Source organism: Panicum virgatum, chromosome 1N, assembly GCF_016808335.1.
Source record: "Panicum virgatum strain AP13 chromosome 1N, P.virgatum_v5, whole genome shotgun sequence".
Taxonomy (NCBI): Eukaryota; Viridiplantae; Streptophyta; class Magnoliopsida; order Poales; family Poaceae; genus Panicum; species Panicum virgatum.
In genome coordinates, this window is record NC_053145.1 from 581,148 (window position 1) to 650,287 (window position 69,140).

At 45.7% G+C, this 69,140-nt stretch overlaps 7 protein-coding genes across 8 annotated transcripts; all 7 read left to right on the plus strand.

Moving 5' to 3' along the window:
• Positions 1-8,065: 8,065 nt before the first annotated feature.
• On the plus strand, positions 8,066-12,293 carry LOC120654364 (putative nitric oxide synthase). The gene is made up of 13 exons (XM_039931882.1): positions 8,066-8,475; positions 8,783-8,968; positions 9,041-9,127; positions 9,223-9,302; positions 9,407-9,488; positions 9,638-9,658; positions 9,882-9,927; positions 10,290-10,408; positions 10,650-10,763; positions 10,852-10,926; positions 11,040-11,129; positions 11,483-11,592; positions 11,832-12,293. Exons 1-13 carry the CDS (start codon positions 8,086-8,088, stop codon positions 12,088-12,090), a joined length of 1,659 nt encoding a protein of 552 aa, XP_039787816.1. The 5' UTR covers positions 8,066-8,085; the 3' UTR covers positions 12,091-12,293.
• A 299-nt stretch (positions 12,294-12,592) lies between these two features.
• Positions 12,593-16,289, plus strand: LOC120654365. Its single transcript, XM_039931883.1, has 9 exons — positions 12,593-12,963; positions 13,051-13,117; positions 13,265-13,342; positions 14,101-14,153; positions 14,467-14,550; positions 14,656-14,708; positions 14,793-14,857; positions 14,934-14,992; positions 15,812-16,289. The coding sequence occupies exons 1-9, from the start codon at positions 12,661-12,663 to the stop codon at positions 15,899-15,901; spliced, it is 852 nt and encodes a 283-aa protein (XP_039787817.1). The 5' UTR covers positions 12,593-12,660; the 3' UTR covers positions 15,902-16,289.
• Positions 16,290-17,221: 932 nt separating this feature from the next.
• Positions 17,222-19,835, plus strand: LOC120654367 (RNA-binding protein 48-like). The gene is made up of 8 exons (XM_039931884.1): positions 17,222-17,517; positions 17,588-17,671; positions 17,754-17,834; positions 18,420-18,559; positions 18,644-18,734; positions 18,891-18,960; positions 19,284-19,346; positions 19,428-19,835. The coding sequence occupies exons 1-8, from the start codon at positions 17,456-17,458 to the stop codon at positions 19,503-19,505; spliced, it is 669 nt and encodes a 222-aa protein (XP_039787818.1). The 5' UTR covers positions 17,222-17,455; the 3' UTR covers positions 19,506-19,835.
• Positions 19,836-22,901: 3,066 nt separating this feature from the next.
• On the plus strand, positions 22,902-29,954 carry LOC120654368 (protein transport protein SEC16A homolog). The gene is made up of 13 exons (XM_039931885.1): positions 22,902-25,186; positions 25,294-25,614; positions 26,061-26,189; positions 26,263-26,385; positions 26,505-26,663; positions 26,888-27,013; positions 27,103-27,237; positions 27,329-27,456; positions 27,553-27,664; positions 27,769-28,095; positions 28,193-28,309; positions 28,410-28,705; positions 28,813-29,954. Exons 1-13 carry the CDS (start codon positions 23,207-23,209, stop codon positions 29,357-29,359), a joined length of 4,500 nt encoding a protein of 1,499 aa, XP_039787819.1. The 5' UTR covers positions 22,902-23,206; the 3' UTR covers positions 29,360-29,954.
• Positions 29,955-30,845: 891 nt separating this feature from the next.
• Positions 30,846-34,340, plus strand: LOC120654369. 2 transcript variants are annotated; one of them, XR_005667050.1, is made up of 3 exons: positions 30,846-31,032; positions 31,600-33,126; positions 33,918-34,340. XR_005667050.1 is itself a non-coding variant. In XM_039931886.1 (2 exons), the coding sequence occupies exon 2, from the start codon at positions 32,002-32,004 to the stop codon at positions 32,680-32,682; it is 681 nt and encodes a 226-aa protein (XP_039787820.1). In that variant the 5' UTR covers positions 30,847-31,032; positions 31,600-32,001; the 3' UTR covers positions 32,683-32,888. The 2 variants fall into 2 exon arrangements, 1 of the variants encoding a protein (XP_039787820.1); XM_039931886.1 differs by lacking the exon at positions 33,918-34,340 and having other exon boundaries at positions 30,847-31,032; positions 31,600-32,888.
• Positions 34,341-36,911: 2,571 nt separating this feature from the next.
• On the plus strand, positions 36,912-43,320 carry LOC120654370 (dihydrolipoyllysine-residue acetyltransferase component 3 of pyruvate dehydrogenase complex, mitochondrial-like). Its single transcript, XM_039931887.1, has 18 exons — positions 36,912-37,117; positions 37,844-37,937; positions 38,335-38,497; positions 38,929-38,969; positions 39,461-39,516; positions 39,612-39,686; positions 39,796-39,888; positions 40,021-40,269; positions 40,353-40,425; positions 41,176-41,252; positions 41,342-41,427; positions 41,514-41,589; positions 41,735-41,802; positions 41,898-41,964; positions 42,069-42,164; positions 42,247-42,349; positions 42,660-42,755; positions 42,843-43,320. Exons 1-18 carry the CDS (start codon positions 37,082-37,084, stop codon positions 42,911-42,913), a joined length of 1,620 nt encoding a protein of 539 aa, XP_039787821.1. The 5' UTR covers positions 36,912-37,081; the 3' UTR covers positions 42,914-43,320.
• A 1,486-nt stretch (positions 43,321-44,806) lies between these two features.
• LOC120654371 (L-lactate dehydrogenase-like) lies at positions 44,807-47,470 on the plus strand. The gene is made up of 2 exons (XM_039931888.1): positions 44,807-45,523; positions 46,822-47,470. Exons 1-2 carry the CDS (start codon positions 44,900-44,902, stop codon positions 47,266-47,268), a joined length of 1,071 nt encoding a protein of 356 aa, XP_039787822.1. The 5' UTR covers positions 44,807-44,899; the 3' UTR covers positions 47,269-47,470.
• The last annotated feature ends 21,670 nt before the right edge of the window (positions 47,471-69,140 follow it).

A 69,140-nucleotide genomic window follows, 5' to 3' on the forward strand; every position in this document is an offset into this window, starting at 1 on the left:
CCGGTAGCTCGGACTCCTGTACAAGATCCGAACTCGTCAGACCGCACCTCCATGCGGTCGTCGACAGCACCGGAGTGATGCGCCGCCGAGATGGGGACAACCACGGGAGGACCTTATTCCATACTGACGAAGCCGCCGCCGCCACCTCGGCGATCTCGTCCGAAACCTAACCCTAAACCTAAGGGATCTAGGCCCTACCCCCTCCGCCGGCGAAGGAAACTTGGTCCTGCAGATCCCCCAACAGCTCGGAGGCCATCGGAGACCGGGAGGACCAAGATCCCCGCCGGCGAAGGGCACTCCTCTCGACATCGCCTCTCTGGACTGTAGCAGATCACGAGAGGGAGAGACGGTTCGAGTGACTTTCCGCGTTCCCCGCCTGAGTGCCTGGCTCTGTGCTCTCTCTGTTGCATTCTTCTTCTTCGTTGGTGTAAACGTAAACAAAGTGTGGGGTGGTGGATTGCAGGGGAAAAGGACCTGTCTAGAAAAGGCAAAGAGCAAAAGAAAATTGAAAAGAAAAGGGGACGGTGACGTCAGCTCCCTTGTGGTACCGGCCGGCAGGGCACCGCCACACACGTGCAGAAGCAAGATTTTCTTGCTCGTGCATCGGGAATTGCAGCTAATCACTATTACTACGAGCTACTCTAATTGAGTTGCTGAGGGCACCTTCTAAGGGCGTCCGCAGTGGTCGAAGATTTGCCCGGCGATTTAGTTGTTTTAATTGATGAACAGTGGCATACAGTGTCGAGCTAGCGACTCTTTCGGTGCTAGCGCGCACACTTGCCGATGCCTTCTCCTCTCTCAGCACGCTCGCCCACGCCCCCGCCGGCACTGTGCCGACGTCGCTAGCAACCACTGCGGACGCCCTAAAACAGCCCCGGCCGATTTCTTAAAAATAAAAAACGGCCCCTGCCGTGATTCCTCTGGTGCACCCGCAGCGTACCTATAAATCCGGCTTTGATAACGGAGCATATTAGGATTTTCACCCATGGATGAATTCGCACCATACCTATAAACTCAGCCTAGATCGGATCGGCACAATTCATTTATCAATGTCCAACATATAAATACGTGGATTTAAACCCGAAATCATTTCTATCCCCACCTCACGCCTCACTACCTTAGCCGACAGGCAGCCCGCAGGCTGTAGCAGCTCGCCCCCTCCCGTCCTCCGTCTAGGCCTCCACTGTCCCGGCGGTCGGAGCCCACGCCCCACCTCAGCCACTCCTCCCTCGTCAATCGCCGCTCCCTCAGGCAGAGCCCGCACAGGCACAACAAAAGGCAGGTTGCAACATCCCTACACGTTGATAGTTCTTCCTTTGTGGCCATTTTGATTGTTCAGTGCATTGCAACACTTCACTGTGGATTGTGGATTTGTGGTGGTACTGCTATACTGAATTGTTTTTTGTTACTTTGAACTTATATTGTTAGGTTGCTCTTATTATTTTTGGAAATATGCTGCTTGACTATTTAAATTGATGAATATGTGAATTTTTATTATATCTGTCGCCACACTTCCGGGTATCCAAAATCCGCCCGAAATCTGATAGGTGCAGGCGCATAAATCCACCCACGTGTCTGTCGCTGATGGGTTCTCTCCAACCCCATGGATCTATCAGCAGGCAGATTTCCGCCGCACCCACACCTGCATCCGCGGTGGCATCCCTAGTTGGTTGAACCATGCGAGATTATTTGGTGGATGTGCTGACACTAGCAGGCGCGGCTTCAGGTGACCGTGTATTTCCTATAAAGTTTTAGAATTTGAGTCTCAATGCGTAAATCTTTTAGAATTTAACATTCTAATTTTGAAATATCTATACGAAGCCACGGATAACTTGCAAGGGACCAAGGAAAAGAAAGGAAACTCAGCACGGATCGAGCAAGGTGGTGGTCTGAGGCCTCCCGATTTTGGGGTCAAAATTTTCTGTAGCATGTTTCATTGTTACTTAATAAATAATATCTAATTATGAATTAATTAATATCATTAGATTCATTTTGTGCTAATCAGTTAGACTATATAATTAGTTATTTTTTTCAACTACATTTAATGCTCATACATGTGTCCAAAAATTCGATATGACAGTTGTTGTAGCAAACTTTTTAAGAAGTGCACGTGGATATGTTTTTGGGTCATTCCAGCCGGGGTCCAAAGTGTAAAAAGGCAGACCTATCCTAACCTATCATCTGCCTACTAAAGCTAGAGTATTAGGGCCGTGTTCAGTTCCAAGGTTCCAAATTCCAAACTTTTTTCCGGCACTTGCATGGAGACTTAAATCTAGACGAAATAAAAAATGCATTGCGACAGCTGTCTGTAAATGGCGAGACGAATCTAATGAATCTAATTAGATGCTAAATTGCTACAGTAATGCTATAGTAAATAACCTCTAATGACAGATTAATTAGACTCATTAGATTCGTCTCGCGATTTACGGACGAGTACTGTAATTATTTTTTTAATTAATTTATATTTAATACTTCAAATATAAAAAGATGTCTTTTTAAAAATTTTACAGGCTGCAACCAAATAAGGCCTAGCTATAGCCCTGTCCATCCATCCATTTGCATGGACAGCAGGGAGAGCAGGGTCGTCGTAGGCCATAGCCCACAGCTTCAGCACTGTGCTGCACGGAAACATACAGGCTACAGCGGGGGAAACGGAGGAACGGGCCGGGTCCTGTGGTCCGTACCTGTGCGCTGTGGCTGAGCCGCTGATCGCTGCCGTGTGCCATATCCTCTGCCCGACTCCGGACAAGGGTTAACCATTTCGTTTTCCGGTCAAATCCCGGTGTTTAGCGGAAATGGAATTCCGTTCCGAAATTTCGATAAATTTCGGCGAATTTCGTTGAATTTCGGTCGAAATTTGTTGAATTTTGAATTTGAAAACGAAATATACCAAAAAATACCGAAATTTCGGATCCCAGTAACTAGCGGAAACGAAAAATTTTCTGAAATTTCAACGAAATTTCGCCGAAATTGTTAACCCTGCTCCAGAGAGCGTGTGGAAAAATAAAATAAAAAGAAGAAGAATGCCGGGAGGATGATGGCTACTACGTGGGTCACCTCACCTCATCGACAAGACCGGCGCAGCATGTCCATGTCCATGCACAAACCACCGGACCGGACCGCCGGGCTGATGGACGCCGTGCAGTGCAGTGCTTTGTTTGTTCCACATCGACAAGACCGGCGTGTGCGTGTGTATGGCAGGACGAGGACGGTGCTCTACTGCTCTGCATCATCATTCATCACCAAAATGGAGCAAAAGAAAACGAAGATGCTTAAGGGCTTGTTTAGATCTCAAAACGCAAATATATTATAGTAATATTACAGTAAATATGCTCTAATGATGGATTAATTAGCCTCATTAGATTCGTCTCGTAATTTACATATAAGATCTGTAATTAGTTTTGTGATTAATCTATATTTAATATTTTAAATGTTGAAAAATTTCTTTCAAAAACGCAAAAATACAAAATGCAAAGCGATCTAAATCTGCTGCTTGTGATCTATCATCAATGTGTGTGCAGTGCAGCGCAGTTTGGGTCGATGACCAGGGTTCACCTAACCGGTGGGAACCGGTCCGGTTTGACCGGTTACCGGTCAAACCGGTCCAGCCCGGTTCCGGTTTGGGCCGGTACCAAACCGGCCCAAATTCAAATTTTAAATTTAAATTAAAAAATGAAAAATTTCCTAAAAATACTTCAAGGTGCGACGAATCTAATGGTGTCAAATTTTCTCAAAAATTCGTTCATTTAGTATAGTTTGCGGGGATTTGAAGTTAAACAAAAAAAACGTGCATACAAAAGTATACAAGTACAATGTAAAAGTAGTACAAAAGAGAGTTGGAGGGTTCATTTAGACTAAAATATGTTATACAAACATTTATTTAGTATACTTTGCGGGCATTTGAATTTAAACCAAAAAAAGAAAAAAATTGAATTTGACCGGTTACCTGTCAAACCGGCCGGTAAACCGGTCAAACCGGCCGTTATACCGGTACGAACTAGTTGAACTGCGCCATTTGAATTCAAATTTGAATTCCACCGGTTCCGACAGGTAACCGGCCAAACCGGACCGGTATACCGGTACCGGAGCCCGGCGGTTATCGGAGACCGGTCGGAAATTAAAACCCTGTCGATGACTTCAAAAGCTTAAAAGCCCATTTTGTCGACCTTTTGATGATGATGATGAGCCTGATTGACCCAACCAACTTATACATACAGCACGGTTGGCCCATTGCATTGGTCAGTCCTCCGTCGTATGGGCCGCACCGGGCGCGCGACTTGGCCCAGCCCAAATCTACCTGCCGCCTTGTCGTACGTACAGAACACTTGGGTCCCAGTCCTAGCAGTCAGTAGTACGACCTGGCTGTGGCCGGGCACTACAACAGTTGACCGTGTTATTGCCTTTGGCCTTTGCCTTGTCCATGCATGATTGATCGGCCGCCCATCTGTCCCAGCCCAGCAAGGGAGTCTTCTCTAACGTCCTCCCTCTCCCTAGCTAGGACTAGGAGACTAGGAGTAGGAGTAGTACATGGAGCGGGTACACGTACGGTAGTAGCCGCCGCCGGTGGCCTTGGATGCTCGATCGATCGCAACAACCTCATTCCTCATCTACTGCATGATCCCTAGGCTCTCGCTGTCTCGCATGCACTACTACATAGTACTCCATCCGTTCTAAATTATAAGTCGTTCTAAAAATTTTAGAAAGTCAAATCATCTCAAAGTTTGACTAAAATTATAGAGAGAAACACAAAGATTTATGATATCACTATGAAAATATAGCTAACAAAGAATCTAATGAACTTAATTGGTATCATAAATATTATTATATTTTTATATAAATTTAGTCAAACTTAAAAAACTTGAACTCTCTAAGATTTTTGGAATGACATAATTTGAAACGGAGGGAGTACTACCCAGTACCTGGTTCTCGTTATTGTTATTTCCATTACTCATATATACACATGCATGATCACACCATGCAATTATTATATATGTATGCGTATCTATATACTATATATACTATAAAGATCGAAAACAATTGAAATTTTTTCTCACTCAATTTGGGCCCACCGTACCCCTCACGCTGGACCCGTCTGTCGGGGCCGAGGGAGGTGGAAAGAGGTGGAGACCCATAAAAATCGCGAGTTAGAGCATGTTTCTGTCGAGGCCGAGGGAGGGGAGAGGGGTGGAGACCCATAAAAACAACATGTTAAGGGATGTTTCTGCCCAAAACTAATTATTTTTTTCACCCATCCCGATTATACCCGCCTGCAAATCAACTCCGGCGACATGTCCTACTCCTATTAGGTGTTCTCGCACAACTTGAGCTGCTCCCTCACGCACAACTCCACCGACATCTATACCGCCGGGGAGGTCACCAATGGCTCCGTCCACAGCCGCTTCAACTTCCGCCCCATGGGGGACGGCAGCATCCAGGGGCGGAGGCAAGGGGGCGGGCAGGGGCCATGGCCTCCCCTAACATTGGTGTAACTACACAGAAAACCCTCTAATCTCATTGCTGATGTTGCTCATTAATAAGATGTGCCCCCTCTTGATTGTCAGCATTAGTAAATTAGTTCCCTCTATGTTTCAATCCTGGCTCCGCCCCTGACAGCATCGCCTTCGCCACGGTGCCGCTCAAGAAGGGCACGTCCTCCTTCTTCCCAACCAAGCTCCCCGCGAGGATGGTAGCGTCGGCAGCGGTGCTCAGCGCTGGCGGCAGCTTCGACGACAGCCGTGGCGTGATGCACTCTTCGCGGCCTGCGGGAGATCGTGATCATGTCCGATTCGGTGGCTACCATGGCGCATGTGCTGCAGGATTTCCCGAGCGAAACGCTAGAGGTGCTGCGAGAGACGGTGCGGAACATAATTGATGCTGGCCATCCAGGCTGGCATGGTCGTGTTTGCGACGGGTAAGGGACGTGTATTTAGCAACGAGCTTGTAGAGGTGTTCCTATATTGACACGAAGCCGCAACTTGAACTGCAACTGCAAGAGTGCCCTCCCTGTGGATGACTGTGGATGAGGTACATATAATTCCTCCCCAATTATCAATTATAGTCCCATCCTGTTACATTAGATTGTGTTGACCTAATCTATGAGATTGCTGTAACGTTTAATATGACAAATATTTTAGACTTTATTTTGAATAGTAATTTAATTAATATTTAATTAAATGCATGTTTAAATTAAAATCTATTTAGAATTTTTAAATCACATGCGTGTCGCACGTGCGTTTATGCTGGTATACATAAAAGTTCAGGCGGGGCGGGGCAACGATGAAGGCGGTGAAACATAAGCTTAACATTCATAAAAGTTCGTTTGGAGCGAAGTACAGTCTTCCGATCCCCGAGAAGAGGATGACTAAGAGATGCAATGCGTAGATGTCTCTCTTCTGCAGGTAAAGAAGTTTAATCAAATCGGTTGCCCAAGCTATACGAATGCATATCATGAGCGTTTTTCTGCTAAAATTCTGGTGGGGGGAGTTGGGTGGTAAAACAAAAACACATTGGATTGTATAGGACAAGTTCACGAAGCCTAAAGGTTTTGTGTGTGTGTGGGGGGGGGGGGGGGGCTAGGTTTTCGGGATTAAAGGTCCTCACTTTAGAAATAGGTAAAAGTAAAGATTTTGGACTGGAGAGAGAAAAGAGCTTCTTGCCACAATGGCGTATGCATGTGTTAGAAGGAGTTGAAGCCAGTGAAGGCACACTAAACGGGCTCTAAACATGTTGAGACAAGTGAGAAATTGATTCGATACTAGAGATTAAAGATGGGGAGGAGGAGGGAGGGAGAGTCCCTGGTGAGGCCCAGGTGGATTGGTAAAATGCATGCGAGTTAGACTGGCCCACAGGCAGGATCGGAGGGTCCAGGAGGCCGGTCGGTCGACTGAGCCCTTGTTTGGTTCCAGGGATCTGAGCCCTTGTTTAGTTCCAGGGATTTTTTTTAAGTCCCTGGAACTTTATAGTATTTAGAAGTATTAAATAAAGATTAATTATAAAACTAACTGCAGAACTCTGGGGCTAAATTGCGAGACGAATCTAATGAGATATATTAATCTATGATTAGCGGATGGTCACTGTAGCATCACTGTAGCAAATTATGAATTAATTAGGCTCATTAGATTCGTCTCGCGAATTAGCACTCAGCTGTCAAAAAACATTTATAAATAAATTTTATTTAATATTATAAAATAATAAGATTCCTTTTGATGTGATAGAGACTTATGAAAAAAGTACTGGAATCAAACAAGGCCTGACTGCTACTACGACGCTACGTTGGTGGGCCGGTGGGCCGGGCCGATCCGGTCCCGCACTACGTAGGCCGGCCAGTCCTCTTCATGAATCAACGACGCCACCTACCTAGGTGATCTCTCCTCTCTTCTTCTTCTATATGCACGGCAATGGCAATATACATGCCCAATTATTACCCGTGACGCATCAGTTGTTTAATTAATATATAAAAGGTAGATAATTAATTATAGTTATATACCTGACAGAGACAAAGACAGAGATAGACATCGTTTCCTTACTTAGCTACTTTAGCTAGCTAGCTAGCTTACCTGCAATGTACTAATGTAAGCCCTCGTTTAGTTGCATTCAAAATTCCAAAATTTCCCATCACATCGAATATTTGAACGCATGCATAAAGTATTAAATGTAGTTAAACAAAATAACTAGTTACACAGTTTGTTTGTAATTTGCGAGATGAATTTTTTGAGCCTAATTAACCTATGATCAAATAATAATTATCAAATATGAACGAAAGTGCTACAGTATCAAAATTTCAAAAGTTTTTGCAACTTGTTAAGCAAGGGCTAAGCCTTCGTGTGCATCATGCATGCACGGACGGATGGACCATCCATCCCCATCCGATCCGATATTTGGTGGTGGACCTGGAGGACCACAGGCCGCGTCGGTAGACGGACCAAGCCAAGATTGTAGCCCATAATCTCCTCCAGTTCCAGCAGCTGGGCTCTGGGCTTCTGCTGGGCTCAGGCATGTATGTTATGGGCCTTTTTGGACGGACAAAACAAAAGAAGAAGAAGAAGATGTCCATCCGGATAATAGAGAGGATTGACTGCCACCCCAATGAATCCCATGGCGTCGCCGCACCTCCCCTTCCTCTCCTTCCCCCAAACCCCGCCACCGCCACCGCCACCGCCTTCACCGCTCGCCTCTCCCAGGCCCCTCGCCCTCCACCGCGCCCCCGCGCTCCCCACCCGTCCGCCCGACGATGCGGGGGCCGGGCCCGCCGCGCCCACGCGCGGGGACCGCTTCCTCGGCCGCCAGGTCGCCGCCGAGGCCGCCGCGCGCGTCCTCGCGCCCGATGACGCCGAGAGGCGCCAGCGCCGCAAAGACAAACGCCGGGCCCTGGCGCGCAAGCCGTCCGGCCTCGCCTCCTGCTACGGCTGCGGCGCGCCGCTGCACACGGCGGAGGAGGCCGCGCCAGGATACGTCGACCCCGCCACCTACGAACTGGTACCTATCCCACCCAACTTCTTACCTTTTCCTTCGCCTCCAGCAAATGCTTCTTCATATACTTCATATTCACTATTCAGCAGTATCACGTTGATTCTTCAAGGCCTGCCCACGCCCACAATGACATAATCCGTTAATCCTAGTAGATGATTCCAGTTCATCGTCACTCGTATGTAGTAGTATATATAAACCTTCCTTCCCACAGCCGATCATCACCTTCCTTCAAAAATCCACATCTGCTCTCTCCAATAACTATTTCACACACTACAGCCGCGGCCTGAATTCATTTCTCTTCTCCTGTCACCAGAAAAAGAGGCACCATCAACTAAGAACTGTCCTCTGCGCAAGATGCAAGCTGCTGTCTCATGGCCATATGGTCACTGCAGTCGGTGGCCACGGTGGTTATCCTGGGGGCAAGCAATTTGTCTCAGCAGAAGAGCTCAGGGAGAAGCTTTCATACCTCCGCCACGAGAAAGCCTTGATAGTCAAACTGGTAAACCACTTGTTTGGTCAATTTCAATGGCTCTGCTCTTTTTTCTGGTCATTGATTATGTCTTTCATTCAGGTCGACATTGTTGACTTCAATGGGAGTTTCCTGGCACGAGTACGTGATTTTGCTGGTGCTAATCCTATTATTCTTGTCATAACAAAGGTGCTTGTTTTACCCCCCCCCCCCTCCTTTTCTTTGGTTTTTCTTTGATACCAGTTCTGTTGCCAGTCAGTCAACCAAAGCTACTTCCTTTGTAGGTTGATCTCCTCCCTAGAGACACTGATTTGAACTGCATAGGCGATTGGGTTGTAGAGTCAGTTGTCAAGAAGAAGCTTAAGTAGGAACCTTCTCCATCCTGTGCTGTTCATCCTTACACAGTACTTTCATCAGATGCTTTTGCTGATATAAATTTGCATCTGTTATGTTACTTGGTATATGCAGCGTCCTCAGTGTCCATCTGACAAGCTCAAAGTCATTGGTTGGCGTCACAGGGGTTATATCAGAGATTCAGCAAGAAAAGAAGGTCAGCATGCTTGCTTATTTTTCTGGCCATTGCAGTTAGATTACCCATTTCTAGGCCATACTCAAATTATCATGTCCAATCATGTAGATCTTACTTCCCTTGCTTGTTCTACATTTCACAATCCTGATCGATGTTTCTTTTTGTAATAGGGCCGAGATGTATATATACTGGTAAGCACTCCTCACTTCCATTTTTGTGTTGTGTTTTTAGGTCGTACAAAAAAAACGGTGTGCACGTTCTGTTGGAGATTTGTGTATTTGTGTTGTATGTGGTTTCTGCCATTTACGGAAACTTAATGTCATTAATTCAGGCAATATAACTTTGAAGATACAAGTGATATTTCTGTTGTTGGCCACCATAGTTTTATTTGACCTATATTATACTCTATTGCAGGGTTCCGCCAATGTTGGGAAATCTGCATTTATCAGTGCTTTGCTAAGTATGCCTTTCCTATCTTTGATATTTGTTTCGTATAAGTCACAAAAAAAAATATATTTGTTTTGTATCCATCTATGTACTCCCTCCGTCCCAAAATACAAGTCATTCTGGGATCCAAAATTTGCCCCAAAAAACAAGTCACTTTACCCTATTTAGAAAGTGCATGTGCATGTAAGAATCAATTACTACCAAATATGGATAACAAATAGGGGTAAACATGGTCATTTTACCTTCTTGTTAATCTGTCCTAAAATTTCTAGAATGACTTGTATTTTGGGACGGAGGGAGTAGATCTTACCATATAAATAATGCTGCTTAATATTTTCATTGACATGCTAATCGTTGGAGATTCTGCTGTTGTAGGAACAATGGCATATAAGGATCCAGTGGCAGCTGCAGCTCAAAAATACAAGCCAATACAGTCTGCTGTTCCTGGAACCACCCTTGGCCCTATTGAGATTGAAGCATTCTTGGGAGGAGGGGTATGACCCTGTTTAGTCGTTTCATTTTCTTAGAACATTTCTTAGAAGTTAGAACATATATGGATATATAGCTGTACGGACATTAAATTTAATATCTTGTGCTAACTGACCATTCCTAGATCAATATTTCTTTCGGTAACTGATATAACTGTATCTCTGATTTGCATCCTGATATTTTAATGTTCTACTTAGAGATCGAGTTAGAAGTTTACTGACAAATCCTTGAATCTTTGCACAACAGAAATTATATGATACACCTGGTGTTCATCTTCACCATAGGCAGGCAGCAGTTATACATGCGGATGATCTGCCTTCCCTCGCACCCCAGAGTCGCCTAAAGGGGCGATGTTTTCCCGTATGTATATTTCATCTCCTGGAACACCCGTTCCTTTCTCGAAACTTTCACACTAATCTTTTTCTTCAGAACATGATGTTATGTTCAGGCTAATGATACAGATGTTGAATTGAGTGGGAATTCTTTATTCTGGGCTGGACTTGTCCGCATTGATGTTGTCAAGGTACATAAACAAGCTCCACTTTGTCTTTGAGATTTTTTTTTTCTTATCATGTTCTAGTTATCCCTTGCTACTTGGAACTTGGAAGTTGTAACTGACAATTGATGACAGCATAGGCTCTTCCACGCACACGACTGACATTCTATGGACCCAAGAAGCTAAAGGTTAACGTGGTCCGAACCACAGAAGCAGATCAATTTTACAAGGTATGCATATGCTAATTGGTATGACAGTTCATTGTTTAATACCAGTTAAATTTTCTTATACTTGAAAGAGAGACTTGGTCCTCCATCTCATCCTGCTGTTCTACTTCTCCCATTCTTCTTCCCCTCTTTCTGATCGCAGTCCTGAATCCTGTCCTTGCAAAATTAAAAACTGTATTCACGTTTCTGCCATGTGGCCATGCCTATCATGCTATCACCTTCGTGTACACATGAAATTTCTATTCGTGGATCAAGTTGAGTCTCATCTACTTATCCAAAAATAAAAATAAAATTGAGGCTCATCTGAAACAACGCGTGCTTTCAATTCTGACCCTGTTGTCCTTTCCACTTTTCAGACTGAAGTTGGAGTGACACTGACTCCCCCAACTGGCACGGAGAGAGCTGAAGGATGGGCGGGGCTGCAGGGTGTCCGCGAGTTGAAAATAAAATATGAAGAACTTGATAGGTAAGGTTCGCAATTAACAGTGAAGCCATAGCTATACCCATCACTCATTTATATGGTCAAAAGTACTACATCAGTAGCATATTGGCAGCTTAGCTTTCTTCTTTCACTGCAAAGATGGGTGAATATCTTCGGATAATAAGAAAACTGGGAAAGTTTGCTTTCTTGTACAAGTACTATTTTAGAAGCTGGTTCATTGATTGCTGAGCTGAAGGACCTGATCTTAAAAACGTCTTATGCAGACCTGCTTGTGACATAGCGATCTCTGGGCTTGGGTGGATTTCTGTGGAGCCATTAGGTGTGCCATCAAACAGCGCAGATAGCAATGTTGAGGAAGAATGTGATGATGATAGTGAGCTGCACTTGATAGTTCATGTACCTAAACCAGTTGAGGTTTTCGTCCGTCCCCCATTGCCTGTCGGTAAAGCAGCATCTCAATGGTATCGGTATCAGGAGCTGACAGAGGAAGAAGAGGAATTGAGACCTAAATGGCATTACTGATACACCCCCTTCCCTCTTCTTGTAGTTTGTATCTTGAGTACGCTACTGGTACAATTTTGTGCAGTCCAAATTCAGTAAAACGTTATGTTCTCAGGTGATGTTAGGATAAGCTAGTAAAAACAACAATGGATATTTAGTATTCAGGATACATTTGACATTGGTGAAATAAAGATGTGGATCTTCATATGTGGAAGGGAAAAAAATGAGAGCAAGCATTTGGGAAGGCTAATATGTTCCAACAATTTTCCATTACCAAAAAGTTCAGAAAGTTGACAGACCAAGAGCTAAGTTTTTTATATATATAAAGCCCAAGAGCTAATATATATATATATATATATATATATATATATATATATATATATATCCCGAGAGTTAAGTTATTGTTATAGCAATATAATAGCGAGAAGAAAAAAAAGAATAAATTTTTCAACAAGAAGCCAACTAGGCTGCATTCGGCCACACAAGAAGCCAACAGGAAGCGTATTTCAAGCATTGCGCCAACCTTTCTCCTTATTCCTCGTTGGTCCATTGGATCCGTCCGGCCGACGCAGGCACAAACGCCGCACCACCATGGCCGACGCGCCCTCCAACTCCGGCGACTCGCCGACCCCGCCATCCCCGCCGCCTGCACAGCCGGAGAGCGGCTCCATAACCTCCATGGTCGCCTCCTCTGCCGCCTCCGCCGCGGCCGCGGCCGCGGACTTCACCCGCTGGGCCGAGACCTTCGGCACCGAGAAGGCCGACGCCGCCAAGGCTACCCTAGCCTCCGCCGCCACCTTAGCCACCTCATCCGCCTCCGCGGCGGCTTCCGCTTCGTCCACGGCCGCGTCCTCCGCCTACGCGGCCGCCTCCGACCTCACCCTCATCGCAAAGGTGCGCCCTCTTGATTTGGCACATTCCCCTCGCTTCGATCTAGGCACAAACTAGCAAAGCTCAAGCCTTTTACTATCCCGTTCGCAGGAGGAATTGGAATGGATAAGTAAGGAGTACTCCGTTCACGAACAGATGGTGTTTAGCAAGATCAAAGGTGCCATTTGTCGCACAAAGATCGTACATTTATGGATTTTTTATATATTGTCACTTACTCACTTTGATGGTGGTTCTTCTTTGTTGGTGAAATTATGCTATTCTTTTCATTTTTCTTCAAGCATTGAATGTGTAGTACTGGTTGCAGAAGGTGTTGTCATGGCGATAACTCATCCAGGCATTGCTGCAGGCTCCGCAACCCTTGCAGGGATTGTGCTGTTCAAAAGTAATATGTTTTCCTGCAATTTCTTTTCTTTGTGATGCTGTATTGAATGGTTTCACCTTTTTGCTTTGGATGGTTCATTTTCTATTTGCTGCGTACAAAGTAATTTGGCATTTGCATTTGAATTCTACACTCACTGGCACACATGAAGAACTTGTGATAATTTGTTATTTGCACTTGAAGAACATTGAAGTTGTTATCACCACTTGCTAAACCATTTTTTCTCTCCATGATATGAATAGACTTTCAGAACTCTAGGATAGGATTGATACCTTACTATATTCATTACAATTGATTAAAATGTTTTGAGACCTTAGTGAATCAATGTATTGCATCTTCTTAGAATTTGATGTGGATGTCTTTTTCTAATTTTTGCCTCTATAACTTGAATAGACTTCCAGAACTCTAGGATTGGTTCCTTACTATGTTCCTTTAAAGTGATTGAAATCTTTTTCGGCCTTAGTGAATCAATGTATTGTATCTTCTTAGAATATGCTGTAGATGTTGTTTTCTTCTTTTGAATTGTAGATGATTTTTTTTTCATGAAATCTAATAAGACTACTTTTTTTTTTGTTGCTGCTGCTGCTATTATGATGGTTGTGAGCTCCAGTTCAAACTATCCATCCTATACTTAGCTGGCTAGTATTTCATGGCACACAGTTCCAATGTAGTAATCTTGCTGATTCAGTGGAAATTGTTTGAAGAAAGCTGAAATTGGGTCTTTCTATACTATTTAATTAAATATGTATGAATCCTTGCAGGGCCAAGGAGCTATCTTATCCAACGAGTCCGGCGCATGTTTGTTAGCAAGGAGGTAAGACTCTGTCAGTTTGTTTTGCAACTTCTTTGATAGATTCACTTTGCAAAGATAATTCACATCTTGCATAGAAGTTGCCACCTCTTACTAGATGACTGTCTATGCTCCTATGACTGCATGCTTTATATTTACATTCTAGTGTTCAGAAGCATTTTTCCTGTTGTTTCACTGGAAATTTGAACATAATTCATGAAGTTTATGTAGGGAGTGGGAGTCCAAATAAAATCAAATATGATGCTTGCAATATTGTTTTTTTTCTTATAAACGGTAAGAATTAGATTGTTGTCTAACATAAGTTTCCATATTGTAGACCCTACTTTCTGGCATACAAGCTGAAGTGACTCACATGAGGCAAACTGTGAATCTTGTATCCAATGAAAGCCAAAAGCTGATGGTAATTTTTTAATTTGAAGATAATTGAACCAATTGTTACAATTTTTTTTTGTCTATTTTAACTTCTGATGCTATTCATGGCTGGTTTTATGCATATGGAATGCAGGATAGAGCAGCAACCGCTGAGAAAAGATTTCAGAAAGGATGGAATACACTCAGGCATCACACTCTATCAACCCTTCCATCATTTATTTTCTTTCTCATTGCTCTAATATAACATGGGAATACTTTCTGCTCTATCAGAGAAGAAGGGCGTGCCATTCAGAATGAGTTGAGCGAGATTAGTGATATTGAGAAACAAGCAGTTGGTGTGCACGAATTTCTCTAGCTATTACTGTTTTGTGCCGTGTACGAATTTGCATTTGATAAATTGTGTCTTGTTAGGTCTGAAGGGCATTCTTGATCAGCTTCCCAGAGCACATGCATCTGAATTTCGATCAGAGGTTAGTAAATCTGCCTGTACCTTTGGACAGGGTGATCTTCATAGGAATTTATGTGAGGCTTTTTGTAGCCACTTAGAGTTTTTAATGACACGTCTCCTAATTATGTATTCTGAAATATGGGGGTAATGAAGCCTTTCCTTGGCAGCCTTACTAGTTGCTACTGGCATTGATATAATGTGCATGTGCATAAGAATGAATTTTAAAAAAAGTATTCAATTTGTATGTATGAGATGTGTCTTGTTGTTGGGCCTCTCATAATCTCTTATATAGAGAATTACACCTAATTTTCTTAAGGACCTCTTTGTTATTTTCACCTACATGAGCTGCTATTTGTTGCAGCTAAAGTTGCATTTAATATGGAACAATTCCTTTGGGCTTTGAAATACGCACTTGTCAATATATACATGGGTGTGTTTAGTTAGTGAAAAAGTTTGTGTTTTGGTACTGTAGCATATTTCGTTGTTACTTGACAAATAATGTCCAATTATGGACTAATTAGGCTTAAAAGATTCAGCTCGTGCTAATCAGTTAGACTGTGTAATTAGTTATTTTTTTCAACTGCGTTTAACGCTCCATGCATGTGTCTGAAGATTCGATGTGACGGGTAGTGTGCAAATTTTTTTTTGGAACTAAACAGGGCCATAGCAATTTATATTTCACCGAATATTCCTGGCCACTTATTACATCTCATGTGCTGAGTACTTTTATATCTGTGCATTAATTTTAGTTTTATGCCTCTCCGCAACAAATTGTGCATATCCTAGAGATGGATGGCCATGACCTAAACTTATAGAGGAGATTGTTTTTCATGCTTTGCAGATATCTGGCCTGGCTTCTCAGGTTAAGAAGGAGAAGCGATTGCTTAACGCCACCCTCTCGAAGATTGTGAATTATGGTATCCCTATCTAACTGCCCCTCTAGTTTGTTCCCAGGATCCATTCTACCGGATTTCTGTTAAGGAAGAGAATTCCCATGTCAATGGCGAATGTTATACTGCCCACTTGGTTTCGGAGGAAGGGGGAAACAATAAAGTTTTGTCGCTCGCGCAGACCAGTAAATGTGCTGCCGCCTAATGTTGCGGAAGCAGCAGACCTTTGTAACATAAGACACTTTGTAATGTTTTGCCATCTACATGTTCACAGCCATCATCAGGCTTACGCATTTTTGCCCCCTGCATGATGACATTTCCCGTGGATGTGACAGAAAAAGGTGTAATACTTTGTTGCTTCGTCCGTGATATGGAATCAATTGTTTGGAATTAATATTGCCATTAGAATGAAATTTTTGGGGGTGAAATCATGCGAATTTCTGACTTGTGATTACTGTGAGTGATGAGACAAGCGATAATAACAATTCAGTTCCTCCTTTTGCCGTTTCATCACTACTGTATGTATTTAAATAAGTTTGTAGACAATGAACATATCCCGTTCAAAAGAAGAAACTAAACATATGGATCTTATGTGGTTGAGTTTGATTTGTACTCTCTCCGTCTTAAATTATTAGTCGTTTTGACTTTTTTAGATACATAGTTTTTGCTATGCATTTATATATTGCGGGCATGATTGGTTTGCTGTTCCAGTGAGCCAGGCTCGTACCAAGTGAGCCAGGCTCCCTTTGGCCAAGCCCAACACATGCAGATAGTTTTGATTGGTTGTCTGTTTTGATGTTGCCTGTGTGTCTAGATTTTGTTTGGTTGGGCGCATGCAAGTAAGGGCATCCACTCACCACGCTCAATGACATGTCGCACCCACGCACTTGCTGCGCCCGCGCGAGCCAGGCTGCGGAGAAACGGTTGATTTCCTCGTTCCTTCCGGGCCTGCCTCCGGTGTTACGACTGCACCTGACCAGCCTGGCTCTGACCCTCGAGTAGCCATCCAATCAAGCTAAACCTTCATGCGGAGGGCCAGGCCAGCGGTTGCACAGCCAACCAATCAGGCCCATAATGTCTAGGTGAATAGTAAAGCTTATGAATCTAGAAAAACAAAAACAACTAACAATTTGAAATGGAGAGAGTACAAATTTTGCTAAATCCGCTTGACTTAGGCTCCGTTTGGAAGCCTCTGTTTTAGAATCCAGAAGCTAGAATCTGGTCAGCTTCCAGCCTTCCAAACAGGGCAGATTCTACCTAGGATTTCAGAAGCCGGATTCCCAGATTCTGAAATTCCCGGAAGCTGAAGCGGACTAGCTTCTAGCAGCTAATGCATGTCAAAATTACCGTCTTGCCCATCACACTTCTAAGAGATTACGCCCATTTGCCCTCGTCTCCCTCCCGGCCAGGAGACAGGCGCGGCCGGCCTGGCGCCGCCGCTCCCTGTCGCGGTCCTCCTGAGGCAGCGAAGCTTTTTCCTCCTTTCAGCGCGGGCCTCCTCTCCGGCCAGCTCTCGCAGCGCCGCCGCCCCTGCGCAACGCCTGCAGCCCCCGAGGCGTCCCCTGTGCCTTTCTCTCCGATCACCGGGGGGAGAGATGCCGCGCGACCGAGACGAGCCGCCCGCGGTGCGCGTCTACACCGTCTGCGACGAGTCCAAGTAGCGCCACCATCCCTCCCTAACCCTACCTACTTCCTTCCCCGCGTGACCCCGCTGCTTGGTCTCGCAGGTACCTGATCGTGCGCAACGTGCCGTCACTCGGATGTGGCGACGACCTCGCCAATCTCTTCGGGACGTACGGCCCAGTGGAGGAGTCAGTCTCGCCTTCTTTCTTTCTCCTCCCGCTCCCGGATGTTCCTATCGGCCCTGCTTGATTGCCCCTTGGTTTCTTTCAGGTGCAAGCCCATGGATGCCGAGGATTGTGAACCCTACACCGACGTCTTCTTCATCAAGTTCTCACATGTCAGCAACGCCAGGTGACTGATTTCATACAACCATCTCTATCCATTGCCATTCTCTTTCCACCCATGTTGTGTGCTGATCTAGCGGTAGTTCCTATACTGCATCATACGTTTATCAATTGTATTGTACCTCACGTATTCGTCAACTGTAAGATCACAAGGTAACAAAATTGCCCCATGTTTTCGATGACATACTGACTGCTGTCATTGACAAGAATGAGTGAAAGATGTAGCCTGCAGCCTGTTTCATCTTTGGTCAACTTGGCACAATATTCTTTCTTTTTTCAACTTAGGACAATATTCTTAGTGTTTCATCTTTATTCACCAGGCTTAAGAGTACAAAATACTTAGTGTCTTATCCAAAACACTAAACTCGACTGGCGTACTTTTTTTTCTGCACATAAAATCCACATATTCACTGGAAGCTGTAGCTATGAACATTTTGAACCATAAATGTCGATTAGCTTCACCTCACTTGGCCCAGTTGCAAGCGATAAAGCTCAAGCCAATCGGCTGCAACTATTGACACCTTTCCTAGCAGTAAAGTCCAGAGTTAGCAGTTTCTATTTGAAATACGAAATTGGTGCCCTGATGCTGCAGGTTTGCAAAGAGGAAGCTCGATGAGTCCGTGTTTCTTGGTAACCGGCTGCAGGTGACCTATGCGCCTCATTTTGAGAGTCTTCTCGATACCAAGGAGAAACTGGAAGTTAGGAGAAAAGAAGTCCTTGGCCGAGTAAAATGTGTGGCTCAAGTTCAAGTATTATGAACATTACTAATTTATTTGCGCTGGTAGTTTGAATTGAGATATTTGCTTCCATTTTCAGCATCTGCTGCCAGACCTGAAGGGACTTCTCAGTATTCTCTACCTCAGGGATCATCTGGTGGAAATCACCATCAGATGAATTCCAACAAGAGGTTAGCATCCATAAATTGGTTTTGCTGATTTCATTATAACTTGACCAATTAAGCTGTTGACATTTTGGACTAAAACCTTACAATTTTACTGTTCTCTGAGACAAGGGTATAACCATTAGTTTGACTGTGTTTTAAACTCATTTCATTCATCTTCAGGGAGTATGTAAAGACAATTCATGCTTCTCATATCGATGATCCTCGTTTCAGTCACGTGCCCTCTAACAAGGTATCTGGTAAAAAGATGTTTAATCTGAATATCCAGAAGTCATTTCTTGTGGAGTTTGACCATATTTTTAAGGATACTACTATTACATAATGCTAATGAATCAACTTTGATCAACTAAGGTATGCAAATGTAATACTAGAACACAAACATCTTTGGAGTAGCCCAATTAAGCAAAGTATATGATAAGGACCAACCTGTAACTTTAGTGGATATCCTGCAATGCTAATATGCAATAGTATCCTTTTTTTGTGGGCCGTGGTTTCATTTCCTTATGTTTAATGCTACTTTACCAATATGTGGAGGATTATACACTTTGTTTGTAGGATTATTTTCCATCTGAGTCGATGAACGCAACTGTAAAGCTTGTCAGAGAGAAGCTTGATAAGGTAAAGACTATCCTTAGAGTCTATCATTTGCATACAATAATTATGCGGATAGTTAAAAGTTTGCTCCTTGAAAAATATCAGATACAATCTGGTGGTGATAATTCCAATGCTGCACCTGCATCCAAGAAACCAAGAGTAGATAACCGCAGGCGAATTTGATATCACTCACTGAAAGTTTTGTCTTATTTGTTACTTTTTTTACTTTTGTCCATTTTCTATTTCATTTACTAGTGGGTTGTTAGCCATCTACTCCTATGTTACAAGGGAGTGTTGTACTAGTATAGGGTTAGTGTAATGGCGACTCTGTTGTAATGCTTTGCTTTTAGGCTTCTCGAGCTGTAATGTTAGCAATTTAGCATTTGTATGATGACCGACCTTATGGGTTGTTAGCCATCTAGTTTTTTTTTCGATCAATTACATCATAATTGCCATATCTATATTGACGTCGCTACTGGTTACAACTTACAATGAGAGATCATCGTTGAGACATGCTTGTTGTTTCCCACTTTCACATCTTATTTGCAAACATTTTGATTGGTGTGCAATTCAAAGTTAGAATGGTCCTGTGCTGATTAAACGTGCTGCTTACCATTGGTTAAGAACCAAGAGTCTGATTGGTTTGTTACCAATTTTTGCCATGCCAAAATTAAGATATGCCAATAAAATTTGGCTATCAATTGGTTCATGTCTAAAATTTGGTGACTTCGATATTTGTAATCAAAATCATGGTAAGTTACTAGAAAATTTTTAAACCTTACAAGAGGGGAAAAGTATTGGCATGCCCTAATTTTCTTAACAACAATTTGGCATGCCCTAATTTCTTACCAGCAATTTGGTATGCCCTAATTTTGGCGAGCCAATGCCATGATTATAGTATAATTATAAAATATTTTTATTGCAAATGTCTAAAATGACAACAAAAATGGATGATGATCAATGTATGTACAGAATTTGGACCGTTAGGTCTTTGTCACCATTTCATTTAATGGTTCTACTTTTTTCTTCTGCTACCTTTAGGCCAGTCTCAGTGGGAGTGTCATAGTAGTGTCATGAGCATTAAATTTGTTGATGTGGCAACGTTTTTTATAAAGAGAGAGGATGAAGAGTGTCATGGAATATGAGAGGAGTGTCATCAGGCACGATTACCTCGTTTCTGGTTTTGGTAACTGTGTCAATGACACTCCCGTTGAGACTGGCCTTAGCATTGTACTTTTGATCATGGAGCTCGAGGATGAATTATAATTTTACTCTTGCCTCGCCTCACTCTTCTTATTTTTGGTGGTTTTGGAAATGGTTACAGCATTGCTTGTACTAATCCTAATTGTTCTTGTAATAACCTTGCCGTCTTGCACACCAATTTTGTGCTTCTACAATCTACACTACAAGGTCAGTCTCAGTACATAATTTCATGGTACACTTACCTAGACTGGAAACTAGGTAACTATGCCAGATGAGTTTTCATGGTGATGAAATTCTCCTCACATCTCATGAAACTCCATACATCTCTCTCTTTGTCATGTCAGCAAAATTGATGATATTTAATAGGAAAAAGTCCATTTTTCGCCATCCAACTCTTGCCTCGGTTTGATTTTGGCCATCGAACTCCAAAACCGGATATCTTTGACCATCCAACCCTTGAAACCGTTCATTTTCGACCATCGAGCGGTTTTGCTACCCGGTTTCGCTGACGTGGATGCCACGTTGCGGTGGGGTCCACTTGTCAGCCACATCTCTCCTCTCCCCTTCCTCTCTCTTTCTTTCTTCTCCTCTCTCTCTCCACCGCCGGCCCCCGAGCCGCCGCCGTCGTGCTCCACACCTCCGGCCGCCCGCGCCTCCCCTGCCGCTCTCCACCCAGTTGCGCCTCTCCCCGAGTCTGCACCTCCTCCGGCCTCCCCGACGCGGATCGGGCTCCCCTACTCCCGCGCCCCCACCCCCTGATCGCGGACAGGCGGAGAAGGGCGCTCCGGCGGCGGCGGCGGCTCCTCCGCGGCCGTCCTCCCTCCCTCCCTCTCCGCCCTCCCATCCGCCGCCTCGAGCTTCCCCCTTCCAAGCTCCCGCAGCCGCTGCACCAGCCCGTCGATCTCCCGCCGCACGCTGCCACCGTCTCCCACCGCCACCCTGGGGGTGATCTCCGCGGCGCGCGCCCTCACACCGGCGCCGGCCTCCCTGATGACCTCGGCCAGGGCGCGCACGAGGTCGTCCGCGTCGGGGACCGCGCCTCCTCCACGGCGAGCCGCGCGTTGAAGAATTGGTCAGCGGCCATGGGCCACGCCAGCATGGGCACCCCGGCCGCGCAGGCCTCCAGCACCGAGTTCCACCCGCAGTGGGTCACGAAACACCCCACCGCGTGGTGCCGCAGCGCCGCCACCTGCGGCTCCCCCCGCGAAGCACCAGCCCCGTCCCCGCCGCGCCCGCCCGGGCCTTGAGCGGCTGCGCGTGCCGGCCGTGGCAGGTGTTGCAGACGAACCCTGCGCTGTCCAGGTTCCAGAGGAAGTTGTCCTTGATCGCCTCGGCGTGCTCATCGCCGCCGCCCTCCGCGTAGCTCCGGTACATCCGCGAGAGCTGCCGCCACGGGAAGGCCGGCGCGCCGGGAGGCCCGGGAGCGAGACGGCGTACCCGCGCCCCGCGTCCCCTTCGGGGGGGCTCGGCATGCGGCGGAACAGCGAGTGCCTGGCGGCGGTGGCGAGCACGCCGGACGGTACGAACACGAGCTGCGGCACGCCCACATCCGCCGCGAGCGGCTGCGTCCACCCGCAGAAAGAAGTCCGAGACCACCGCCACGACGGGGCCGGCAGCCTCCCCGTCGCCGGAGCCAGAGCGGCCGCGGGAGGACCGCGGGAGCCACTCGCCGAGCGGGGTGCGCAGTGTGGCGGCGTGCGCGTGGAAGAGAGAGGACATGAGAGATGTGGCTGACAAGTGGACCCACCACCACGTGGCGTCCACGTCAGCGAAACCGGGTAACAAAACCGCCCGATGGTCGAAAATGAACGGTTTCAAGAGTTGGATGGTCAAAGATACCCGGTTTTGGAGTTCGATGGCCAAAATCGAACCGAGTCAAGAGTTGGAAGGCCAAAAATAGACTTTTTTCTATTTAATACCATGAGATCATCCTTGAAGACCAGTCTCAGTGCACAGTTTCATCGCACAGTTACCAAGACTGGAAACTAGGCAACTATACCAGGTGAGTTTAATAGAGATGAAACTCCTCTCATCCCATGAAACTCACTCCTTCTCTCTACTTGTCATGTTAGCAAAATTGATGATGCGGTATATAATTTAATACCATAAAACTCTCCATTAAATCCCCATTGAGATTGGCCTAAATTCCCGAATTTCGAATACGATCCTATTGGAAATGGTGGAGTTGCATGATCGTCCATTCTTCTATGCTGCAATTTCATTGCTGGAAAATAATTTAACTATAGTGGTATAGGTTGTCATTAGATAAACTTCAGGAGTATCGTCCGCACACACAAGTTTGAAGTTTGATGGAGTAAAATATAAATTTTGTTTCTATTATTTATATAAACTACTACTGTAGAAATGAGTGATAAAGGGGAAGTGAGAAAAATTCAATCGCGGGTTGGAATTGGAATACACACACACACACAAGAGAGAGGAGAGAGGTGGCGCGCTGCGACGTCGGCTGTCGTGGTCGTGACCGCAACCGCCCCTCCCGCCTCCCGCTTCCTCCTGCGATCCCGATCCGCCGCTCGCCCGGCCGGCCGGTGAGCCTCCGCCCCCCATTCCATTTCAATTGAGAGCCAGAGCCAGGCACCAAGCAGCCAACCAACCCTAGATCCACCCCCGCTCCGATCCGCCATCGCCCAGAGAGATCTCCCTGATCCAATTCCTCCCACATGGCCGACGACCAGACCGACGCCGACTTCTTCGACAAGCTCGTCGACGACGACGACGCCCCCGCCAACTCCGCCTTGGCTCGCGACGTCTCCGACATAAGCCTCGCCGACCACGACCCACCTACCCTGCCACCGGCCCCCGAGGCGGCGCCTCCGGAGGGAGGGTCACCGGGCTCATCCAAGGCCGGCGCCGGCGTCCACACAACCGTCAAGCAGGTGCAGTGGGCCTCCTTCGGAGGCGGCCCGGACGATGGCGCTGATCCATTTGCTGAGCTCTCGGGAGGCGCCGCCGACGACAGCTTTTTCGGGACCCACACCCTGGAGACCTCCTCCGTCGGCTCCTCGGATCATGACTTCCTCGGTGTGAATCAGAGCTTGGCCGCTCCGGTGACGGATCAGGACTTCTTCGGGGGGACCTCCAGCTCCAATCAGAATGTGGACGGCCAGCTTCAGAGGACCGGCAGTGGTGCTGTGGATTCCACAGATCCCAAGTATCTGGAGGCCATGTACCCCGGATGGAAGTATGATGAGGCGACGCAGCAATGGTACCAGGTTGACACTTCCAATACAATAGGGAATGCAGCTCAGTTGGTAGACAATACCAGTCAGAATCTACAGCAGCAGCAGCAGCTTGACGCATCCTACCTGCAGAATTCAGTGCATGCAGGGCTTGAGACCATTGCTGAGGAGGGCACTGCCACAGCTGGTGTCTCAAGTTGGGGCCAGGGGGGCGCCTCAGAGTACCCACCCAACATGCTCTTCTACGCAGAATACCCAGGTTGGTACTTTGATACCAACACCCAGCAGTGGCACTCGCTTGAGTCGTACCAGCAGGCTGGAACAGCTAGCGCGGTTCAGACTGGTGCAAACAATGGTGCTCTTGTGACTTCTGGAGGAACAGCCTATAATGCCAAACAAACTGAGGACCTTTCTGTCCACAATCAGGTGACCCAACATAACTCGTTCACGAATAGTTTCGCTCCTCAGAGCCAACGAGAGACGACTGGTGCGTTTGGTAACACCATGCAATCTGAAAGTGCTACAGATAATAGCCTGACCAGTAGTTTCTACGGTTTTGATCAACATGCAAATGCTGAGGCTGTCAGTTCCTCTACGAGCCACCAGGTTGGTTTTAACACAGCTGAAACTGTTACCGATCACTATGGTGCACACAAGGGCTTTGAATCATCAAGTCTTCAGAGTGGTTATAGCTCCTCTGACAGTCAACAATCCAGTTACAAGGCGTTCGAACCTTCCACAGGTTATCGCGCCGGTTATAAAGCGTTTGAACCTGCCATGGGTCGCCTGACCAGTCACAATGTGTTCCAACAGTCCGCAGGTAATCAGGGAGGTTACAAGGCGTTTGAACCTTCCATGAGCAACCAGAGTGGTTACAACGCATTCGAACCTTCCACGGGTCACCATAGTGCTTCCAAGGGATTCATGCCTTCCACTGGTCACCAGATTGGTTACAAGGGATCCGAAGATTCCACGGTTAACCAGGCCAGCTACAATGAATTTGAAACTTCTACAGGTTACAATACCAGTTTCAAGATATTTGAGCCCTCTTCAGCTCAACATGCTGGTTACATGGGTTCCCAACCTTCTTCAGGTCGTCAACCAAACTACTTGGGATTTGACACTTCTGCCAATCACCAGGGTTATGGTGATGTCAATGGTGCTGTGGATACTCAAGGATTTGCCCCAATGCAAAGCACATACCATGGTCAGAACCAAGCAAGCGCAAACCCACAAGAGCACCTGTCAAACAGCTATTTGGGTACAGAGAACTCCATGAACTTTAATCAGCAACAATTTCCGGTTGCAAATACCTCAAATTTTCAGTTCGGCCACTCTCATGATGGGAGGTCATCTGCTGGACGACCACCACATGCCCTCATCGCCTTTGGGTTTGGAGGGAAACTTATTGTTATGAAAGAAACCAGCTCAATGACCACAAGCTTTAACAGTGGAAATCAGGTACCCCAATAGTTTCCTTTGTAAAACAATTTTTTGCAACAAAGCAGCATCACATATTTTTTTAGGTGACTAAAATATTTCTTTCTTATTGCTTATTGCAATTCAAGGGGAACTCTAGTGGCACAGTTTCAGTCCTTAATCTATCAGAGGTGGTTTTTGATAAAGTTGATACTTCAAGCATCACTAATGGCAGCGCACTTGGTTATTTCAATGCTTTATGCCGTCAACCTGTTCCTGGTCCTCTAGTTGGTGGAAGTGCTGCATCAAAGGATGTGAATAAGTGGCTTGATGAGATGATTGCATGGTATGAACTTTCCTCCACTGAACTCCAGAGAGGTGATACTCGCAAGTTGCTTATTTCATTGTTGAAGATACTGTGTCAGCACTATGGAAAACTCCGTTCACCTTTTGGGGCTGACCCACAAGAGGTACCTCTATTATGTTGCAGCTATAATTGTATTGTTAGTTTATATACCTTCTCTATTTTCTGACCTGTTCCCCTTTACTGTCCTTGTTGATTTTCACAATTTACATCAGAAGAGTTAAATATTGTGCAATCATAATTTTGGCAGACCAAATTATCACTAGCACATACTGATTTGAAGTTGTTGGATGGTGTAAGCCAACACCAAAGTTGGATAAGCAAATAAACCTACATACTAATATATATTCATATAATCTGGAATTTTCTTATGAGCAATATTTCAACCACATAAAGTTATAAATGCCTGTTATTAGTATTCTCACATTTGCTTGATTTCATCTTTTTTTTTCACGTTTCATTATGAGCTAGATCTACTTTCGAATCTCTGCAGTTTAAAAATTATGCCTAGCTTTATTAATCTTACTTATCTTTTATATTAATTCTTAATAGGAGACAGATGGCCCAGAAATGGCAGTAACTAAGCTATTTTCTTCATTTAAGAGAAGTAGTGTTCATATGGGGGATTATGGATCCATTGTTCACTGCATGAAAAATATTCCCTCAGAAGGTCAGATGCAGGTAACTTTTATTTGAACTTGATATTCCTTTTTTTCTGGTCAAATGTCCCTTCTTGAGAGTACTATCCTTTTAGGCTGTTGCACAAGAGGTCCAAAATCTTCTAGTTTCTGGAAGAAGAAAAGAGGCCCTTCAGTGTGCCCAGGGAGGTCAACTGTGGGGGCCTGCAATCATACTGGCTTTACAGCTTGGCGATCAGGTCTGTTTAACTTAAAATGACTCCCTTTTTGTAATCTAACACATTGCTTGAATTTCTTGTCTGGTTTTCATTTCCAAGCTAGTTTCATAATCGTTTTTTTTTCTGAATTGGTGGTACAGTTTTATGTGGATACAGTGAAGAGAATGGCTCACTCCCATTTTGTATCTGGGTCACCTCTGCGAACCCTATGCCTTCTCATTGCTGGACAACCTGCAGATGTTTTTAATGTAGAGAACAATGTCAACAGCGACTATGGTACATCCCATCAACCTATGGAGGTACTTGCACAGTTAATGAGATTTTCAGTTCTTAGTTGTCTTATTATTTTGAAAAAAGTACCGATTATATAATTCAAAGTTATAGTAACAAGTCTCTTTACCATTTTTGTTATTGTTTTAGTGCAATATCATGACTTATGGGTATAGCTTATCAATAATTTTCATGCATTGCTGTTTACTTTGCAATTCTGTTCACAATTTGTTTTTTGTTTTTTTCGAGACAGCCTGGTCCTAATGGTATGTTGGATGATTGGGAGGAAAATTTGGCTATTATTACTGCAAACAGGACAAAAGGCGATGATCTCGTAATTACCCATCTTGGTGATTGCCTTTGGAAAGAGAAAATTGAGGTTTGTATCGTATGTATTTCTTAGATTCAGTTTTCATACTTTTTTTTTCGCGTATGTGTCATTGAGAGCAATACACAAAATGGGTGCAGGTTGCAGCTGCTCATTCATGCTATTTAGTTGCTGAACTAAATATTGATTCGTACTCGGAAAGTGCAAGGTTATGCCTCATTGGCGCAGACCACTTGAAGTGTCCTCGAACATTTGCCAGCCCTGAAGCCATTCAGGTCCGGTACTGTCTGTTTAACTGCAAAAAATTTTATATGGAGTAGGTATTCACTTATTCACTGTCTGATTTCTGTAAAATGCAAACAACAGAGGACAGAAGTATATGAATACGCGAAGGTGCTTGGTAATTCTCAGTATATCCTGCTACCCTTTCAGCCGTATAAGCTGATATATGCATACATGCTTGCTGAAGTGGGGAAGATTTCTGATTCTTTGAGGTAGGTTGTTGGCTCGTCCATAACAATTAAATGATTTGGTGCTTTCCCTAGTCTGTACTTGTACATTGTGAACCAGTTGAATATTAACTTCTCCAGGTATTGCCAAGCATCTTTGAAGGTGCTGAAAGCCTCTGGCCGTGCCCCTGAATTGGAGGCCTGGAAACAATTGTTTTCTTCGCTAGAGGAGAGGATACGCACGCACCAGCAGGTTGGACCATGCCATTAGTATATTTCAAATCCTTTCTTGGGGTTCCCATGCTCTATGTTCTCATTTATCATAACCCATTTTCTTTGCTTGTTTTTTTTTTATAGGGTGGATATGGCACAAATCTTGCCCCAGCAAAACTAGTGGGGAAGATTTTCACCTCGCTTGATAAATCTATATCCCGCATGATGGGTACACCATCTGCACCACTTCCACCACTGCCACATGGATCTGTTAGTGATAGGGAGAGCCACGCTGCGCCTGCAGCTGCAAAATTTGTAAATAGCCAATCGGTAATGGCCATGTCATCGTTAATGCCATCCGCTTCAATGCAATCTATGACTCAGGGAGCAGAGAATAGTGGTGGTGCTGGCAGGAAAATTGCACACAACAGAAGTGTTTCTGAGCCGGACTTTGGCAGAACATCAAAACAGGTACTTATGAGAGAAGCCTTAAGAGGCATTAGCTTCGGTTTGTTGATATTGAGTTTTCTGTTTTCATCTCTTCATTTCATTTTTAAAATTCTGACAGGGTGCCGGATCAGATGGCATGCAGAGCAGTGCATCAGGATCAGGCAGTTCTCGGTTTGGTTGGTTGGGCTCCACACTGCAGAAGACTATGGGATTTGTGTCAAAAACCCACCGTCAGGTATTTTCTGACTATTATGAGACTGGAGTATCTCCACTTCTTTGTTTGGCTTGTTTCTCTCTATGCAATGCTAACCTTAAGCTTTATCTCTGTTCTGAAGGCAAAATTAGGGGACCAGAACAAGTTTTACTATGATGAGAAGTTGAAGCGGTGGGTAGAAGAAGGTGCTGCAGTTCCTGCTGAGGAGCCTCCTCTACCTCCACCTCCAACAAAACTGTCTTTCCAGAATGGTATGCCAGACCATAAGTTGAATGGCCCCATGAGTGGAAGCCATGCTCCCAATGGAGTCACAGAACGGAAATCCTCAAATTCTTCCGAGCAAGGTTTGGGGATGCCGCCGATTCCACCTAGCCAAAACCAGTTTTCTGCTCGGGGACGGATGGGTGTCCGGTCCAGGTAATTCAATAGTATAGTAGTATTGTCGTTTACTCTTGATTTATTTTTTATACTGCTATCTAAGGTATCAATGGGAGGACTGATGACTTTTCTGTTCTTCACTTTAGATATGTGGACACATTCAACAAGTCTAGTGCATCTGGAGCAGTGCCATCGTATAACCAACCGGCTGCTCCTTCTGTGACACCACCAGCAGGTGCCAAGTTCTTCATGCCAACCGCACCTGCTTCTGATCAGATGGTGCCACACCAAGCAGCAGAGATACACAGTGAAACCATCCATCAGGACGAGCGGTCAGCCTCACCGCCAGCAGAAACATCATTTTCTTCACCCCCACCATCGGCACAATTTTCAGCAGCAATGTTGTCAACAATTCATCGTCAATCGAGTATGGACAACATCTCCACCCCATACCAGGGATCCGGGGTGTCATCGGTGAGCAGCAGCAGCAGCTCATTCTCAAGATCACGAGCTGCATCCTGGAGCGGGACATACTCTGAGCAGCTTAGTACTTTTGCGAGCACTAAATCACCCGAGGGACAGACCATGCCGTCACCACTCATGCCTGGGAAACTGTCGCACAGTCATTCCAACAGCATCTCATCTATGCAGTTGAACGGATTGACAGAGGATCTTCATGAGGTGGAGCTCTGATTGGCAACTGCTCAGCATGACCGTTGCGAGTCATGTTTTTTTTACCCAGACACAACCGTGGTAACCCCGGATCATTCCTGAACCCCGAAGCGGGTGAAAGAGAAATGAGTTTTCCTTATAATGCTGCTGATCAAGGGGATGCCACAAGCGGAATGGACATGTGTGAGGTTGCACTAGATCCTAGAGACCGCACTTAAGCACGGAGGTGCATCAGACCTGTACTACTAGAAATGCTGGGTTTTTGAATATTTTGTAGCTATATATGTTGGTTTATGTTTTAGAGAGAGGGGAAAGAGTTGGATGGCCCTTGTTTACAGGTGAGAAGAGAAGCAGCATGCAGGTGCCCTTGTACAGATGATCTGCCCCTACCCGATTTATTGGGACGCAAGCAAATTCACACCCCACTCCATTTTGTTTTATTATTTTTTTCCTGTTTTTGGAGAAGGATAGGAGAAGTCGTGTTGTAGTGTAAGAAGACATGGTTAAGTAGAGTGTTGTTATAGTGTACTGTATTGTACTTGCCCCATACAAATGTTATCTCTGTTTATTCTTTGGAGACGCATCAATTCTTTCATCTTAAGACGATTGTGTGCCACTGTTGCCTTGTGTTGTTCCTTGGGTGCTTGCTGATGTGATATGTGGCAGTTGTCTATATGTGATGTGGACATGTTGTTCAGGTCAGACCTTGGATGTGCTATGGCCGTATCTATGAGCATCATCGATAATGTTGATATTCTCATTCTCTGCTTGGAAAAGCTCAAGTTGCCGCATAGCTGATAAGGGGATGTATGTAGGCTTGGCCTATTATGTTTTGGAAGAGACAAGGGTAAGAGTCGAAAACAAAACCTAGTTTGTGATTTCAGTTGGATGAAGGAAAGCTGGAAATGAACAAGTGATTTGTGGCTGGTGGCTGGTGTTGATTTTTTATGAGAGAACAATAATGCTGACTGACTGGTGCTGATTTAGTATAAGAAAACAGTACTGTTGGCTGGCTGACAAGCCAAACGAACAGAGCGTCATGCCCTACTCCTTTATAATATGAGCAAGCAAACAAAGCTGCGAGAAACATCAGATTCAAAGAAAAACTGGTACGGTATGGATTCCCAAATACTGTGTTGGGTTTGGGTGGATGTGTGGATCACTGTCATTTGTGAAAGGAAGGACTTGGGGGTAGTACAGTAGAAAACAAGAGGGGAGCACCGGCGGCGTGCCGCGGCCAGCGGAGATGGCGGGCTGCGGTGGTGCCCTGGCGTACGGGGAAAGTAAGGAGGCGCAGGCGCGCAGCAGGAGCTAGATAAAGATCAAACGAACGAGATTGCTCGCACAAATCTCAAGCAGATGTGTAAATCCCGACCAACCGTGTGGGGTGGGGTGGCCAAGCCGAAGTTGGCGATCAGGTTGCCCATCTTGCCCGCTACGCAACGCAAGCCAACCCGCAAGGGCAAGGGCCCACCCACCTCCCAATAAACAATACTACAATAAATGCTGACGTCACGACCCGCTGGCTCCTCCATTCACATCTTCCCCTCCCCCGTGCCGTGAGGTCTCCCATCACATCTCTTCCTCCTCCTCTCCGATCTCCCCCGCGGCCGCCCAAAGGAGCCCCAACCCTAGACCCGCCTGCGCGCCCATTGCCTCCGGTCGCCGCTCAGCTTCTCCGTCACTCCCGCAAGGTGCGTGTCTCCTCCCTCTTTCTCTCTGCATCTCTCTGCCTCTGACCGCACGCGCTCCCCTGAATTTTGGGAATCCGTTCCAATTCGAATCCCGATCTGTTCGATCCGTCCGCCTCTGCGGCCAGTCATGTGCCCGGGTCTTGTAATTGCTGCTGCTAGTGGCTTCGGCAAGGGGGCAGGGAGTAACTAATCTGCGCCTGCGGATTTTTCTTCACCGATTATTACTTGTATATAAGCCTGCCTTGTAATCGGGTTGCTAATCTCTCGTCGATGTGGGGAATTCATGCTGCAATATGCTACCAGTTCGGTGCTGCGTGTTTGTATAATTATTAATTCCATTCAGAGGATCGAATTGGATGGGTAAAGTCGTTGGGCGGTCAAATTGTCACACTCAGGCTTTTCCGTCATGTGCAATAGGATTTACAATTCATTCATCATGTGTGTGTGATTCGTTCTATTTTACGCCGTTATTTAATTTATTTATGCTTCCACCTTCCTTGATCTCCTGCTTCATTTTCCAGCACGTCCTGCCCCATTCTCACCTAAGTTTCTCCTCTCTTGCCACAGTGAAGGAACCTTATGAGCTGGTTGGCTGGGGCTCTACTCCAATTCGGGTGCTACTAAGATGGGTCAGGACCTGATCAGCAACAAGTTTGGGACAAGACTAACCATAGATGAAGTAGCAGGCGCCTACCACTTCTCGCTTCTGCTCTCCCCTGTTGTTTCCTTCTGGGATTGCATCTTCCGCAAGATAAGATACTCACTGAGACCTGAGTGGGTGTAGCATCTTGCGTTCACCTCCTTTTTTTGCAGTAGCTGGTTTGCAAATAAATAGACAGGTGCGGGTCTCTTAGGAAACCACCTAGCAAGGAGTCCAAAACAATGAACTTTGAAGATTTTGTCTTTCCCTAATTTTATATAGACAGTAGAGGAGTTTAGCTGAGATAGTAAATAGCGGGCACAGTTGTTATGGACAAGACTATCATGAGCAATCAGGCAGGCAAAGTCTTGAAGAAAGGAAAAAAGAAACAGGCCAAGGATGAGCTGGATCGCCAGAAGCAGGCTGAGAAGAAGAGGCGCCGGCTAGAGAAAGCGCTGGCAAACTCGGCTGCCATTATTTCAGAGCTGGAAAAGAAGAAGCAGAAGAAGAAAGAAGAACAGCAAAGGCTGGATGAGGAAGGTGCTGCGATAGCTGAAGCAGTCGCTCTTCATGTTCTCATAGGTGAAGACTCCGATGAACCCTGCCACTTGATGCTAAACAAGCATAAAAGGTGCAGCCATTGGGATCCCTCGGCTGGCTTTGAATTCACCGTGGATGCACAAGCCGCTGATATTTATTCTTCAGATGGACTGATTTGCACCAGCCATGCATATGCTCCCAAAGGGAGGTGGGCTGATTGGGGGATTGGCCAGCCACTGCCATCTTGGGGAGAAGTGAGGGACCTCCAAGTCCAAGGCCCCTACTATCAAGGAACATTCCATCAGTCAGTCAACTGCCCTGGTTTCATAGCAGCCCAAGCAGTGTCGTCGTTGCAGATCAGAGAAGACTCGTCAGAAATCACATCTCCAAGCCAAGGAGCGGCAGCTGCAACTGTGGTTAACAGGATGCTTGGTGGCGCCAACAGGCTCAACCTTTACAGAGAGATATAAAAATACACTTTGTCATAGCATTGTATATAGTCACCAAAAAATGTGTTGACTACGTTGCCTGCGATATAGTCTTCTAGTTTCAAAACAAATGGATAGAACATCTTGTTTGCTGTTTTGTGAGTGTACTAAACTTGGTATTTTGTATCAGTTAACTTGGTATTGTAATGAACATATATGGTTTTGATTTCCGTTGCTTTTCTTGCCAAGTGTCGTGATTGGGATGCTTCTGTATTCTTGGCTATGGTGCTGTTGACACCGTTTTTTGACACGTGTCAAGTATGGTGATTTTTGTGAAGGGAAGGTGGCCGATTTGGAAGAAACCAAAAGATGCACAGGGTTGGAATCGGCCGATGGAGTCCGTCCGATAGGCCAGAGGAAAATATGCTTTGAAGATAGCTCTGGTATCCGGCCGATGGAGAATTGCCAATGAAGTCAAGAAAAGAGGTGAGGATCCGGACTCTGAGAATCTCGATGATTCGGTTGTAGTATTTAAAGTAGTTTATCTTTAGTTAGTCTTTTCTTTTAAGTCAAGTAATGTTTGCCGTGATCGGTTAGGATTTGATAGTGCTATGCTATATATATATCAGTTGTAAGGGACCGGAAAAACTTGATACACATCCAATACAACACAACTTTATAATTCCTTTGCACTTTTTCGGCGACTTCGCCTTTTCTTTTCTTTTTCGACGAGTTCTTTCAAGTCGATCAAGGACGCCTCACATTCGAGCGACTTGATTTGCTGGTGAGTTTTCGTTTTACCGAGTATATTTGAGCTTTAGCTACCGGGCGCATCGCTGTGGCTTCGTTCAAATCTATTCAAAAGTTATTGAGTTCATCTAGGCTTTGACTTCCGGACGCATCGCTGTCGTCTCGTCTAGATTTATTCACAATTTATCGATATCGGCTAGATTTGTAGGTTTTCTTATGCTTTTTGGCCATTATCACATCTAAAAACATATTGGATCGGCTTTAGATTTTGAAGTAACACTTTTGTTATCTCAAGAGGCAGTTTAGATCTGTTTTTAGCTCGCATCATCTGAGTTACACATTCATAGCTTAGATCTTATTATACATACGCGATCGGCTGCTCAGAGTTGATTTTGTCGTTTAGTGCATCGGCTGATCTTACCGACGCGCTCATTATTATACGCTTGCATTCAATATTTTTTTGTCGCATTCAGTATTGGCAAAGCTTGCTGATACGCCTACTTTGTTTTCTCCTTTGTCAATTTCAGGTCAAATTGACTGGCACGCTTGGTTGACTTTCCGTGACTCGGTGAACACTTGCCCTCGGATTCCAGTGTGTTGATTTTTGCGTCAACAGGTGCTACTCTCTCTGATTGCTTATGTTTGAGTATGTTGTAGGAGCAGGCATATTTAGGTTGTGAGACGATGCAGATGTTAAGCTTGTTTTGTCCTCGTATATAGTACCCCGTCTGGCTATGGTGCTAATTGCTTATGTTTGAGTATGTTGTAGGAGCAGGCATATCTAGGTTGTGAGACGATGCTGATGTTAAGCTTATTTTATCCTTGTATATAGTACCCCGTCTGTTTTATCACAAAGATTTGCCTGTGGAGTATGGGCCTGATAGTAACTATGGCCTTATTTAGATCACTTTGCATTTTGGATTTTTGGAAGAGAATATTCAACATTTGAAGTATTAAATATAGACTAATCACAAAATTAATTACAGATCTCGTCTGTAAACTACGAGACGAATATAATGAGCCTAATTAATATATCATTAGAGCTTATTTACTGTAGCATTAATGTAGCAATTTAGTGTCTAATTACGTCCTAATTAGGCTCATTAGATTCGTCTCGCGATTTACAGTCTATTTGTGTAATGCGATTTATTTTTCGACTACATTTAGTACATCATGCAAGTGATTTACAAAAATTTTGGATTTTGCATTTTGGGATCTAAACAGGGCCTATATGCGATAATTGCCTGAATATGAATAATTGCTCCATCTTGTCTTCTTTGTAATCAATTTTGGAAAAGATGAAGTTGCTTCCAGAGATGAGATGGTGGGTCCAACGACAATCTGGAAACCCAGGCTCCAGATTGGAGCATTTACTTGGGAAGCAGAGCATGATTGCCCCGAGTGCAGTTACACATTCTACATTTGTAGAGGGTGGTTGCAATGAAGGAAGCTCATGTCAGCTTTATCTTGTAGCATTGCAGCAGGTGGAATTTGAAATGGTGATGCTGAGCAGACGGCCGGCGCTCTGCTCAGATTTACCTTTTCCTTTAAAAAAGGTCAGGTTTGTCGTTTGACTATACTAAGGGCGCGTTTAGTTCCCAAAAATTTTTGGGGAAAATTACTGCCAATCGAAGATTAGGAGGACTAAACATGATCTAATTGTAAATCTAATTACACGGATGGACGGGAAATCGTGAGACGAATCTATTAAATCTAATTAATCCGTCATTAGAGATTGATTACTGTAGCACAACATTGTCTAATCATTGTATAATTAGGTTCATTAGATTCGTCTCGCGATTTGGGGGGTTGTGGAATAGGTTTTGATAGTTATCCAAATTTAATACTCCTAATTAATGGTCAAACGTTCAAAATTACTGTAGCACACGAAAATTTTTGGGAACTAAACGGGCCCTAATAATGTTAGCCCTGATAGATGTATGCTTAGACGGTAAAGGGCGATTTCATATCAGAGAGAACACTGCACAAATGAAAGGCAGGTGGTGGTTCCTCCAGAGCTCCTCTGCAATTTTGACCTTATTTTTACCATTGTGCCATTCTTTGTGTTTTCCTTATTTTCGCCCGCAGCAGAGCAGCATGCTGCATTGTTAACATGTCTAGAACAGAGTTTTTTCTTCTTGTGAAGTGTTTTTAGTGTGATGAGGCTGCGCAATCGTTGATGACAGTTGACGTTGTGGAAACAGAAACAGAGGATGGATGCATCGGCGACGATCTCTCTGCCTCAGTCATTGAGTCACAGAGAATTGCATTGCATGCTCTATAGTACCTACTAGGTAGGCTCCTGGGCTATGGGGTTGGGGCAGGCTCCTGCATTGGCCCTCCTGTTAACATGACGGCAGTCGGGCAGTGACTGATGCATTATCGGTTGAAAAAAAAAATCTCATTCACATCCACCACCACCACCACGGCACCACAACAGGGTAATACGTAACAAGAGGTCATTTCTACTGACCAATTAGTTGAAAAGTAATGCATGTACCGTTGGTTAATTCTGTACAGTAACTTGCTGCGTCCGATGGATATTGCCGTAATGGTATACTAGGTAGCTCTCTGCTAGTGACGGTCAATGTCTTTTTTTTTTAAAATAAGTGACGGCCAATGTCTTTCTTCACAAACAAAAACAATATGAGGTCAAAAGAAAAACAATAATGGATCCTAGGCCAATAATGCATGCTGCTGCTGTATGCACAGACGATGATTGTGGTTGGTTGTTCCTCGCCACACCTAATTTTAGGCAAATTTGATCAAGTTAGTAGATATTTAGTTTATAACCAAGCTTAGGTAAGATCTTTTGGGCTCCACATATCATAGACTACCTTAATAGGAAACAGATGACCCAGAAATGGCAGTAGCTAAGCTATTTTCTTCATTTAAGAGAAGTAGTGTTCATATGGGGATTATGGATCCATTGTTCACTGCATGAAAAATATTCCCTCAGAAGATCAGAAGCAGCATGCAGGTGCCCTTGTACAGATGATCTGCCCCTACCCGATTTATTGGAACGCAAGCAAATTCACACCCCACTCCATTTTGTTTTACTATTATTTTTTTCGGTTTTGGAGAAGGATAGGAGAAGTCGTGTTCTAGTGTAAGAAGACATGGCTTAGTAGAGTGTTGTTGTTATAGTGTACTGTACTGTACTCGCCCGCATATGTTATCACTGTTTATTTATTCTTTGGAGACGAATCAATTGTTTCATCTTAAAACGATTCAGTATCTGTGATGTCGACATGTTCCTAAGGTCAGACCTTGGATGTGCTGTGGTCGCATCTTTGAGCATCATCGGCAAAGTTGATATTCTCATTCTCTGCTTTGAAGGACTTGGGGCCGGGGTATAGTACAGTAGGAGAAAACAAGCCGTACTGGTGTTCTTCCTTTCCATTGGTGGAGAGGGGGTAGCCAAGCCCAAGTTGCCCATCTGCCCGCAGCCCAACCCAAGCCGCAAGGGCAAGGCCCACCCACCTCCCCCAACTAAACAAGGGAATACGTACAATACAGGCTGACGTCACGACCCGCTGGCTCCTTCATTCCCATCTCCACCGTGACCGTGAGGTCTCCCACCTCCTCCTCCTCCTCGTCCCCCCCGATCTCCCCCGCGGCCGCCGCCGCATCCCGTCCGAAAGGAGCCCGAACCCTAGCCCCGCCTACGCGCCCATTGCCTCCGATCGCCATGTCCGCCGCTCAGCTTCTCCGTCACTCCCGCAAGGTGCGTGTCTCCCCCTCTTTCTCTCTGCATCTCTCTGTCTCTGACCGCGCGCGCTTCCCTGAATTTGGGAATCCGTTCCTATTCGCCTCCCGATCTGTTCGATCCGCCCGTCTCTGGGTAGTCATGCGCTGGGTCTTGTAATTGCTGCTGTTGGTGGATTGGGCAAGGGGGCGGGGAATAATCTGCGGATTTTCTTCACTGCTTGTAAATAAGCCAGCCGTGTAATCAGGTTGCTAATCTCTCGTCGATGTGGGAATGCATGCTGTAATATGCTACCAGTTCGGTGCTGCGCGTTTCTATAATTATTAATTCCATTCGGAGGATCCAATTGGATGGGTAGGTGGTCCAATAGTCCCTCTCAGGCTTTTCTGTGATAATTGGAGATTCCGTTTCTCATTTCCAGACGCAAATTCGGTTGAATAATCAGTTTGGATTCTAGAAGTGGAGGTGGTGAACTGTCATGACGTTGACTGCACTTGCTGCAATCCAAACGTGTACACTGTGAATGTGCCCTGTTATTGCAAACCTATGAGCTATGAAGCTTTGTAATCGGGCTGTACTTTTCAGACCACAATGCTCTTGGTCTTTTTTGTTTTGATACAGAGTTATGGTCCTGCTGCCTTTGCTCCAGCTAGGTTGCTTTAGATCTCATTCATATTATTTACTCATCGAGTAGCTATAATCCACTATTATACCTAACGCTCCTGCCCCTGTTTGCTTCTACAGCTGCGGAGTTTGCAAAATGCTGTAGATTGCGAGCGTTCTAGTCTTGTCCGGTATTTCTCTAGCAGTTCCGGTTCCTTTATCGTCAAGGAAAATGGTATGTGGTATCATTCTATCTTTCCTTTGTTTCCCCCCTTTTTCAGTTACACATTTCTCAAGAGGTTCATAGCATCTGCCATGTATCCACCAAACTAGATATGAGAATGCAGATGATGCTCATTCATGCTGCATACTATCAGATAACTGTTTACTATGCAATGTCCCATTGCTTTGTTTATTGCTACACCTATCACCTATGCTTATTGAGTTTGATCCTTTAATTTCATGTCATGTCATTTCTCATTCATCACATGATTATTATGCCATTTTGGATATAAACCATTTTAGGCACTAGTTGTTTTGAGTTTTTAGTGAATGTGTACTGTGAAAACTTGGCCTTTCTTAGATGCCCTACGTTGTTGCCATTCATTGTGTAATGCCTTTGATTTCATCAGGTCTTGGAAAGCGAACTGGAGGCACCAGATTATCTAAGCATAGCCAGCCTGCAAAAGAGCTTGAGACATTCTCAGTGGGAGTAAACAGAAGCTACACTTGGACAAGAGCTTCCAACAGCCGTATCCCAAGTGCTGTTAGCAGTCTCAATGGTTCATTTTCATGGTATGTGTTTTTTATTCTATTATTCCTGATATATTTGTGACTGCATCAGACATAAACCACGTTAAAATAGATTCTATTGAGAACTTTACTCCTATTGGATCTGATCTTGGTGGCTCAGATAAACCCTGAAAAATGTCTTTAGATCGTTTGAAGTTCCACTGAATTATTCTGTTATATTTCATCCCGATCCACAATTTACAAAACACACAAATGGCAATCTGCTCAGCTTTGTAACTAAGGTACGAATAGTTCAAGAAAAATAATATTAATAATCTATTAAATCTTATCTGATAAATGAGATTTCAAGTTCACATTGCTTATTATTAAGAATAATTCCTTCCAGAAAAAGCCTTGACCTTAATGTTTTTCTTTGAGATCTGGGTAATACTGAAGCTGTTTTGACATTTACTTTTTTGGTTGTTTATTGGCAGTGGACAGGTGGCTTCAGCACGACCATTCTCAAGCAGTGCAGGTACTGCCTGCTTGTTGTGCATTTTTATGCTTTTAATTTAGAGACCATCATGCGAGACATATTGCTAAGTAGATCAGTCCCGTCTTTTGAAAATATTTATTAAAATTTAGACTTCTTTGCAATTGCTTATGCAGAATAGCATCTTCTGGCAATCTGTTTTGTTATTTCATTGCAAATTTGCCCCTCTATGTATCCTGTCTTCACATTTTTTTTGTCCGTGCATGCACACGTGAAGCTGTATTCGTTACTAGACTTACGATATAGCATGTAGTCAGATTTCCTGCCATGTTTTCTTTTTGAATTTTCTGGACAGCTTTCTGTCCTGTGAACACAGAATTTTGTTTCCTTGCTTTCTGTTCGCAAATTTTGGTATCTTCTGATATTGGGTTGGGCATCTCCACCATTTTTTTTAGTTTCCCTATCTTGAACATATATTTCCATTAGCAAAAACAAGGTCCTATGATAGACGTAACACATTCTGCTACTTCCAGACTTGCCACCACATCAAGAAATCGGGATGCCTTCACTTTCGCCCACAATGACTGAGGTACATCTGTTACCCAAAAATCATTACTATGAACTGAATAATAGCTGAACTGAAATCAGGATCGCTGCTTGTTTTTATTCCCTAACTTATTGTAGGGAAACATTGCCAAGTGGCTTAAGAAGGAAGGAGACAAGGTCTCCCCTGGTGAGGTTCTCTGTGAGGTGGAAACTGTAAGTTTTCAGTCTGTTAAAGATATACAGCACATTTTGTTTAGTATTTTCTTTTACTTAAGAGATGCAGTAGAACCAAATGACCTTTGGGTGGATTCCTGGTGATCAGGATAAAGCAACTGTGGAAATGGAGTGCATGGAAGAGGGCTATCTCGCTAAGATTATTCATGGAGATGGTGCCAAGGAGATAAAAGTTGGCGAGGTGCATAGTTATTGATTAAAGAATAAATATTTCTTTGACCCTTACCACTGCAGATATTTATATTGCACGCATAATCATATATTTTTCAGACATAGAATGGGTTTAATAATCTGACCAATGCTGTGCCTGTAGATCATTGCTGTAACTGTGGAAGAAGAGGGTGACATTGAGAAGTTCAAGGATTATAAGCCATCATCTTCTGCGGAACCTGCAGCTCCTACTGAATCAAAGGCTCAACCTGAACCTTCACCACCAAAGGTGGACGAGAAAGAGGCTAGCAAGACTCCTGAGCCCAAGGCCCCAAAGATTGAAGAAGCTTCTCAATCTGGAGATCGCATATTTGCCAGCCCTCTTGCCCGGAAACTGGCTGAAGATAACAATGTATGCTCTTGTTACTTCAGCTGTATTGATAGTTCTGATGAGTATATGGGTTTGTGAAATCAAGATTATGTTCCCTGAAACAGGTCCCACTGTCAAGTGTGAAAGGTACTGGTCCTGATGGGCGTATTTTGAAGGCAGACATTGAAGATTACTTGGGTGAGTTATTAGTCTCCAGCTGCAACCATTAGATCTCTTATAACCTTTGAAATTCCTACTGTCAAATTAAATTTGGATGTCTTTCCCATGCAAATACCTGTCACAATTGTTGTATAATGCTGTGTTTTAGTTGGGTGGGATTTTTCTAGAGGTCCCCAGGACGTATTTCCCTTGCCAGCTCTCCCTCATTGATCATTGTATAATGTCGTGTTCTGATCAGCTCAGATTCATTAGATTTATATAAGAGCCTTAAGGAATACTAGACATCTTCAGCTGCACAAGCCTAAGGATGGAAGATTAATACAACTATTAGAGAGAAAAATTCTATTTGAGAACCAAAACAGAGAGGTTGACCATTGGATGGAAGATTTCACTAAGCTTTAATCTGATTTACCAAAAATGGTGCTATTTATCTCATGACTGTTTCCACTGACGCCTGAAGAATAAACTCAAGACAACAACTGTCACATGCTTTTGTTTCTCTGCAATATTATGTTAGATCTGTGGGGGGCAGTTCAATTCTCTCTGTTGTTTACCTGGGTCCTCGTTATACTTCTAGTTGCTGCATAATCATATGCACTTTAGGTTATATAATAATGTTATTGGCTTGCTACAACATGATCGGCACATCTTATTTCACTTTTGTTATAATAATTTGCATGATTTGGCATTTTGGCTTCTTTAGCTGAACTAGACTGCAGTCTAACCTTCTGACTTCCCCCGTTTTTTGCATTGATGACGCTTCTGTAGCTAAGGGAGGACATAAGGAGGCTTTTGCTGCTCCAGGGTTAGGTTATGTCGACATTCCAAATGCACAGATAAGAAAGGTAAATTTTGATAGTCCAGAACCTAGGCATGATTTTCATATTTAGATGCTAGGAGCCTGAGAATGTGTTGTCGTATTTATTTTCTTCAGGTTACCGCAAACCGCCTGCTAGCATCGAAACAGACCATTCCACATTACTACTTGACAGTTGATGCACGTGTTGACAAACTTGTCAAGTATGTTTCTAACCTAACTGTAACTTAAAGCACTATTTTCATAGGTGGAACAGCACTGATGAGTTTTTTATTTCATTCTAATCCAGATTGCGAGGTGAACTGAATCCGCTGCAGGATGCCTCTGGTGGAAAGAAAATATCTATCAATGATCTTGTAATCAAGGTAATTTGTTGCACCATTTAGGTTTTATTTGCTGCTGTCCACCTAGGTTTTGTGAGGATTGGGTATGTGCACTGTTTTTTTTTTTGGATGTAGTTTATATCCTCTCTGCTGTGCAGTATTTAATCTGTCTTTATTTGATATGCAGGCTGCAGCTTTGGCTCTTCGAAAGGTCCCTCAGTGTAACAGCTCATGGATGAATGATTTTATTCGCCAGTAAGTTCAAGTTGTAATGGTTCATTGTTGCTGGGAAATTATTTGATTAGATCAAAGCCTAAAACAGTTAAAAACGACACTTTCTTTTGATATAGATACCACAATGTGAACATCAATGTTGCCGTACAGACAGAGCATGGATTGTTTGTTCCAGTAATTAGGGTAAGTTACTCTAAATTTTGTCCAATTCGCGTTTTCTGTTTCTGGTTCTAACTTGTACTTTTTAAGGGAGAAAATTCTTACTTACAGTTATACTTGTGCTGCAGGACGCAGACAAGAAGGGACTTGGTACAATTGCTGAGGAGGTGAAGCAGTTGGCTCAAAAGGCAAGGGATAACAGCTTAAAACCAGCAGATTACGAGGTATGGAGTGTACATAGTAGATGCTAAATTGCTACGCAGGAATGAAAACAAATTTGTATGACATTTGTTGCTTTATTTTCAGGGTGGCACCTTCACGGTATCAAACTTGGGAGGTCCCTTTGGAATTAAACAATTCTGTGCCATCATAAATCCTCCTCAATCTGCAATTTTGGCCATCGGCTCTGGTAATTAGTTCTTGAACATTTCCTCTTATATGCTGTTCTATTGGTCATGTGTACAAGTAACAGTACAGTATTATGCATCTATAGCACTTTTCTGTTGTTCTGAAAAACGTATTTTCTTCCGTGTGAATCTGAGTTTAACACTTGGGCTAATAAATCAGCTCTGTAGACAGGATTTAGAACATAGAAGTTTAGGTGGCATGTGTTTTGTGTCTGCACTGAATCTGTAGCTTTGAATGATGTACAGCTTCACGTTCTGCTAGTAGTGCCTGATGTTCTTTGATTGGTAATCCCCTTTTATTTCATGGAGCAGCTGAGAAGAGGGTGATACCCGGTTCCGCTGATGGTCAGTATGAGTTTGGTTCATTCATGTCAGCTACGCTGAGCTGTGACCACAGGGTTATTGATGGTAATTTGATCTGTCTGCGATGTATCCATGCACTGTGTCTGTGGTTGGGAAAACTAACCTTTTGTTGCTGGTGGGAACTGTGTGCAGGTGCGATTGGTGCGGAATTTCTGAAAGCGTTCAAGGGCTACATCGAGAACCCAACCTCAATGCTGCTGTGAAGTTTAGGATGATGACCAGCAAGACAATTCTTGTGAAGCTGTGGAATAACCCGGCCACCCGGAAAGTGGTGTCTCCATTTTGTATAATCTCGTGATGGTCTCAAGGAGGACCTGGAAACCAAGAGCACGCAACCGACACAGAATGACCTGATTTTCCGTTTACCCTTTTTGACGCCGCCAGTGTTAGGCTGGAAAGTAGGATAAACTTACAAGGCCTCATTGAGCTCTTTTTTTTTTCCTCTCCTTTTGTTGGGTTTGGCCCCCTGGGCTGTTCTGGCATGAGAATGTCGCTCCCCGGAGAACACTTTTGAGTATAGCGTTTTGCATATTTTTCTATGCACAGGGAGAATTGGTCGGAATAAACGAAGTGACTCAATAATCAGGGAAGGAACTGTTTGGGTCGTCAACATTGCTAGGCGAAATCGAGCTAGACGTGTCTTGAGTTGGTGGTAAGCTAGTTGAAGTGCTGCTCGTGGGCAAGCTTGATGGATGTCCTCGACGCTGTAATGGTTGTACGGTCGGAAATTAAGATGTGAAGCCAAAATGTGTGGGGTGATGTGTTCCTTCCAAGTGGGATTGTAGGTTTTTGGCCTCCTCTCCAAGAAACAATCGATGACCGACCGTCAGGTCAGACGATGGGGAGGGACCCAGGCGAAAAGGAAAGGGCGACGAAATCGGAAGAAAACCGGAGGTTGCTGTTTGGCTTCCCAAAACCGGAGGCTGCTGTTTGGTTTCCAGAGAGAGAGAGAGAGGCACCGACCGGCGACCGGGGACGAAGGCAGCAGCATTCCAAGCATCCAGATGGACAAGACGAAGAAGAAGAAAAAAGAAAGCAAGCATCGTATATTCCATGCTCCAGTCCACATGCGTGGTTTTTGACCCATAATACATGCTGGTCTGCTGCTGTTCAGCCGGCTTCCAGATACGATCGACAACCTAACCTGCCTTGGCACTAACTATTGGTAAAACGCATTGCATGCATCCTGATGAAAATCAATTTGCAACTAGATAGTGTCATGGCTTGTGTGGGTAGGTAGCTAGGTAGGAAGATTCTGACGAGGAGGAATGGAATCCGATTCCATGGCCTGGCCCGAACACACCTTTATTCCTCCGGAGCGGATGCAGCGTACTACTACTACTGTAGTAGGATGCGCCTTCTTCTCCTGTGCTGTGAGGCTGCGACGGACGGAACAGCATTTTGCAGATCCGCGATGATATTTAATGTGCAGCAGAATGCGAGAAGAGATGTGTATGCAAGCGGCAGCGAATAAGAGCAGGAGCAGCGAATAGGAGCAGGAGCTTCACCTAGAATTTTGCTCTTAACTAGTGCCGCCGCATGATGATACTACCGTATACTCCTTCTGTCCCTTATTATTTATCGTTTTGGATGTGCGTGCCATAAATTTAGCTCGATTTGTAGAAAATACGTGCAATATTTGTATTTTTAAATAAATGTATTAAAAACTAGATTAAAAGTTCTATATAATGGTATTAATTATGTATCATAAATATTAATAATTTTTTATATAAAATTAATCAAAATAATTTTTCGAAAAACGAGAACGACATTTATTTAGAGACGGAGGGAGTACTGCTGTGCTCAAGTACAACAAAACCAGCAGCGCCTTTGTTTCGGTGCGAATTATTAAATTCTTTCTATCTATTACTATCTACAACTTGCACTAGATATCCGTGTGAAGTCTGGTCAAGCCAGCTTTAAGAGATTTTTTTTATATCTATAACAAACAATTAAAGCGAGCACCCAGTGAATGGTATCAACAACAACTCGGTGAAGTAATGGTGGTATCCGGTAAGCGGTTTCAGTCATTCTTTTTTTTTTCTTTTGGTTTAGTATTTGACAAGGTTCCCTTCCTTCCATATAAGTAGCAGAAGCCCGTCCAAGGAAAGCATTGCCTCACTGATCCTCAATCAGATCCCCAACACTAAGCAAATCACCATCTATCCGCACCAAGAAACAAGGCAAAGATGAAGAAGGCCTCGTCCCTCTCGGAGCTGGGCTTCGACGCCGGCGACGCGTCCTCGGGCTTCTTCCGCCCGGTGGCCGGCGACGGCGGCGCCACGCCCACGTCGGCGTCGCACCGCCGTCGGCTGACCAAGGTCTCCGTCATCGGCGCCGGCAACGTGGGCATGGCCATCGCGCAGACCATCCTCACGCGCGACCTCGCCGACGAGATCGCGCTGGTGGACGCGCTCCCGGACAAGCTCCGCGGCGAGATGCTGGACCTGCAGCACGCGGCGGCGTTCCTGCCGCGCACGCGCCTCGTCTCCGACACGGATCTGGCCGTCACCCGGGGCTCCGACCTCGCCATCGTCACCGCCGGCGCGCGCCAGATCCCCGGGGAGTCGCGCCTCAATCTGCTGCAGCGGAACGTCGCGCTCTTCAGGAAGATCGTGCCGCCGCTGGCGGAGCACTCCCCGGAGGCGCTGCTGCTCATCGTCGCCAACCCCGTCGACGTGCTCACCTACGTCGCGTGGAAGCTGTCGGGCTTCCCTCCCAACCGCGTCATCGGCTCCGGCACCAACCTCGACTCGTCCAGGTTCAGGTTCCTCCTCGCCGAGCACCTCGACGTCAACGCGCAGGACGTGCAGGTCAGTGCCCGCTTGCTGAGTGACATGACACGTGGGACCCGGCCTTTGGCAGTGGCAGCATGTGCGATGCGTCGTCTCTGACCAGTTCCTTTTACTGCGAGCCTTTCATTTTTTTAGGGGATGTGCGTCCTTGGTGGATGTGGTTACATTATTGGATCCATTTCAGTGTTGGATTTTCATCAATTCGATACGATCTTTCAAAAGAAAAATAATCTATATACTGTAGCTGGCTAGATCCAAGAAAACAGAATGAATCTAGTATTCCCTCCGTCAAAAAAAAAAATACAATTCTCGTTTTTCGAAGAGTCAAATAGTTTTAACTTTAACTAAATTTATAAAAAAAATAATAACATTCATAAGACAAAATAAATGCTATTAGATTAGTTATAGATTATATTTTCATCGTATATTTATTTGGTTATATAAATACTAATATTATTTAATATAAATTTGATCAAATTTGAACTAGTTTGACCGGCACGAATTCCATAATTACGTTCTTTGGTGGACGAAGGAAGTAGTACCAGTACCTTTGAACAAATTTTTTTACAATAAAAAATTATATATACACACACGCTCATATATATATATATATATAATAAAGAGACAATAAAATTAAAAACAATGGTACTACTATGAATAGATGCTACAGTATACTGGTGGCTCTTTTGTCCGGCGCGGGTCACATGGGGTGCTGCCTGCCACACATATGGTTCCTCGTGCTGGCCACTGCCATCAGTACGGATCATCGATGACCACGCTACTAGTGGCAGGCAGGCAGTGCTTCCTTCCTCGGATCCATAGGCTCCGTTTAGTTTTCAAATTTTTTTCTACAGTATATTCATTAAATATAATTTAAAAAATATATATGAAACATTAAATATAGTTTAAAAAATAACTAATTATACAGTCTGACTAATTCTAACGAGCTGAATCTAACAACATTAATTAATTCATAATTAGACATTAATTATTAAATAACAACGAAACGTGCTACAGTATTTAAATCCAATTTTTTTCACCAACTAAACACACCCCTAGTTGTTTCTTTTTCTGATTGAAAAACAAATTTTATTTTACTGAGTGCTGCAATTCATGACGGTTCCCAAATGTTGTTTAGCTCTACTAGTTCTGTTCAAGAATACGAATATTTCTATATTTCCAAGTTTTGAGGTTTCCAATCTCTGTTCAATCCAAAAGTTAAATGTTTGAGATTAGTAGCATTTCACTACTCTTGATTATTTCAGTTTGCACGTTTGTTTGTTTGATAACAAGTGACGGCAATGCGTGATTTGCAGGCGTACATGGTGGGCGAGCACGGCGACAGCTCGGTAGCCGTGTGGTCGAGCGTGAGCGTCGCCGGCATGCCGGTGCTCAAGTCGCTGCAGGCGAGCCACCACTGCTTCGACGAGGCGGCGCTGGAGGGCATCCGCCGCTCCGTCGTGGACAGCGCCTACGAGGTGATCAGCCTCAAGGGCTACACCTCCTGGGCCATCGGCTACTCCGTCGCCAGCCTCGCCGCCTCGCTCCTCCGCGACCAGCGCCGCATCCACCCCGTGTCCGTCCTGGCCAGGGGATTCCATGGCATTCCGCCGGAGAACGACGTCTTCCTCAGCCTGCCCGCCAGGCTCGGCCGCGGCGGCGTGCTCGGCGTCGCCGAGATGGAGCTCACCGAGGAGGAGGCCAGGAGGCTCCGCCGCTCCGCCAAGACGCTCTGGGAGAACTGCCAGCAGCTCGGCCTATAATTCCTTCCTCCCCATCATCAACTCCTGCAGGATCGTCGATCAAATGTTGTTGACTTGCTCAATATAAGTTTAAGATCGAACTTTGCGTGCTCTCTCATCATTGTTGTTAGATCGAGCTTCTTGCTCTTGGATTGAATTATGCAACGACTGAAACCGCTTATCCTTGCTTATTGTCTACTAATACAGTATCATCTTTTTCCCACCTTGCTAAAACTAGGTGCTTTGCAAACTTTTTTTTTTGGTTAAAATTGAGCTTTTATTTCAGCCCTGCTGGACTGCAAACGACATGCAGCTTTCAAAATAATTGTGATTTCCATCTTGTTGCAAGAAAAAAAATACATGGAGTTAAATCTTCTACTACAATTCACGCACCAAACCGGGCCCAACCAGAGTGGCCACGTACAAAGTAAAATTTCGGGCCGTAGATATCAAATCCAACGGCTTCCGCCCTCGGCACCAGCGCCTCCACCCAGAGCGTCCAATCGACGCACGCCGACGCCCTTCAGCTCCACGCGAGCAGACCAAGCCACCCAGGCAGGCCATGGCCCTGGCCGTGAGCATGGATCGCTCAGCTGCCTCCGTCCTCGTCCTGGGCTCTAGCCGTTTGGATCCGTGGTCGAAAAAAGGCACGCGGGCGCCTCCATGCTCCGGCTCGGCTCAGCCGAAGCGGCCCGGGCCGTGAGCGGCACGCGCCGCCGTGCTGGGCCACCCGTGCCACCGCAGCACGCCGAACTGCCCGCTGGGCCACCATGGATGTCACAGAACAGTCAAAATAATACCGGTCAAGTGCACTAAACCACCATTTAAGCTTAATCCTCAGTTATAGCACTCAACCAGTACACCCAGACTATCTGCTGTAACCAGAATCGATTACACGGGAACTCTAGCCAAAAGACGAGCACAGGTGATTACGAGCCAAAGCATATTTCAAAATTAATTTACAAACAGAGGTTAACACAGACTTCCGAAATAATTTACAACACAGTTTTACAATCCAGGGTTACATTTCAAACATCAGATCTCAAACACAGCGGAAAGTACACCAAGTTTGAAATAGGCTTCGAAAATACAATACAGTAGATAACGTCGATAACAAAAGACGAGCTTCACATCTTGCCCACTGATGTGAGGCTCACCTGCCTGCACTTCACGGAGACGACGGCACCCACTCGACCGTCCAACCCGGAGGAAGAGGCTGACCACTCCAAGACGCGCAGATCTCCTCGTAGTCTTCTGGAACACAGTCTGCTCAGAAGGGTTACAACCAAAACCCTGAGTACTCTAATACTCAGCAAGACTTACCCGTCTATGGGTATACTTAGCCCATTACCTAGACATGCAAAACTCTTTGGCTGTGGAGTTGTTTTGCGGAAAAGCTACTAATACTGAATCCTTACTTTCAATATTTTAGTTCCAATTGATTTGACAGCTACAAATTAAGTTCGCCTATTTCTCTAGAGCATACATGGTTGATCATATTATCTTTTAGTAACACACAACTCAACATTTCCATTCCAGTCTCATTTCACTTCTTTACTACGATTTGACAGAGAGATCAAGGTTCTCATATCCGCGAGTCACGGCGAATCGATCTGATTTAACCTTGTGTAGCGAAAATGGCCTCTCATGCCATATTTCAATATAATGTTTTGGCGATTGATGACACACGCAACACTTGAACTAATGTGTTTGCTTAGATGATATACTCAGGCTTTTAGGTTCAAGTGATGACAAAGAGAAGAGAGGCGAAGCTAGGCCCGAAGGGCCGCCCCTACGGGGGTTCCGCTACCCGGTTAGCGGACGGGGGTCGAGGGGGAGCCGCCCCTCGCGGGTCTCAGGGCAGCGCCCTGAAACCTAAAAGAAATCAAGTCACCGGTTGAACCGACGCCAAGCAAATTACACACGTCGGTGCGTTGACTTGAGCACGTCTGGGAGTTTTAGTATCACCGGTTAAACCGACGTAAGGCAAAATGTACTCATCGGTGCAATGACAGAGATGGCCTGCGGGCTAGGGTTTGGCACCGGATGAACCGACGATAGGAAGTTTGAATACGTCGGTGCAATGGCAGAAGCAGACCAAGGAAAATGCATACATCGGTTGAACCGATGATGCACCGGTTAATGGCGTCGGTGCAGTTGTCCAGAGAGTTTGTTTTTCAAGGATCAGAGGACAGTTGCACTCACCGGTTAAACCGACGCTAACATTACATACACCGGTCGATTGCGTCGGTTGATTGCCCGTACACGTAACGGCTAGTTTTCAGTGGGCAGTTTAGTATCACCGGTTAAACCGACGATGGCAATTTGGGGAGCATCGGATTAACCGGTGTTAAGCACAATTCTGGCAGCTTTTCTCCAACGGCTATATTTGCTTGTGCTGCCTATATATACCCCCAAGGCCGGGTCATTTGAGTGGGCTGGAGTTCAAGGAAGTATACAAGAGCTAAAGATCATCTCCAACTGATGAGCCCATGGCTCCCCACAATGTTACACTTAATAATGTCCTATTGAACAAAGGGAAGGATTCAATTATTTGGGGTAGCAATAATATAAACAATTCTACGACAATTAAGCTTGGTGAATTTAATATTCATATGAAGCATGGAGAGAGGGCCAAGGAGACGAGTCAGGCTGTTTCATCTAGTGTGTTGCCGTGCAACATTCTTTTCAAGGGAATTAATCTGCGCAAAAATATAGAGAAGAAAAGAGGATATTTCTATATTGGTTCTATACAGGTGAGACTTAAAGAAGGGACACAAATTCCATGGAAGAGAAAATTGATTGGCTCCAACTGTAAAGCATCAACGAAACAGGCTGAATTGGAATAGGATTCGCAAGCTAGCCGGATTATTTTAATACAACTATATGCATGTACGTGGGTTGTAGAGCATCTGGCTATATGGTTTGTTTTGTTAGACTCGTAATAGGTGCAGTCAGGCCATGTTGGCCGAGTCCAAGTTAAGTCCAGGTGCCTGCGCGCACTTATATTGGGCAGCGTTCCCTGTAAACGGAGGACTTGTTTTGATCGTGGATTTTCCTGTCGAGCCGTCGCTCCTCCTCGACCGGAACCCTAGATGGCGATCCCATCTATTATCATGAATTGAAGCTGATCCTCTTGTCGGATTTGCGTGGAGTGCGTGATCGAGTTGCTACTACTTGGGTGCGTCACTTGGATTTCTTGTTGAGATCCCTCTTCTTCTGATCGTATTCTTCGGAAGCACGGGTGGGAGAAGGTCGCTGTTATTAGGGTTTGGTCTGCAATCTTGTAAGCCAATCCTTATATCTATCTTTGCTGGCTGATTATTGAGGGACATATTTGAGTTGTTTATTCCAACGGTGGTGAACTACTGCTGCTATCTTGTTTGGGTCTGTGCTTACGCGAGGTTTGTTTGCTGTGATTGGTTGGCAAGAGAAATTAATCTATACTATTACTCGCGAGAATACAACTACGTTTTGGAGTTAGTAGCTATTGGCTGAGATTTTATTTGTCTTGCCCGTGTGCTAATTCAGATTATATTGATTATTGATTCTTGTACCGTGAAAGATTGGGCAAATCTTTGGACAGCGTAGGCGTGTCCTTATTATTTGGTATTCAGAGACTCAGGTTTACTGTCAGGTTTTACATCTATCTTTAGTTCGAGTGTTTTTTTTTGTTGTATTTCGCCCCATAGTCCATGAAAAAGCCAAAACAAAAATTAGGGTTTAGTTTTCCCGTCCCATAGCCGTGTTTAGCCTTTTGCATAATTCTTTTTCAGAGTCCGTCGTGTTGAGTTTTGTGTCCTAGTTCATCGTCTTGTTGCTGGTTAGTTCGTGTTTTGGTCCAGTAGTGTTTTTCCATCCCCGCTTGCCATCAGATCCACCATCGCTTACCACCCGATTTGGGTTTTGCTCTCCACAGAAACCCTAATCGGACCTCCAAACTTCAAACGGCCATAACTCTCGCATACGGATTCGGAATCAGGTGAAATTTAACTTTTCGGACAAGAGAAAAAAATTTCGCATCCGTCTGTCCCCGGGCTACGCCGGGTTGGGTGATTTCAGAATTGCAAAATTCGCATCAGAAAATTGTCTGTCGGAGCTCGGAAGTTTCTGCACGTTTTTTAAAGTTTTTGCAGAATTTCCATAGGCCACATCTTATAGCTGTTCGAGCTGAAATTTTGTGAGAAGCCTATTATAGTGAGGCAGATTGAGAAAAAAATATCAAAAAAATAAAAGAAAAAAAAAAGAAAAGTTGATTTCTACTAGTGCCTCCACCTCACGACGAGCTCCGTTGAGCCCGATTCAGTGCTGTTTATCATATCCATACTTGATCTTGATCCTGCTTGTTACCATTACTGTTCTAGGACACGTATAGGCCAGCAACTAGGACAAGTGTGCTTTTGGACCATTATTCAGCATTGCTATCTGATTTTGAATTGTGTTCCACATACTTATACTTTTGAGCCTCCCATAGCTACACATATTATCTTCAGATCATTACACCCAGAGGATCTTGCAATCTTGGTACCACTTCCTCACAGGTATCACGAACCGGCCACCGGTTGTACCGTCCACTGCTCGTGTTGGTAAGAACCTTGTAAGGGCTTGGTAAGACGCTCTCTTTAGTAGTGACCTTGAGAGGCACCACCACCTGAGTAGTCAGATTATTAGGGATAACCTTCACTGTTTGTTCCTATTTTTGTGTCTACCATGGCAGGTGATGATGGAAGTGGGGGTCATACTCCCAAGGACTTCAACGAGTGTGTTAGCCAAGAACAGCTGGAGGATGCCAAGAGAGAGATGCACGAGGTCGTCACCAAGGCAGTCACCGAGGCGATCATAGGCCTCAAGCTTGGTGAAATCATATCCACGGTTACTGACAGGATCGATGCGTTGGAGACTCGTCAACAGCACAATCAAGATGAGGACATGGTGTATGATGACCAAGGTAATATAGATGAAGCGGCCACACGGGAAGCACGGCTACGCCGTCGTCTTCGCCGCAACACACAAGGTATGGGTGGTACTCACAACCACAACCACAACCACAATCACCAGCAAGGTAATCAGAATCGTGTCCCCGATGATCCTTATGCTAAGGTTAAGTTTACAATACCTTCCTTTTCGGGATATTATGATGCTGACGGGTACCTTGATTGGGAGATGACAGTAGAGCAGAAATTTAGTGCACACCTTGTACCTGAGCAACATAGAGTTAGACAAGCCACTAGTGAGTTTAAAGATTTTGCTATCGTTTGGTGGACCGGTCTAATTGCTGAGGATGCTGCACCTACTACTTGGCATGATCTTAAGTCTGCTATGCGTGATAGATTTGTTCCCCCATCGTACCATAGAGATTTGCGTAAGAAATTGATGCGCTTAGAACAGGGAGATAAAACCGTGCAGGATTATTATGGTGAACTTCAAAAGGGTTTGATGCGTTGTGCCATAGTTGAGGGAACTGAGGATGCTATATGTAGATTTTACTCGGGCTTGAGGCGTGACATTCAGGACATTGTTGATTACAAAGAATTTCACACTGTCAACCAGTTGTTTCAGTTTGCCATGCTTGCAGAGAAGGAATTGCAGGGACGTGATTTGCAGAGCAGGAGCAAGGCCACCTACACCCCACGCTCGGCGCCATCTTCGGGGCTGACCAAGCCTGCCTCTTTTCGATCGCCCCCACCTGCGAGCAACAAGCGACCAGCAGCTTCGGAAGCTGCCACAACGCCAAAACCATCTCCTGCGCGTACTTCCGACTCAGGTAAAAAGTTTTTGCAGGAGCCAGCCAAGAGTTCGTCCTCCGTGTCCTCGACGGGAGGCACGACCGTTCAGTGCCACCGCTGCCATGGATTTGGACATGTGCGGAAGGATTGCCCAAGTCAGCGGGCATACATTGCTACCGAAGACGGCTACATTAGTGCCTCCGACATTGACGATGATGATGAAGAAGAACCAGAAGAGGCTGCGGAGGCCGGGCATGTTCTGGGTAGCGAGAACACAGCAGCCTTCAGGAGCATCATTGTGAAGCGAGTGCTCAACGTACAGGCACAACAACCAGAGAAGTTTCAGCGCCATAATTTGTTCCAGATTTTCTTCGCCATCAACAATCGGCGAGCGCGTGTCATCATTGATGGAGGTAGTTGCAATAATTTGGTGAGTTCAGATTTGGTCAAGAAGCTTGGCTTGGCCACACGTCCACACCCCCATCCATATTATATTCAGTGGTTTAATGATGCGGGGAAAGCTAAGGTAACACAATCTTGCAGAGTTTCTTTTTCCATTGGGTCATATGCTGATTCCGTAGATTGTGATGTTGTACCTATGGAGGCGTGTTCTCTTTTGTTGGGTCGACCTTGGGAATTTGATAATGATGCTTTACACCATGGTAGAAGTAATACTTACACCTTCATGCATAAGGGAAAGAAAATTACTTTACTTCCCATGACCCCTGCTGAAATGGTACAAGCTGAAAAAGAACGAGCTGCTACTTTTCATGAAACTAAATCTGAAAATCAGCAAGTTGCTAATTCTGTTTACCCACCTAAAAATGATAAGTCTGCACCTATTTCCAAGACTAATGGGATTAAATTGAAGGGTGGAGTTTTACTTGCTAGAAAATGCGACCTTGCTGAAATCTCTGATGATGATGTTTGTTACACTTTGGTGTGCAAACAAACACTGTTTTCCCTTGATAATGATGTTAGCTCGATACCTCCTGTTGTCGCTAACCTTTTGCAGGAGTTTGAGGACATTTTTCCAGCTGACATACCTCCCGGGCTGCCACCTATGAGGGGAATTGAGCATCAGATCGACTTGATTCCGGGAGCGACTTTGCCTAACCGAGCTGCTTATCGAACCAACCCCGACGAGACTAAGGAAATTCAGCGCCAAGTCCAAGAGCTTTTGGACCGCGGGTATGTACGTAAAAGCCTTAGTCCTTGTGCCGTTCCTGTGCTTTTGGTTCCTAAGAAAGATGGTACTTGGCGTATGTGTGTTGATTGTAGAGCCATAAATAACATTACCATTCGATATCGCCATCCTATTCCTAGACTTGATGAGTTGTGTGGCGCTATAATTTTTACAAAGATTGACTTGCGTAGTGGTTACCACCAAATTAGAATGAAACTTGGAGATGAATGGAAAACAGCTTTTAAGACTAAATTCGGCTTGTATGAGTGGTTAGTAATGCCTTTTGGTTTGACTAATGCACCAAGTACTTTCATGCGATTAATGAATGAAGTTTTAAGAGCTTTTATTGGACGATTTGTGGTGGTTTACTTTGATGATATCTTGATTTACAGCAAGTCTTTGGATGAACATATGGATCACTTACGTGCTGTTTTTAATGCTTTACGTGATGCACGTTTATTTGGTAACCTTGACAAGTGCACCTTTTGCACGGATCGAGTCTCTTTTCTTGGCTATGTTGTTACTCCACAGGGAATTGAGGTGGATGAGACTAAAATTGAAGCCATAAAGAGTTGGCCGGTTCCCCAGACCGTCACACAGGTGAGGAGTTTTCTTGGTCTTGCAGGATTTTATCGCCGCTTTGTCAAAGATTTCAGCACCATTGCTGCGCCACTGCATGAGTTGACAAAGAAGGGTGTGGTGTTCCGTTGGGGAAAGGCACATGAGGAGTCCTTTTGCACTTTGAAGGACAAGCTTACACATGCTCCTTTGCTGCAACTTCCAAATTTCGGTAAGACTTTTGAGCTTGAATGCGATGCTAGCGGAGTTGGCATTGGAGGTGTCTTGATGCAAGAAGGTAAATGTAGCAGCACCGTCCAAATTAGACCGGCTTAAATGCACTAACCATCATCTTAATACTTAATCCAGTTACTGTGCACTTAAAACGGTGTAACCTGACAGGCTGTCGGGTAAAATCCCGATTAAACTACTGTACTCCAGGATCACAATTGCACTTAGACCCGTACGAAGACGAGCACAGGTGTTACCCGCATACAGAAATCTTCAAATTAATTTACAACACCAGTTTTACATAAAAGGTTTAAATACAAACAACAGAGTTCAAACACACACAGCGGAAGTTTAAAACTGAGTTCGAAATACAATACGATAGCTACGACGACGATAAAAGGTGAGCTCCACATCCTGCCCACCGATGTGATGCCAACCTGCCCAATCTTCACGGGGAAGACGGGGCCCACTCGACGGTCCAACCTGGAGGAAGCGGCTGTCCAATCCAGGACGCACAGATCTCCTCGAAGTCCGCAGGGACACAACCTGCTCAGAAGGGTTACAACAACAACCCTGAGTATACTAATACTCAGCAAGGCTTACCCGACCTTGGGTATACTTAGCCCATTACCTAGACATGCAAGGCTTTTTGGCTCTGGAGTTCTTTTGCTGAAAGGCTGCTAAAAGTGAATCCTTACCTTCAGTATTTAGCTCCATTTAGTATACCAAGTATTACTAAGTTCGCCTATTCATCTAAAACACACATGGTGGAACAGATTATCTTTTAGCAACTTCCAAACCAGTCTTTTCCATTCCATTTTCATTCCACTTTCTTACTACGATGTGACAAAGAGATCAAGGCTCTCATAACCGCGAGTCACGGCGAATCGATCCGATTTAACCTTGCAAGGTGGACCTAACTCACACGACACATGCAAGCCCCGTCGGGCCACTCGCGTCAACTGTTTCCACATTACCACGGCATCTGAACTACGCCTGCTAAAACCCAGGTGATGGGCCCCTCGCAGTGAACTCCCGGAGAACCCGGAGGCGGCATCCTATCCAACACCCGCCAACTCCCACGCCCAGCGTAGCATGGCGGAATTCAAATCACCGCTGTAAGGTGGTACACAGCTTACCGGTTTCGACTACCTCCTACTTCCGGTATGTGGTTAGTACTGTTCAATCCTCGATCAGCACTGCCAACAACGGAACGGTCCTCAATCGACACAGGCGGAGCTAACTTTCCATCCACTCCATACCAAAACCAACTCATTTCCGCCCGGTCTCCATTTCTCTTTACTCAACAATTCATTTCAAGCCCAAGCTAAGGGATCAAGATCCTAAACTCGCGAGTGACAGCAATCACTCGACTTCTACCGAAATCCTATTTAGCAAAGCATTTCTATCGACACCTGCATACTAGTATAGGCCCACGGTACCTAGGGAACATGCATACTATGGTTCCATTCAACTCCTAGAACATAAATGCACAATACTTAAATAAACAATGAATACTTTAAATTATGGTTATGCTCCGGGGCTTGCCTTGCAAGTCAGCGGGGTTAACTAGGTCTGCTGGAGCGTGCTCAACGGCGACCTGCTGCTGCTCCTCTGCTCGTGGCTCCTGGACCGGCTCAACGATCAGCTCGTGGACAGCTTCGTTCGTGGCGTCTACACGAATAAAATATGTCATGCAACAAATAGGACACAGAGCAATGCATAAGAGCTTACGATGCGAAAACAAGGTTTAAACATTTAGCCTGAAGTGTTTCCTTCGAAAACAACTACTAAAACGACTTAGGTTAGCATGGATTAACAGGAATTTGCTTTGCATGCACGAAACAAAATAACTAACCCTAGCAAGCCAGCGAAGTATAAACAGATCTACCAAAAGCGCATAGCAACAGGCCACGAAACTTTTACAGTGGATTACACATGAAAAGAGTAAGCCACTACGAATTTTTCATAATTTTTAGAGTAACAAAACAAGTGGTACAAAATAAACTAAGTTAAACACAAATTGAATTTTTCATCAGAGAAAAAGTGATAAAATGTATGATTAAGTATTTTTCCTCTGAAGATCCTGATTTTAGAAACCTAACAAAATTTGTTTGGCATTTTTCGCATTTTTCTGTGAATTTCTACACAATTATGAATTATCAGCCGAAATAATTGAAAGAAAACATAAAAGATAAAAGGGGGGGGCGCTGACAGCCGGGCCCCGCTAGTCAGTGGCCCAGCCCGCCCCCTCCTCCTCTGTTTCGCGCTGGGCGGCCGGCGCGGCGGCCAGGCAGGCGCGGCGGCGCTCCCCGTCGGCGGGGCCGACCGGCGGCGGTGCGGCAGGGCGGCAGGCGGGGCACAGGGCGGCCGGGGGGGCGCGGGGTGGCAGGCGGCTCGCGGGGAGGCGCAGAGCCAAGGGCGGCGGCGGCTCGCAGCGGCGGTAGGGGTGGCGCGGTGGTGGCGCGGCCGGGCCGGCCAGGGCGAGGCCAGGCGGCGCGCGGGGAGGGGCGGATGGGGGCCAGTGGCCCCAGGCGGCCGTGCGGCTCGCGGCGGCGCCGCGCGAGCGTGCGCAGGGGGCCCCCGCGGCGTGTGCCGGCGGCTCACGGCGGCGCATGGCCACGGGCGGCGGCGGCGGCTGCGTTCCGGCGGCGGCGCCGATTCGGGTGGGGAATAGGTCAGGGAGTAGGAGGAGGCCGCGATTGAGCTCACCGTGGGTCGATTTTGGGCGGAGGAGACCTCGGAGAGGATCGTCGACGAAGAGGGCGGAGCTCAGCAAAGAACGGCAATGGCGGCCGTGGTCTGCGGGCTCGATTCGGCTCGGATTGGGCGCGACCGAGGTCGGGAAAGGGTGGAGTGGTTTCGGGGTGAGGTCGCGCGGCTCTGGGCGCGAAGGAACGAGGTGTGATGGTGAGGAGCGACCGGGATCGACGCCGGCGACACACTGCACGGCTCAGCTCCGCTCGTCGTGAGCTCGGGGAAGGAGAAGAAGGGAAGGGAAGGGATGAGAAGCCTCCAGTTCTCGCGCGAGGATAAGGGCGGCGCTCAGACGCCGAGGTCAAGGCGCGATCGCCGACGCGTGGACGCGCTCGCCGGCGTCCATGCGCCGGTATGGGCGTCGGAGCACAGTGCCGAGCACAGGAGGGGCACTGTTTGCTCGTTTAATGATTTTAGCTCGAGTTTGACAAGTTGAAACTCAATTTTTCATATAGGAACTTGAAATTTGGCCAAAATAAAAGTTGTAAAGAAAAAGAAGATCTACAACTTTCGTTTTGGGCGGAAGTTGATTTGGAGCTCAGATCAAGGACAAAAACGAGATCGAACACAGCTAAGTAGATGTTTACTAAGCGAACGCGATTAGCGTTAACGACGAATTTGAGTCCACGATTAGCGAGATAAATCGTGATTAGCGGGACAATTAACACAGGGGTGTTACAGCCTTCCCCCCTTAAAAGAATCTCGTCCCGAGATTCAAGCATGAGAGAATTCAAACAGGCGGAAAGGGTTCGGAGATGTAGTACCTGGATGAGCGTTTAAAAACTCCGGATACTTGGATTTCAGAAATTCCTCCTTCTCCCAAGTCGCTTCATCTTCGGAGTGATTACTCCATTGAACTTTGTAGAATCGGTTGGTTGTGCGACGAGTAACTCGATCCTTGCGATCAATGATCTTGATAGGATGCTCAGGATAGGTGAGATCAGACCCTAATTGAATCGAGTCACTTGCCACAGCTTCAGTCGGAACTCTAAGGCACATTCTGAGTTGCGATACATGGAATATGTTATGAACTGCAGAAAGATTCACTGGAAGATCCAACCGATAAGCCACAGGACCGCATCGTTCCACAATTGGATATGGACCGATGTAGCGAGGAGCTAGCTTTCCCTTTATTCCAAATCTTTGCACGCCTTTCCAAGGTGATACTTTTAAATAGACATAGTCACCGACTTTAAAGACGAGTGGATCTCTTCTTTTATCTGCATAGCTCTTCTGTCGAGATTGCGCAATTTTTAAGTTGGCTTGGATAAGGCGAACTTGTTCTTCGGCCTCTTGAACCATGTCGGGCCCAAAGATTGTTATTTCCCCTGTTTCAGACCAATTGAGAGGTGTACGGCAGCGACGACCATACAATGCTTCAAATGGAGCCATTTTGATGCTTTCTTGATAACTATTGTTATAAGAAAATTCAGCTAACGGCAAACATTGATCCCATTTCTGTGGATAGGTCAAGACGCAAGCACGGAGCATATCTTCCAAAATTTGATTTATCCTCTCGGTTTGGCCGTCTGTTTGAGGGTGATATGCAGAGCTGCGAATAAGATGCGTTCCCAAGCAAGCATGTAATTGCTCCCAAAAACGAGCAACGAACTGAGTTCCTCGATCGGAAATGATAGTCTTTGGCACACCATGTAAACATAGTATACGATCCATGTACAATTCCGCATATTGCTTGGTCAAGTACGTCGTCTTAACTGGGAGGAAATGTGCCGATTTAGTTAGCCTGTCGACCACAACCCAAATAGAGTCATAACCCTTTTGAGTTCGAGGTAAGCCGACGATGAAATCCATACTTATATCTTCCCATTTCCATTCTGGAATATTCAAGGGCTGGAGAGTCCCAGCTGGTCTGAGATGACTGGCTTTAACCCTCCGACAGATATCACACTCTGACACATACTTGGCTATTTCCCTTTTCATCCGAGTCCACCAAAATCGTTGCTTCAGGTCTTGGTACATCTTGTTGCTACCCGGATGAATTGATAGTCGTGAAGTATGGGCTTCATCAAGGATCTGTTTTCTAAGCTCAAAATTCTTAGGCACCACTAGTCGGTGCTTGAACCATAACACATTCTCAGCATCCTGGTGGAAGCAATTCACTTTAGGGTCTCCTTCTAATAGTCTTCTCTGAATTTCCTTCACCCCTTTATCTAGCTTTTGTGCCGCTATGATGAGATCGCGAAGAGTAGGAGTAAGCTCTAAATGAGCCAATGTGCCATGTGGTACAATACTTAAGTTCAGCTTTTCCATTTCAAAGCAAAGAGACTCGCTTAATGATATAGCTGAAATGCAATGACAGTGAGCTTTGCGACTTAGCGCATCGGCAACTACATTCGCCTTGCCAGGATGATAATGCACTTCGAGCTCATAATCTTTAATCAACTCAAGCCATCTTCTTTGACGCATGTTCAAATCAGCTTGAGTGAACAGATATTTGAGACTCTTGTGATCCGTATAGATGTTGCACAATGAACCTAAAAGATAGTGTCGCCAAATCTTCAGTGAATGGACCACAGCTGCTAATTCAAGATCATGAGTGGGATAGTTTTCTTCATGCCTCTTGAGTGATCGAGAAGCATAAGCAATCACTCGGTTCTCCTGCATCAAGACACAGCCGAGTCCTGTGCCCGAGGCATCACAGTAGACATCGAAAGGTTTTGTAGTATCTGGTTGGGCCAAGATTGGAGCAGAAGTGAGAAGTGTCTTCAATTTCTGGAAAGCTTCCTCACATTGATTACTCCAATAGAACTTGACACCCTTTTTCAGAAGTTCAGTCATCGGCTTCGCAATTCGGGAGAATTCTGGAATAAATCGTCGATAATACCCAGCTAAACCCAAGAAACTGCGGATTTCAGGAACTGAAGTGGGAGCTTCCCAATCGAGTACATCCTGTACTTTACTGGGATCCACAGAGATGCCCTCAGCAGATATGACGTGACCGAGGAATGGTACTTCCTTCAGCCAGAAGTCACACTTGCTGAATTTGGCATAAAGCTGGTGCTCTCTCAGACGCTGAAGTACTATACGAAGATGATGAGCATGTTCTTCCTCATTCTTCGAATAGATCAAGATGTCATCAATGAATACCACGACAAACTTGTCTAACTCCGGCATGAATACCGAATTCATGAGGTACATGAAATAGGCTGGAGCATTTTTTAATCCAAAGGACATCACCAAATACTCGTATAACCCATAACGAGTAGAGAATGCTGTTTTTGGTATATCCACCGGTCTGATTTTTATCTGATGATAGCCAGATCGAAGATCTATTTTTGAGAATACCTTAGCTCCGGCTAGTTGATCAAAAAGGATATCAATACGAGGAAGTGGATATTTGTTTTTGATGGTGACTGCATTCAGCGGTCGATAATCCACACATAGCCTCAGTCCGTGATCTTTCTTCTTTACGAACAGAGCCGGACAACCCCAAGGTGAGGTGCTCGGTCGGATATAGCCTTTATCCAGCAACTCTTGTAACTGGATTTTTAATTCAGCTAACTCACTGGGAGTCATTCTATATGGTCTTCGAGATATGGGGGCTGTGCCAGGCTGTAACTCAATGACAAACTCAATATCCCGATCGGGAGGCATACCTGGCAAGTCCTCCGGAAACACATCGGGGTACTCACAAACCACTGGAATTACCTCTAGGATTTTCCCCTCAAGATGGTATATGACAGTGGCTGGAATTGCATGCTGGGAAAGATGAATTTCCATAGAACCATACATGGAAGAGTTGAAATGAAGGATACGAGAAGAGGTATTGATGATAACGCCATGCTTCTTCATCCAATTCATTCCAAGTATGATATCTATCCCATGACTTGGAAGAACAATGGGAGTAAGTGGAAAAATTTTCCCACCCAAGTTAAGGGGAACATTTCGAACTACTTGGCCAGCATTTAATCGGGTGCCAGGTGTCTGAATAACGTAGGGTTTCTCTAGGCATGATACTTGTAAGTGAAGTCGTGCCACACATGCTTCACTGATAAAATTATGAGATGCTCCCGAATCAAATAGCACAGTAACAGGGCAGTGATTAACGGAGAACGTACCCGCCATCACTTGAGTGCCCTCCGGGACTTCCTCCAGAGTAGTGTAGTTCACACGACCAGTCTTGGCAGGTACAATCTTCTTTTTCTGATCTTTCTGGCTGGAACCTTGACTCAGCGCAGGAGTCTTGTAGATATTCTGCCGAGGTGGCAGACGGCAGTCACGTGCAAAGTGCCCCAGGTTACCACAATTGTAACAAGGGTAGTTGTTGGGGCGTGGAGCTTGTAGCATTAGCGGCCTCTGCTGCTGTGTCGGGAAACGAGGTACCCACGGCTGCTGTTGCTGGGGTGGCCTAGCGACCCAACGGCCCTGCTGTGGAGGACGGTTTGAAGCCTGCTGATTCCCTGTCTGAACCAGCTTGTACCTCTGGGGTGCATTGCTGGAGGATCCAGCAGGTGCTTTTCTCTTCTTATCAGCTTTGTGTGCCAGTGTGGCATCTTCCTGCGTGATGGCCTTATTAACCAGATCGGTAAAGTTGTTGCATGTGGTGAGGACTAGCTTGTCCTGAAGCTTTGTGCTAAGTCCCCTTCTGAAGCAATCTTGCTTCTTCTCATCAGTGTCCACATGAAAACCACCATACTGGGATAGCTGGTTGAAGGTCTGAGCATATTGGAGCACGGTGTTGTTCCCTTGCTTCAGAGCTAGGAACTCTGCCATCTTTCTCCTCATCAAACTGGTAGGGATGTGGTGTGCTTTAAAAGCTACCACAAACTCATCCCAAGTGAGACGTGTACCAGCGGGAAGTAGAGCCTTATGATTGACCCACCATATTTTCGCAGGTCCTCGCAGCTGTTGCGCTGCAAAGGCGGCTTTGTCCATCTCTGTGCAATTGAGGATGCTGAACTTATCCTCAATGGTGCGAATCCAGGCATCAGCCTCAAGGGGATCATCGGCCTTGTGGAACAGAGGTGGCTGGGTGGCCAGAAAACCGACATAGTCAGTTTCTGCTGGTGCTAGCGGGGGAGCATGTCGACCTCTGCCGGCATTGACCTGGGCTTGCACCAGTTGCCTTATCAACTCCGTCTGCTCGTTGCGGTCGGCGATAAGAGCTGCAACAGCTTGAGCCAAAGAGGGAGGTTGCTGGGGCAGTGCCTCGTGATTGTCATTGTCATGATTATCACCCATCTGCAAAAAGAATCATTCCCCTGGTTAGCCATTTCGCTAGCAAGACTAATCCATGCAAGTAAAGAATGTGCATATATAATATGAACACACGGCATGAATCATTTCTCTCGCGAGATGGTTCACCAAGGGAATTAAAATTTACTTGCTTTGGTTGAAAATGCATCAACACAACAAGTTTCGTCCAACGTAGCTCTAACGTATGCAAAACTGAACCTCACTCAACCATGTTTCAGATTCGAAGACGATCAAACACAACTCAAATCTGAAAATTCACACACTGACAGAAAAGATCATTACGGGAGTAAAATTTACAATAAGCAGCCACGCTGCTTCAGCTGGAACTAGATTCAGTACAAACCAAGCCGTGCTACGGCAACAAACTAACATGGGAGAAGGGTTCACAAATGACCCTACAACACACCACTACGGGGTCTTACACGACCCGGCTACACACCACACTAGCGAGGGGTTATCCTACATGGCTCGAACTACTGAGCCACAAAAGAATTCTCAACCCAAGGTTAGCCTAAAGCTCTATGTTGGTCATCCTACCCAACTATCCTACAGTAAGGCTACACTGCAAGGGGAGAATCAACACTATCCATCCACGTCCTCACGGAGTCCCAGGTCCCGACTCGACTCCAGACACTCCCTCGATCTCCTCAGGGTCCTCTTCCTCTTCTTCTTCTTCTGGCTCCTCCTCTACTGCATCAGCCTCCATCTCTGCTGCTGCCTGCACCTGAGCCTGGGCGTCCTCAATCCACTCCTGGGCCTGCTGAAGCTGCCCCTCAAGGTGCTGCACCATCTGAGTCCTGTTCTCTAACTCCTCCTGCAACTCCTGAATCCTGATCTTCCTCGCTCTGGACTTGGCCTTCAGGGTCTTGATCTTGTCCTGGGTACCAATCATGTGCTGCTCATGGAGGTGAGCCTCTCGAGCCTTGCTCCTGCATATCGCATTCTCCTCACGAAGCTGCTCATACATGTTACTCAAAGCTGAGGAGTAGCTGAACGAGAGTGCTGTCCTGACACTGTAGTCGGGCATCATGATGTTCAGGTTGCGGTTAACCCGATCTGCATAGGCCTGAGTGGTCTCATCCCTCAGAGGAAACACACTGTAAGGAGTATCTATCACCTCTGCATTATGCTTTTCTGAGAACTCCTCAATGGCCCTCCTAGCTGCAATCTCCCAGGAGTCTGCCAGCTTCCTACCATAGACAGTGAACTGCCACGAGTCCCAATCCAAGCGAGCGGGGCAAGCAGGAATCTTCACAAACATCTGACAGCGCTCGGTGCCCAGCAAGCTAGACTCGTGTCCGGAGTACTGTGGGGGCTCAGTGTAGTCAAACGCCCTAAGCATCTGCCACAGCAGACGAGGAAAGTGGCCGGTGTGGAGGGCATTGGAGTGCGCCCAACCCTCAGCGTCCACGATCACGTGCGTGAAGCTAGCCATCTGTAAGAACACATAGCGCTAACGTAAGTCACAGATTTTTAAAAGAAACAGGTTTAAACTGGCAACACAACACAAATAGAATTTTTAAGAACACACAGTAAAAACATGGTGATCCAAATAAATTTTTGTGAAACGCAACCGAAGTAACAAGACAAACAACAACTCAGGAATGCAAGATGCAAGATGCATGCCACGTTCTAGCGTTTCTCACCCAAACAAATACCAAATATGGTATACGAGGACAATCGGTGACACATTTACGTACTCTCCCTATATATAGACTAGTCGTTCCTACGATCAAGGAGTTTATAACGCGCTTAACGTGGTTAGTTTCCTGCAGAAGAACACAAAGACAGATATAATTATCCATTTCTGGACCCTTCGTGCCAGCACACACGAACGGCCCCCATGTGTCCTACGCCACACGGGTAACGCATATGCAGTTTCCCACATATTCACACATACATTACCATCCACTATAGAGATGGCACCCAAACGTTCGACGCTGAATGGGCAGCGCTGCATACGTCATAACAACGTATTCACTTCCCGTACACTCGCCTTACGGGACATCCAAGGGTAGACGTGTCCCAAGGGTCACGGTCATGGCCAACCGCATGACAGGTTTACATCTCGTAACATTGCCTTACGAAATGGCCGTGATCACAATCACACGGCATGAAATCCGCACTCCATATCAGGCGGCAGATAGTGACAGGCTCGTTTGAATTGAGCCTTATCACCTCCTCGTATGCTCAACATACGGGACCCGCGCACGTATGAAACACGTGGGCTATTCTAAAGGACTACCCAGAATGCTCACCTTGCTTACCTCAGCGTAGGTGCGTCGTTACCGAAGTAAGGTTTAACAAAAAGTAAAAGCTGGAAGTGCTGGAATAAAATAGATACTTAGTTGCCACCTAACCTATATAACATAATTAGGGCATACGAACTATCTATTCTATTCCTTAGCGCATCTAGCGTCAACTTTTCGAAAACTTTAAATCGTTGCAAGGTAATCACCCCAGTGCAATTTAGAGCTCTGATGCCAGCTGTAGCAGCACCGTCCAAATTAGACCGGCTTAAATGCACTAACCATCATCTTAATACTTAATCCAGTTACTGTGCACTTAAAACGGTGTAACCTGACAGGCTGTCGGGTAAAATCCCGATTAAACTACTGTACTCCAGGATCACAATTGCACTTAGACCCGTACGAAGACGAGCACAGGTGTTACCCGCATACAGAAATCTTCAAATTAATTTACAACACCAGTTTTACATAAAAGGTTTAAATACAAACAACAGAGTTCAAACACACACAGCGGAAGTTTAAAACTGAGTTCGAAATACAATACGATAGCTACGACGACGATAAAAGGTGAGCTCCACATCCTGCCCACCGATGTGATGCCAACCTGCCCAATCTTCACGGGGAAGACGGGGCCCACTCGACGGTCCAACCTGGAGGAAGCGGCTGTCCAATCCAGGACGCACAGATCTCCTCGAAGTCCGCAGGGACACAACCTGCTCAGAAGGGTTACAACAACAACCCTGAGTATACTAATACTCAGCAAGGCTTACCCGACCTTGGGTATACTTAGCCCATTACCTAGACATGCAAGGCTTTTTGGCTCTGGAGTTCTTTTGCTGAAAGGCTGCTAAAAGTGAATCCTTACCTTCAGTATTTAGCTCCATTTAGTATACCAAGTATTACTAAGTTCGCCTATTCATCTAAAACACACATGGTGGAACAGATTATCTTTTAGCAACTTCCAAACCAGTCTTTTCCATTCCATTTTCATTCCACTTTCTTACTACGATGTGACAAAGAGATCAAGGCTCTCATAACCGCGAGTCACGGCGAATCGATCCGATTTAACCTTGCAAGGTGGACCTAACTCACACGACACATGCAAGCCCCGTCGGGCCACTCGCGTCAACTGTTTCCACATTACCACGGCATCTGAACTACGCCTGCTAAAACCCAGGTGATGGGCCCCTCGCAGTGAACTCCCGGAGAACCCGGAGGCGGCATCCTATCCAACACCCGCCAACTCCCACGCCCAGCGTAGCATGGCGGAATTCAAATCACCGCTGTAAGGTGGTACACAGCTTACCGGTTTCGACTACCTCCTACTTCCGGTATGTGGTTAGTACTGTTCAATCCTCGATCAGCACTGCCAACAACGGAACGGTCCTCAATCGACACAGGCGGAGCTAACTTTCCATCCACTCCATACCAAAACCAACTCATTTCCGCCCGGTCTCCATTTCTCTTTACTCAACAATTCATTTCAAGCCCAAGCTAAGGGATCAAGATCCTAAACTCGCGAGTGACAGCAATCACTCGACTTCTACCGAAATCCTATTTAGCAAAGCATTTCTATCGACACCTGCATACTAGTATAGGCCCACGGTACCTAGGGAACATGCATACTATGGTTCCATTCAACTCCTAGAACATAAATGCACAATACTTAAATAAACAATGAATACTTTAAATTATGGTTATGCTCCGGGGCTTGCCTTGCAAGTCAGCGGGGTTAACTAGGTCTGCTGGAGCGTGCTCAACGGCGACCTGCTGCTGCTCCTCTGCTCGTGGCTCCTGGACCGGCTCAACGATCAGCTCGTGGACAGCTTCGTTCGTGGCGTCTACACGAATAAAATATGTCATGCAACAAATAGGACACAGAGCAATGCATAAGAGCTTACGATGCGAAAACAAGGTTTAAACATTTAGCCTGAAGTGTTTCCTTCGAAAACAACTACTAAAACGACTTAGGTTAGCATGGATTAACAGGAATTTGCTTTGCATGCACGAAACAAAATAACTAACCCTAGCAAGCCAGCGAAGTATAAACAGATCTACCAAAAGCGCATAGCAACAGGCCACGAAACTTTTACAGTGGATTACACATGAAAAGAGTAAGCCACTACGAATTTTTCATAATTTTTAGAGTAACAAAACAAGTGGTACAAAATAAACTAAGTTAAACACAAATTGAATTTTTCATCAGAGAAAAAGTGATAAAATGTATGATTAAGTATTTTTCCTCTGAAGATCCTGATTTTAGAAACCTAACAAAATTTGTTTGGCATTTTTCGCATTTTTCTGTGAATTTCTACACAATTATGAATTATCAGCCGAAATAATTGAAAGAAAACATAAAAGATAAAAGGGGGGGGCGCTGACAGCCGGGCCCCGCTAGTCAGTGGCCCAGCCCGCCCCCTCCTCCTCTGTTTCGCGCTGGGCGGGCCGGCGCGGCGGCCAGGCAGGCGCGGCGGCGCTCCCCGTCGGCGGGGCCGACCGGCGGCGGTGCGGCAGGGCGGCAGGCGGGGCACAGGGCGGCCGGGGGGGCGCGGGGTGGCAGGCGGCTCGCGGGGAGGCGCAGAGCCAAGGGCGGCGGCGGCTCGCAGCGGCGGTAGGGGTGGCGCGGTGGTGGCGCGGCCGGGCCGGCCAGGGCGAGGCCAGGCGGCGCGCGGGGAGGGGCGGATGGGGGCCAGTGGCCCCAGGCGGCCGTGCGGCTCGCGGCGGCGCCGCGCGAGCGTGCGCAGGGGGGCCCCCGCGGCGTGTGCCGGCGGCTCACGGCGGCGCATGGCCACGGGCGGCGGCGGCGGCTGCGTTCCGGCGGCGGCGCCGATTCGGGTGGGGAATAGGTCAGGGAGTAGGAGGAGGCCGCGATTGAGCTCACCGTGGGTCGATTTTGGGCGGAGGAGACCTCGGAGAGGATCGTCGACGAAGAGGGCGGAGCTCAGCAAAGAACGGCAATGGCGGCCGTGGTCTGCGGGCTCGATTCGGCTCGGATTGGGCGCGACCGAGGTCGGGAAAGGGTGGAGTGGTTTCGGGGTGAGGTCGCGCGGCTCTGGGCGCGAAGGAACGAGGTGTGATGGTGAGGAGCGACCGGGATCGACGCCGGCGACACACTGCACGGCTCAGCTCCGCTCGTCGTGAGCTCGGGGAAGGAGAAGAAGGGAAGGGAAGGGATGAGAAGCCTCCAGTTCTCGCGCGAGGATAAGGGCGGCGCTCAGACGCCGAGGTCAAGGCGCGATCGCCGACGCGTGGACGCGCTCGCCGGCGTCCATGCGCCGGTATGGGCGTCGGAGCACAGTGCCGAGCACAGGAGGGGCACTGTTTGCTCGTTTAATGATTTTAGCTCGAGTTTGACAAGTTGAAACTCAATTTTTCATATAGGAACTTGAAATTTGGCCAAAATAAAAGTTGTAAAGAAAAAGAAGATCTACAACTTTCGTTTTGGGCGGAAGTTGATTTGGAGCTCAGATCAAGGACAAAAACGAGATCGAACACAGCTAAGTAGATGTTTACTAAGCGAACGCGATTAGCGTTAACGACGAATTTGAGTCCACGATTAGCGAGATAAATCGTGATTAGCGGGACAATTAACACAGGGGTGTTACAGTAAACCCATTGCTTACTTTAGCGAGAAATTGCATGGCTCTGTTTTGAATTACTCTACGTATGATAAAGAATTGTATGCACTTGTACATTCTTTAGAGACGTGGCGTCATTATTTATGGCCTAAGGAATTTGTTATTCACTCCGATCATGAATCGCTTAAGTATCTTCGTTCTCAAAATAATCTGAATCGTAGACATGCTAAGTGGGTTGAATTCATTGAATCTTTTCCTTATATTATCAAACATAAGAAAGGGAAGGATAATGTGATTGCCGATGCTTTGTCTAGACGTTATACTATGCTGTCCCAACTTGATTGTCGGATTTTTGGGCTTGAATCGATTAAAGAACAATATGCGCTAGACC

Coding starts and splice junctions, on each gene's coding strand:
- LOC120654364 (XM_039931882.1), top strand. CDS start 8,086: ATGAATCCCATGGCGTCGCCGCACCTCCCCTTCCTCTCCTTCCCCCAA. Junction 10,764..10,851: donor TAAAGGGGCGATGTTTTCCC/GTATGTATATTT, acceptor TGTTATGTTCAG/GCTAATGATACAGATGTTGA. Junction 11,130..11,482: donor AAGCAGATCAATTTTACAAG/GTATGCATATGC, acceptor TCCACTTTTCAG/ACTGAAGTTGGAGTGACACT.
- LOC120654365 (XM_039931883.1), top strand. CDS start 12,661: ATGGCCGACGCGCCCTCCAACTCCGGCGACTCGCCGACCCCGCCATCC. Junction 14,154..14,466: donor GCATGTTTGTTAGCAAGGAG/GTAAGACTCTGT, acceptor TCCATATTGTAG/ACCCTACTTTCTGGCATACA. Junction 14,709..14,792: donor AAAGGATGGAATACACTCAG/GCATCACACTCT, acceptor CTGCTCTATCAG/AGAAGAAGGGCGTGCCATTC.
- LOC120654367 (XM_039931884.1), top strand. CDS start 17,456: ATGCCGCGCGACCGAGACGAGCCGCCCGCGGTGCGCGTCTACACCGTC. Junction 17,672..17,753: donor ACGTACGGCCCAGTGGAGGA/GTCAGTCTCGCC, acceptor GGTTTCTTTCAG/GTGCAAGCCCATGGATGCCG. Junction 18,735..18,890: donor CAGATGAATTCCAACAAGAG/GTTAGCATCCAT, acceptor ATTCATCTTCAG/GGAGTATGTAAAGACAATTC.
- LOC120654368 (XM_039931885.1), top strand. CDS start 23,207: ATGGCCGACGACCAGACCGACGCCGACTTCTTCGACAAGCTCGTCGAC. Junction 25,187..25,293: donor GCTTTAACAGTGGAAATCAG/GTACCCCAATAG, acceptor TTGCAATTCAAG/GGGAACTCTAGTGGCACAGT. Junction 27,238..27,328: donor CCAGCCCTGAAGCCATTCAG/GTCCGGTACTGT, acceptor TGCAAACAACAG/AGGACAGAAGTATATGAATA.
- LOC120654369 (XM_039931886.1), top strand. CDS start 32,002: ATGGACAAGACTATCATGAGCAATCAGGCAGGCAAAGTCTTGAAGAAA.
- LOC120654370 (XM_039931887.1), top strand. CDS start 37,082: ATGTCCGCCGCTCAGCTTCTCCGTCACTCCCGCAAG. Junction 38,970..39,460: donor ACCATTCTCAAGCAGTGCAG/GTACTGCCTGCT, acceptor TGCTACTTCCAG/ACTTGCCACCACATCAAGAA. Junction 41,590..41,734: donor TCAATGATCTTGTAATCAAG/GTAATTTGTTGC, acceptor TTTGATATGCAG/GCTGCAGCTTTGGCTCTTCG.
- LOC120654371 (XM_039931888.1), top strand. CDS start 44,900: ATGAAGAAGGCCTCGTCCCTCTCGGAGCTGGGCTTCGACGCCGGCGAC. Junction 45,524..46,821: donor TCAACGCGCAGGACGTGCAG/GTCAGTGCCCGC, acceptor CGTGATTTGCAG/GCGTACATGGTGGGCGAGCA.